At 47.6% G+C, this 72089-nt stretch overlaps 1 protein-coding gene across 1 annotated transcript; it reads left to right on the top strand.

Moving 5' to 3' along the window:
• Positions 1-18568: 18568 nt before the first annotated feature.
• On the top strand, positions 18569-53340 carry LOC138303663 (epidermal differentiation-specific protein-like). Its single transcript, XM_069242971.1, has 2 exons — positions 18569-18675; positions 49118-53340. Exon 2 carries the CDS (start codon positions 49162-49164, stop codon positions 50173-50175), a length of 1014 nt encoding a protein of 337 aa, XP_069099072.1. The 5' UTR covers positions 18569-18675; positions 49118-49161; the 3' UTR covers positions 50176-53340.
• The last annotated feature ends 18749 nt before the right edge of the window (positions 53341-72089 follow it).

The following is a 72089-nucleotide window of genomic DNA, read 5'->3' as shown; positions in this document are numbered from 1 at the left end:
GGGGGAAGACTCCAGCCACCAAAGCGGCTCCCAGTGGTACAGGTGGGAGTGTGGAGTCAGCTGTGACACCTTCCAAGGCACAAGAAAGTCAGCAAGTCTGGGAAGAGCAGCACGGTGGAGAAGACCGCCATCATCCCAGCTGCCCAGGAGGCCACCACCAGCACCAGCCCAGCTGCCCAGGAGGCCACCCCTAGCACCAGCCCAGCTGCCCAGGAGGCCACCGCCAGCACAAGCCCAGCTGCCCAGGTGGCCACCGCCAGCACCAGTCCAGCTGCCCAGGAGGCCACCACCAGCACAAGCCCAGCTGCCCAGGAGGCCACTGCCAGCACCAGCCCCGCTGGGCCATGAAGGACCGCCAGCAAAAGCCCCGCTGGGCCATGAAGGACCACCAGCAAAAGCCCGCTGGGCCATGAAGGACCACCAGCAAAAGCCCGCTGGGCCATGAAGGACCTCCAGCAAAAGCCCTGCTGGGCCATGAAGGACCGCCAGCAGCTGAGTCACTGCAATGGAGACCGCCGCTCCAAGCACCGCTGAACACGGCACCGCCGTCTCAAGAACCGCTGAACAGGGCACCGCCGCCTCAAGAACCGCTGAACAGGCCACCGCCGCCTCAAGCACTGCTGAACAGGGCACCGCCTCCTCAAGAACCGCTGAACAGGGCACCGCCGCCTCAAGAACCGCTGAACAGGGCACCACAGCCTCAAGAACCGCTGAACAGGGAACCCCAGCCTCAAGCACCGCTGAACAGGGCACCGCCGTCTCATGCACCGCTGAACAGGGCACCGCCGTGTCATGCACCGCTGAACAGAGCACCGCCGTCTCATGCACCGCTGAACAGGACACCGCCGCCTCAAGAACCGCTGAACAGGGCACCGCCACCTCAAGCATCGCTGGCCCATTAGTGCCAAGGGCACTGACGCTACTGAGTCTGTCACGGGCATAATGAAGCACTCTGGGCACCATGCCCCCTCCAGAACCATGGAGAGATCCATCCGCTACCTCTGTCCTTAGCAGGATGAAGCACTCTGGGCACCATGCCCCCTCCAGAACCAGTTGGAGATCCATCCACTACATCTGTCCTTAGCAGGATGAAGCACTCTGGGCACCATGCCCCCTCCAGAACCAGTGGAGAGATCCATCCGCTACCTCTGTCCTTAGCTGGATGAAGCACTCTGGGCACCATGCCCCCTCCAGAACCAGTGGGAGATCCATCCACTACATCTGTCCTTAGCAGGATGAAGCACTCTGGGCACAATGCCCCCTCCAGAACCAGTGGAGAGATCCATCCACTACCTCTGTCCTTAGCAGGATGAAGCACTCTGGGCACCATGCCCCCTCCAGGACCAGTGGAGACTGTTATCCACTTGAGAGACTGTGGCTTTGCACTCCCCAGGATGGAACAGTGGGCAACCCACCCACTGTAGAGACTTGAGAGACTGTGGCTTTGCACTCCCCAGGATTGAACAGTGGGCAAACCACCCACTGTGGAGACTTGAGAGATTGTGGCTTTGCACTCCCCAGGATTGAACAGTGGGCAACCCACCCACTGTAGAGACTTGAGAGACTGTGGCTTTGCACTCCACAGGATTGAACAGCGGGCAACCCACACACTGTAGAGACTTGAGAGACTGTGGATTTGCACTCCCCAGGATGGAACAGTGGGCAACCCACCCACTGTATAGACTTGAGAGACTGTGGCTTTGCACTCCCCAGGATTGAACAGTGGGCATGTGGCCCCCTCGTGAATTTGGCGTTGTGCACTCAACCGGCTGAGGTGCCCCCCTTTTCCCTCCCCCTGAGGTCCCTGTTTTGTTGCTCTCTGATGCCCCTGCAGTGTTACACTCATTTTCTATTGACTTTGCATTCTTCCGGGGCGGTTGGGGGGAGTAACTGTGATGTATCAATATGCATTAGTGTGTGTGTTGTAGTGGGTGAGGGTGGGGGTGGAGGTGTTGCGTGTGTGTGTCCCTGTTTTTTCCCTCCCCCCTCCCCTGTGTCGTAGGTGCAGTACTCACCGTGGTCTTCGCCGCCGGCGTTGGTGCTCCTGGTAGAGGAACAGGAAGACTATCTCAGGGAGAATTTGGAGTTCCGGGTCCATGGTGTCCTCGTTCCTCGTGGGGTGTGTAGAGGTGAGCGTTTTCCCTTCGGAATCCTGTTTCCGCCGTGTTTTTATCCGTGGTGAATCCGCCCCGGAAAAGGTGGCGAATTGGTGGGTTGTAATAGTGTGGGCTGTACATTGTCTCCCGCCTGTCTGTTTGCCTGTGTTGGCGCTAGGGAGCCCATAAAGTGCCAGTGCAAAAACAGCACATTCCTCCCCTTTCCCATTGAAACAGTGCAGCAAGGTGACTCGCTGTGCTTTACTTTTTCATAAATGTGACCCGCATTCTCACTTAGAAACATATTTACGAGAGGCTTGCATTGTGTTTGCACCATGCAATGTAGTATATGCATGACACACTATACCATGAGTTATGATGCCAGGCAATGCCACTTTGCTTGAGTAGCTTCATAAATCTGGAGTAGTGCCACGCAGCACAAAATGCTGCGTTGCTCTGCTCTGCCCTGTGTAGGTGTTGCGGTAGGTGTCCCCATGCAAATCCCATGGATTTTGATGCATTCCTAGATTTACAAGAGTTTGTAAACCTGTAATGCACGAAATCTTATGCCTTCCACAGCATTCTGCAGCACAGGATTGTTTTTGTGCAGGAAGGTGCCCCTTCCTGCACAAAAACAATCCTGCATGCAATGGAGGCTCTCTGCATGCAAAGGAGGCACCTTTTCAACATGGTTGAAGGGTACCTGCATTTATGCTAGGCAGCCCATTGGGCACCTCTGCAATGGGAATAATGAGGAATGTGCTGTATGCCTTAGATGCAGCTCACTCTTGCACTTTCCCAGTGACACATTGAGGTGCAGCAAGGTAACTTGCTGAGTTGCACTGCACCACTTCTTCTTTAATTTGGCCAATACTGTTCTCTTTAGCCACCAAGTCTATACTGGATTTTGAGGGGACTCATGTTATACTTTTCAAGAAGTGAGAACACCTCAGCTGGCAAATGCCTCAGTCCAGTGTCAAACCTTAAGCCAATGCTGCATTTTCAGTCAGCAACACTGCATTCATTGACTCACAGCAGATATATCTATAGATGGAGATGTTTGAAACATCCTGCAGACTTACTGAAGTTACGAGGGTAGGAATTAATTATCGTGCCCCATGTTAAGGGATATTTTGTGGGAGCAGAGGCTTGCAAACAACACAGCTCAATTTAATCAATAGGCTTATCAATTATTTGCTCAGTCAAGTGTTTCGTTCTGAAGGTAAGAAGCAAATACTATACTGTTTTTTTTAATGTGATGTGCTAATCAGTCTGCAGTTTGCTTAAGTTATTGCATTTGCATCAGACTCTGTGGGAACGTTTTCAGGAGCCCTAGAGTAGGCTGTGATCATGAGCCCACTTGATCATCATTGTAGCAAAATCAACCAGCTGAAGGCTTTTTCAGTGAAGTGGTGTGGGGCTGTAGGCTCAGAACGCATACAAAACATTCAGGCCCATATTTCTGAAAAATGGCGCACAACTGCGCTAACGCAGTTGTGCATCATTTTATTTTAATGGCAGCTAACGATATTCCTTAAAGCCCTCCGTGCGCCATGTTTATGAAATGACGCACAATGGCGCTAAGGAATGGCTAGCATCACAAAAAAAGACGCTAGCCGGTGGGGGACGGCACTAGGGGGGAATGGTGCTAGTGGGTCAGAAATCACGTTAGGCTGGTTAGCAGCAAAATATCTGCCGCTAATCAGCCTAGCGTCATTTTTTGATGCACAAGCAGCCAGAAAATGACTCCTGTCTAAGTATAGACAGGAGTCATTACCACCACCCCAATGCCCATCACAGGGGACCAGTGACCCCTGGACAAGCCCTACAAACCCAGTATCAGGCAGGGGGCCCCATGTAAGGGGTCGTGAGTGGCACACCACACACATACACAAACACCTGGGATGGGCTCCCTCCTCCAGTAGTGTCCCTGTGATGTGGGTGGTGGTGTTGCTGGGGGATGCGGTGGGCATTATTGTGCCCATTCCATGGTGTTTCTCCATGGAAATGGGCCGACCTGCACTTTAATGCCTGGTCTGACTAGCCGTTAAATAATGCAGCTAAGAGGTCTCTTACCCACTCATTCCAATTACGCAATATACTGTGAAACTAAGTCTCAAACAGAACTCCATCTGCGCTCTTGAAGTGGCAGAATGTCTGCAGGCTTTGAGCTGGCTTCAGTCAAAGCCTCCTAATGAGAGCTTCCTTCATTCACTCATAGGCCATATGGTCTGTCACAGGGATCCTTGCAATGATGGATGTACTTTCCAAGGGCATGCACCCCATTAAGGCTCTTTGTGGAGTGGCCGCATTGGACCTTGCTCCCCTAAACACTCTCCTCTTCCTCACAGGGCACCCTGTTTTGGATTGCAGGAAGGCGAAGGTGCTCCAAGTTCCATGGCAGGTGAACCTGGTGTCCTGGGTGATGTCCCCTCATCCATCAGGGAGGCTAGCAGGCCTTTGACCCCAGTCCTGATCACAGGCAGAAGACTTGCAGAACTTCCCCTTCTCACACAGCCCACCTGGCTGCTTGGCAGATGACAAATATTTTGGGACTCAACCGCCCCTACTTATAGTACTTTGACAGACACCTAATGTAATTTAGGGTCAGGGTCTTTGAAGTTTTATATTGAGGTTATGCTTCTTTTGAAGTGGGCAATTTTCCTTAAAGCTTCCTTCATGAAAGAGGTCTGTCAAGGAAGGCACGACTCCGAAGCTGATTGTCCACAACATAATTCATTGGAGTGACCAAAGTTTACACGTGGATGTCAGCCACAGTGATATGTGCATCAGTGGGTTAATCCCAGACCCCCCGTCTTACTCTTTATGATTCTCCTATCAGCCCCATCGCTCTTCCAGAGATTTATCAAAAAATCAAAGAGCAGTCTATTGAGATATAAAGGGAGTCCCTTCCTTCCCTCCAGTGTGTTCCTCCCCAGCTTGCAGTAATGCAGCGATACACAAATCTGTCTGGGAGATTCTCTCCTCGTCATGTCTTTACCGGGCAGGCTTGGCCTTCCCAAAATGGAACCCATGGTCCTCCATACAATGTACCATTGCAGGCACACTCACCCCATGTACATTCACGGCACACTTTGGGTCCAGCATTGATACCTCTAAAGATTGTACCCTTACATGCACACATGTGTTCATTACACACTCTCAGTCTGCGTGCACAGTTCAGCACTAAGGTGGTCATTACAACCCTGGCGGACGGTGTTAAAGCGGCGGTAAGACCGCCATCAGGCCTGCATGCATGCAGGATTGTTTTTGTGCACCTTCTTGCACAAAAACAATCCTGACAGTCTTTTCCCTCTTTCTATGTGTGCTGCAGAGGACAAAACGAGGATAAACAAAGATATTTCTCCTTGTTACACCTCTCCTGGGAAAGCGTACCTTTTTGATGCATTTCTAGATTTACAAGTTCTTGTAAATCTGTGAATGTGTCAAAATCCATAGATGTTGCGTGGGAACACCCACGCAACACCCATGGGAATGCCTCCCTGGCACAGAGTAAGGCAACACAGCGATTTGTACTGCGTTACAATACTCAAGATTTATGAAGCCACGCAGGGCCACACAAGGTGGCCTAGTATGACTTCATAAATCTAATTTTCCTTTGCGCTGCTCTTACACCATGCTGCGTGGTGCAAAAGCGGTGCAAAGGGGCTCATAAATATGCTGTGTGTAGAGATAGTCAGTTTTGCGCTGACGTCAGGTAAATTTGCACTACTTTTGAACTGACATTTAAAACTAGCAAAATGGTCTTGCTGCATAATTTGCTTTTACCAGTCTAATGTATGTGATTCAACATTAGCAGGTGCTATAGATAAAATGCAGTTGATGTACACACATTTGAGAAGTCTCAGCTGTGGGCTGAGTCTTTGCAACTAAGGATAGCAGAATTGCAGGAGTTGAAGTGGCTGGACTCCACAGTCAATCTCCTAAAATCTTGAGAGGCAATTCAATGTACAGTTGGACCGGTGGTGCTAGCTGTTCACTGCACATGCGAATTACTATCTGTTAGAAATGGGGTCTTTGGTTGGCAGTCAGGTTACCCCCTGTCCAAGCAAGGACCCTCACTCTAGTCAGGGTAAAGGAAAATCACCCTCAGTTAACCCCGGCTCCCCCCCTTGGTAGCTTTGCACTAGCAGGCAGGCTTAACTTCAGAAGCAATGTGTAAAGTATTTGTACCAACACACACAGTAATACAGTGAAACACTACAAAATGGACACCAAACCAGTTTAGAAAAATAGGTAATATTTATCTAAATCAAACAAGACCAGAACGACAAAAATCCAACATACACAAGTCAAGATGTTAATTTAAAAAAGACTAAGGCGGTCATTCTGACCCTGGCGGTCTTTGACCGCCAGGGTCGCGAATGATGGAAGCACCGCCAACAGGCTGGCGGTGCTTCCTTTGCCATTCCGACCGCGGCAGCAAAGCCACGGTCGGAAAACCGGGGCCGGCGGTTTCCCGCCGGTTTAGCCCCGGCTGGGAGAATCCGCCATGGCAGCGCTGCTGGATTCTGACCCCCTTACCGCCAGCCTGTTTCTGGCGGTTGTCACTGCCAGGAAGAGGCTGGCGGTAATGGGTGTCTTGGGGCCCCTGGGGGCCCCTGCACTGCCCATGCCACTGGCATGGGCAGTGCAGGGGCCCCCTAACAGGGCCCCATGAAGCTTTTCACTGTCTGCCTAGCAGACAGTGAAAAGCGCGACGGGTGCAACTGCACCCGTCGCACGCCTGCAACACCGCCGACTCCATTCGGAGCCGGCTTCAGTGTTGCAGGCCTCCTTCCCGCTGGGCCGGCGGGCGCTAACATGGTTAGCACCCGCCGGCCCAGCGGAAAGGTTGTGATGCCGGCAGCGGTCTTTTGACCGCGTAGCGGCCAAATGGCGGTTCCCTCCTGGCGGGCGGCAACCGCCGCCCGCCAGAGTAGGAATGACCACCTAAGAGTCTTATTCCTTAGAAAACAGTGAGAATGCTGTTGTTACACTAAGTACCTGGTTAACGTCAAAAATATAGGCAAGCGTGTGTTGAAAAAGGCCAGTGATGTCTCACTCGCAAGCGAGCCCGTGCATCGTTCCTTCTCCGGTCAGGTGCGTTGTTTCTTCTCTCCCATAAGAGAGTGATGCGTCGATTCCCAGAAGGGCACCTCGGGTCCAGGCGGCTTTGCATTGGTTTTTCACACCCAGCGATGTTGCTGCGTGGGGCTTGCGTCGTTATCAACAGCCACTAGCAGGTGCTGGCATTGTTTCTTCAGCCACGATGCATCAATCTCCCAGTCGCGATGCAGATGGAGCATTGATTTTAGCCGTGAGGCCAGCGGCGCACCGTTTATCAGCCACGTTGCAGATGGTGCGTCGAAAGTTTCGCAGCACGGCGCTCTGTGCTTGGATTTCTGTCCTATTCCACCAGCTTCACCCTTCAAGGGCTCAGAGACAGGTTAGGGCACCTCTTGGCAGGACAGGAGTCTCAGCAGAGAGTGCAGGTGCTGGCAGGGAGAAGTCTTTGATGTCCCTGAGACTTCAACAACAGGAGGCAAGCTCAGTTCAAGCCCTTGGAGATTCTTCACCAGTGGGAAGTCACACAAAAGTCAGTCTTTGTCCTCTTTCAGGCAGAAGCAGCTACTGCAGGCCAACCCAGCAGAGCACAGTCACACGCAAAGGGGCAGTACTCCTCCTCCAGCTCTCCTCCTTGGCAGAGATTCTTCTTGGTTACGAAACTAATCTAATATTCAGGGGCTTGGGGTTCACTACTTATACCCCTTTCTGCATTTGAAGTTGCCCAACTTCAAACAAAAGTCTCTGTTGTTTACAAGATCTTGCCTTGCCCAGGCCAGGCCCCAGACACACACCAGGGGGTTGGAGACTGCATTGTGAGAGGGCAGGCACAGCCCATTCAGGTGTAAGTGACCACTCCTCCCTCCACTCTAGCACAGATGGCTCATCAGGATATGCAGGCTACATCCCAGCTCTCTTTGTCTCACTGTCTAGAGAGGATTCACAAACAGCCCAAATGTCAAACTCACCCAGACAGGGAATTCACAAACGACAGAGTCACAGAATGGTTTAAGCAAGAAAATGCCTATTTTCTAAAAATCGCATTTTCAAACTGACAATCTGAAAACCAACTTCACTAACAGATGTATTTTTAAATTGTGAGTTTAGAGACCCCAAACTCCATATTTCTATCTGCTCTCAAAGGGAATCTGTACTTTAATAATATTTAAAAAGAGCACCCATGTTAACCTATGTGAGAGATAGGTCTTGCAACAGTGAAGACTGAATTTAGCAGTATTTCAATGATAGGACATGTAATCCACATCAGTACATGTCCCACCTTAAGCATACACTGCCCCCTTCTCGTGGGGCTACCTAGGGCTTACCTTAGGGGTGCCTTACATGTTTGAAAAGGGAAGGTTTAGGCCTGGCAAGTGAGTACACATGCCAAGTCGAATTAGCAGTTTAAAACTGCACACACAGACACTGCAGTGGCATGTCTGAGCCATGTTTACAGGGCTAATAATGTGGGTGGCCCAACCAGTGCTGCAGGCCCACTAGTAGCATTTGTTAAATTAAATTAAATATGCCAGTCATGGATAAGCCAATCACCAATACAATTTGCACAGAGAGCATATGCACTTTAGCACTGGTTAGCAGTGGTAAAGTGCCCAGAGTCCAAAAGCCAACAAAAACAGGTCAGAAAAAGGAAGGAGGCAAAAAGTTTAGGGATGATCCTGCAAACAGGGTCATTTCCAACACTATCTTTTTACTACCCTAGTAGTACTTGGAAGAACACATTCCTTGCTTTCATTAGATCCCAGTGCACCCTTGCTAAATCACTGTCAGCAAGTGGATGTTGACTGTCTTTGACAACATCGCAAGGCAACCGGCCAGTCCAGCTTTATGGGTGACAGCCAAAGTTGACATGCTGAGAAAAAACACTTGTGGCAAACACAGAGCATTTAGCTTTATTTAAAATTGGATTTTACCTTAACACTCACACATTTTTTAGAATTGAGCATGGATTGACCTTTCACCCATAGGGAGTAGTGAGCCCACCATTAGCAGGTCCTTCCTACCAGCTTCCATTACCTTGAAGAAAATCTAGCGGGTGGGTCAGTGGACTGTTCTTTTCTCCACATTGAAGAGGGAAAAGAGGAGCCTGGCATCAAAAAGGCCATTGGTAAGAATATGGAGCATTGTGCATGGGAAGAGTGCAGGAATCAGGAGAGTTAGATAAGTAAGATGAGCATTCCACCTTGAAAGGGGTTTCCCTGAATCTTTCCCCTTTTAGACTCATTACTATCTCCAGAATGATACACATTCCCCTCCAATGTGGCAAGGTTTAGAGTGAACAAGAAAGTTAGGGAGTAAGACCGTGAGTTACATTTTGAGTGTGACAACTGAAGGTGACACGAGGGAGTGAGTAAGTTAACAAGCTTGTTAGGGACTTAAGGAGTGAACAAAAGCGACTTAGGTGGAGAATGAGGAGGGAAACACCATGCGAGAGAGGGCTTAACTGGATAACAACAGTCCTTATCAAGGTGAACCACAAATGCCACTTAATTGACCTGTGCTAAACCCTGTGGTAGCTTGGTACAAAGCTTAATGTAACTTAGAGGCAATGTGTAAAGTATGCATGCAGCACACAAGCAGTAACAAAGTGAAAACACAACACAATAACAATCCCAAACAAATTTAGTAAAATAGTATACATTTTAATAAAATCGTCCAAAATGACAAAAATACAATCAGTAGCACTAGCCATATGTAATCGTAGAGGTTTAAATAGAAATAGAACCAAGAAAGAATGAACAAAGTGTTGAAACCTGGTTGCGCTAGACTGTGACAAAGTCACAAGTTCAGGCTAACCACAATGGCAGGCAGGATACAAGGATGAGGTTAGTCCAGCTGAAAAAGTTGCCTTCTCAAAGACCAGTGCAGAGTTAAAAACGTCAAGATTTCACATAAAGAGCTCAACTGAAGCTACCCAAGGGTTCAGGACCTGGGAAGACACCTCTTGGGGATAAGCAACTTACTCCAGCAGAAGCCAGCCGGTCCAGGCAGGTCCAGCTGCAGGTCCCGGCAGGGCCATTTTCAGCAGGTGAAGGGAAGCCTCTGGTGCTTGTTGTGCCCCTGGCTCAAAACAGGAGGCAAGCCAATTGACCCTTGGTGTCACTCATGTTAGCCTGGGATTAAGGGAGTAGGGGCCAGATGTAGCAACAAACCAAATTGCGAGTTGCAATTTGCGAGTCCATCCGACTCACAAATTGCAACTCGCAATTTGGTATGCAGTATGGTGTCTCAGACACCGACTGCGACTCGCTATGGGGTCGCAATGACCCACCTCATGAATATTCATGAGGTGGGTCGCAAATTGCGGCCCCATAGCGAGTATAGGCACTCGCAAACATGGAGGCCTGCTGTCGTCAGCAGACCTCCATGTTCGTGACTGCTTTTAAATAAAGCAGTTTTTTTTTTTTAAGTGTAGCCCGTTTTCCTTACAGGAAAACGAGCTGCACTTAAAAAAAAACCTAAACCTTTAGTTTCGGTATTTTTTCAGGTCCAGTCACAAACTGGAAGGGGTCCCATGGGGACCCCTTCCAATTTGCGAGTGGGTTACCATCCACTTGAAGTGGATGGTAACTGCGATGCCATTTGCGACCGCGTACGCGGTCGCAAATGGTATTGCATCCCACTGCGAGTCGCAAATAGGAAGGGAACACCCCTTCCTATTTGCGAGTCGGAAATGCATTTTGCGAGTCGGAAATGCATTTTGCGAGTCGGAGCCGACTTGCAAAATGCATTTCTGCATAGGAAACTGCGTTTTGCGACTCGCAAACGGCAAATTTTGCCGTTTGCGACTCGCAAACAGTTTCCTACATCTGGCCCCAGGTCCAGTATTCCTTTTCAGACAGGTGGGCAGGCTTCAAGCAGCAGGTCAGTCCTCTGAAGAGCAAAGCAGGCTTCAAACTATTCTTAGGCCAACAAAAACGAGTTCAACAAAGATAGGACTACTTTTTGTGGGTCATACAATGAGTGCTTCTGCCCACCAGTAGTATTTAATTTGCAGGCCCTGGGTACACATAGACACCATGTACATGTGAATTAAATGTACCAATCAGGTGGAAGACAAGTGTACCATGTTTTAGGGGGAGAGCAAAAGCACTTTAGTACTATCTAGAAGTGGTAAAGTGCACAGAGTCCTAAAAAAACTATGAAATCAGGATCAGAAAACAGGAGGGGTGAAACTAAAAAGTATGGTTGTGACCCTGCACAGAGGGTCAAGTTCAACAATACTCCAATCCAGCCAAAGCCCTGGGTAGCCAATCAATACTTTGATAGCTTTCTCTGTCTAGGTGATAAAACATGAACAGTGGGTCACTTTTGCAGTGGTACTTATTAGTTCTATGCCCCTCCGATCCAAGTTCGATCCCTCTGTCACTCTCTCCTGAGCCAGTTAGCAGACCTATTGGGAAATCTCCTCACCGGCGGCCCCCTTCTGTGAAGTTTCTAACCGTAACGTGTTCACAAATGCACCCCAGCAGGCAGAGTGTACCACCATGTGCAACAAAATAATGTGGCCCAATCCGCCTCTTGGATCACATATCTTTCCCCAACCCAAGGAAAACTGTGCCCATAAGGACAGCAACCAACAGAGGCCACTGGCAGCTGTCAGTGCTAACAGCCAGGCCCAGGGTCAACAACTGCCAGGTGGGAGCTCCAAGTGGGGCTTGGGGGTAGTACCCACTCAGAGCTTTCTCAGAGTGGGGGGAACCACTCCGGGTGTTTTGCACCCTTCTTCAACTTTTTCTACCCTCAGTTCAGTGGTGGCATCCTGGCCTCTCAGTCCATGGGCTGTGCCGTCAGGATGAACAGGTACCTGGTAGGCCAGGACTTCTGGAGAGAACCACCACCCCCCAAAAGGGTGACACACTCTGTGCCATGCAGCAGTCTGGATTGTACAGCGCTCCAGCTCTCTATCTCTGTGACTGCACAGGGAGCATCTCCAGGTCAGAAGTTACGTCACCATTGTCAGTTTTAGGGTGCTCTGTTGTCCGAGCAGGCAACCCCTGATCACCAGGTGCTCCCAATGTGGACTGTTTCCAGCTCCTGCCCATCTATTTGGGCATCAGTACTTTCCCTTTGGGTGTAATACCCCCCCCCAGACACAAGAGCTTTAAGGGCACCCTGGTTGGATGCCCCTCCTAGCACTTTTAATACCGGTGGTTACTCATTTCGTAGAATGCAATCAATGGCCATCTAGGAATTAACTATGACCCTGATCAGGGTCACTCTCCTACCCTATTCTAGGGGTACTAGAGCCACTGGGCAGACAAAGGCATGCCCAAAGGCATGACTTATCCTACACACCTGTCCGGTGTTCTGATCTGGGGAAACCAACCTTTCCACTACTATTGTCTGGCTCACACCACTCTGGTGTACCTCAGAGCAGTGACAGGGATCCTATTCACTGTGATCTGATGGAAGTGCCACATCTCACCCTGAGGAATCACAAGCCTACTCTCTGAGTCTATCTTCCAACTAAGGGAGATCAGGGCATGTTCTTTTGCTCCAGGGGGACTACTTACCCCTAAGGCCATATTGGTCATCCTTGTAGAGTTTCCACCAGTGGGTAGTTTCTTGGAACAGATAGTCCCCCTGCTTGTGTCCTAACTGGGAACCCTCAAAGCAACAAGGTTGGAAATGGGGCACCCTTGGTCTCCGTCCACCTGAACTTCCCACCTGCATTTCAGAAGGGGAAGGAGAATGGGAACCTTTTCCCCCTTCTTACTCTGGGACTTGTCTGTGTTACCCTGTACCCTCCCTCACTCTGCTTGGGGTAACCTGGACCTCTCTTCTTGGGAGCACCCAAGGTACCTTCACATGGACACTAGTGCTAAGCCAGTAGTCCACATCCTTGGCAAGCTCCCTGGGATCAGTGAGCTTGCTATCCACTAGGTGTTGGCACAGCTCTGTAAAACACCTGCTAAACATGCCTTCTCTGACAATTAAAGTGCAATCTACTTATAATCATTTGCAGCACTGCCCTTTACCCAAAAATCCGGTGCCTTGCTAAAGTAGTTGACAAAATCTACCCAGAACTATTGGGGCAAATTGTATCTGCCCCTAACCATTTACTTATACCTTTCAGGATGCAAGACCATACTTTTCAACAAGGCTGTCATTCATGAAGGGATACGTCGCCCTGTTTCTCTTCCCTATGACCAACAGTGTATTGCTCCAGTCTCTGGAAATGTGCCAATGTAAATCCAGAGATTGGCTCCCCAGTCCTCCCTGTGCATCTCTAGTTCAACCCCATAAGCCTCAAACCACTTCTCAACATCATCCCCCACAACAGAGTTAGGCACCAGGCCTTTGGTAATGTCAACTCTCCTGTCTCCATTGGGCACAGGGGTATCATCATCACCATTGTTGCTGGACACTGAAATCTGCTTGGCTTTAATATCAAGCTCGTGTTTACTCATTTCATGAGCCAGCAGAATATTCTTCTCCTCCAGGGCCAGATTGTTTTCCTACAGTGCCCTATCAGACCCAGTCTTCTCCATTGTCAAGGCCCTTTCTGCCTCAGCCTTCTCCTTTGCCAAGGCCCTATCTGTCTCAACCTTCTCCCTTGCCAAGGCTCTTTCTGCCTCAGCCTTTCTATACCCACAACCCATAACCATCTGGGCAGCTGCTGCCTCCATTATCATTTTGACCATCTTCAGCCTCAACTCCCTTTCTGCTTTCTTGATCTCTAACTCCTCTGGGGAGAGGTTGCAGGGGAGATACTGCTACCTGCTCTTGATTTGGAAGGGGACCACACTCTTCTGGGCCATCCTCTCTTCTCTGGGACCACAATCAGGGTATTCTCCTCCACCCCCATTTTAATTTTCGCCTCACCCTCAAAGTCTACCTCCTCGTCCTCATGTGCAGTTTACTGTAACTGGTGGGACTCCTCCCAGGCACTGAGGGCCTTCTGTAGATCCTGCTTCTTTAAGTTCTTGTTTGCTGGAAGAATTCTTTGACCTCTGCCACAGTATAGTTCTCCAGGTTGTAGAGCTCAACCACCATGCTTGCAGCAAGCAAAGTCACTGATGCTTAAAGTCTGGTAGAATTGAAGTGAATGTGGAAAAAGCAGAAGAGTCCAATCAAGGAGAATTTAAAAGGAGGTTGAATCTAGTATGAGGTTAATTTTATGGGATTTTAGTGCTACACACAATCACTGAGTGGCACTGCACAAATACAAGCACTGTATGCCGCCACTGAACTCCAATATATGAAATTGGGGTATTTGTTGAGGGGGCGAAACCCCACTCAAGCAACAACCACAGCCTTTTGTCAGGGTGAACGACAAGTCACTAGATTAACTTGTGCTCACCTCTCTGTTAGTTTAACAAAAAATGCAAGAAATTATCTAATAGCATTTTTTGTATTGTAATTTTATCAGCCTTGAAAAAGTCCTTGTTAGGACGAAACACGTGTCAGCTGAAGTTCATATTCAATGGGCTGAAGTTCATACATATTGGCTGAGTTTTCTCAAAGTTGGAACATCTGAGATCATAAAAATATACATTTTTTATGGAATGAAATCAAATATGTTTTCTCTATACGTGTTGTATACTGTCTGTGTCTTTTTACATTTGTATTGGATTGTATATTTATCATTATGTACATTTATAAATAAATTATGATTTGTATATCACTATTGTGATTTTCACCTGGTTAGGAGAACAAACATCCAGCATTCATGTTACTTATTGTGAAACAAAGTTCCTTACTTATCTATAGGACCTGGTGGTTTTCTCTTGTCCCATACAATTACATGTTTAACAATGAAAACATTGTGTGCTCCACTTTTGTTCTACTTTTGTGATTAACTGGTTTGGCTCTGTAGATTCCAGTATGTACATGTTGGCAACAGGTGTACTATAGTGTATGACCACCATCAACATGTATTACATGCATGGAAAACTTGAGGAATGTGCATTAGATATTAGTCAGTGTTGCCTCTTTTTTGTTCAGTCCTCTAAAGAACAAGGCAGGCCACAGGCAGCAGGACATTACCCTGGGGAACAAAGCAATCCTTCTTCTATAATGTCCACAGATCCAGGAGTGTACTGATAAGTGGCACAGGAGGTCCATTATTTATGCCACCCTTTCAAGATAGGGAAATATCTAGTCCACCTCTACATCTGGTTAGGGAAAGTTCCTTCCTTCCCCTTTTTTCCTCTGCCTAAGTTCAAAGCGGTTTAGGGTGACAAAAGGCTGGTGATTTGTTCCTTTGTGAGTGAGCTGGAGGTAGCAATTTGAAATGTAAGTGGGACAGGAAACAGCTCTGTTCTCCGATCTTGGCCCAATGGCCCTCTGCCAGCTACAACCAGGTCCTATGGCTCTATTGGGCCCAATTTGCATTCCTGGTAAACCCTAGGCAGCTGGAAACTCCCAGAAGGCCTCAGAAAGTTTAGAGCAGGAAAATACCAACTTTCAGAAAGTGGCATTTTCATATTAGAATCTAAAATCCAACTTTACCATGAAAGTGAATTTTAAATTGCAACCCTTTTGAGTCCAAACAAGGCATTTCTACCTGAATCCACTCAAAAGTTAGCACTGATTGAATGTAATCATGTAATAAGGTAACCCATTTTAACCTTTCGGAGAAATAGGCTGTACAGTAATGAAAATCAAACTTAGGAGGCTTTCACACCCAGGAAATGTAAAACTTAAAAAATGCCCTACTTTTCAAATACAATATGTAGGTCCCCTCCCCACTTTTTGCTCCACTGCTGATAGTTATGACTCTGAAAATGAACTGGAGTCTGCTGCCCAGGCCCCAGTGCCAGTGCTCTCTCCCTAAAACTGATATTTTTTAATTGGCAACCCCAATTGGCAAGGGCTTTAACCCCCTTATTGGACCCTAGCATATGGTACCAGTGGTACCCAGGGCATGGCTGTTAAAGAGGTCACCAAGACCTGCAGCACTGGTTGTGCCATCCTGAGTAACCCAAGTAAACAGATGACAGCAGCCCAGCCATTGCAGACTGTAGGAGCAATGCATACTGTTTGGATTCGACTTTGCCCTCACCATCTGTGACAAGCCAAAGCACTATCTTTAGTATATGCAGTCACACCTAAGGAAGGTTTCCTGCACCCAGAAGGCAGGGTGCATTATATTAAGGGTGTGGACATATAAGTGCAAGTTTTTTAGCACTATAGTGATCTTTTCCATTAAAGGCTACTGTAAGTGGTCAGTGATCAGTAGGATAACATGAGCTGCCACATGGGTAAACCCAAGGTCGCCAGCTCCTTTATGGTACCACCGAAATGTGTCATGTTTGGTATCAAACAACATGCCTCCTCACCCTTGACATGATTCTCATATCGAGGACGATGTGGCATGCACCAGGTGACTACCTTAAAGGTTGCCCACCTGGTTGCACCAGCCTTTCTAGAGTGCTGGAAGGCAGACCGCTGCTGAAGCCAACATGACAGGAATCTTACCACCTGTCAGAAGATGTGAACTCTTGCAGGAATCAGAAACAATTGCTTGGATGGGAAGGAGGTCACTCTTCCCTCCTTGACAGTATAACTAGTGAAGTATTCATCAAAGGCGGTGAGCTGCAAAGCTTTCACCGCCTGTGATATTTAACCATGCTGCCACCCAAAAGAGGAAACGGCCTTCACTCTGCCCCGAGGCACAAGCGTACCCGGGCAGGTGGGAAGATTATGTAGTCAATAGATGTACACCACAATAAGGCTAGCCACACTTCTAGGGTGGGCTACCTAGTCTGTACAGCTAAGGAAGGTTTCTGTCATTTTTAGAAGTAGTAAAACAGAGGGTTCTAGGTAGAAAAGGTGACGTACACCTCTGGATGGGGTCACCTCAAAGGCGGATTAGCTGCTGTGGATAGTAGCTCTTTGGCCACTTGCACCCACACACCTAAATCTAGGATTTAAAGGGCACCCTGGTCACCAGAACCTCAGTTCTAATCTGACTTGTAACAAAGGACACAGAAGGGACCCAAGTCTGCAACAACAGGAGCTGCACAAACTACAGGCATGATACTCTTCACCTGTGGCAGCCTTCCTGGAACTGCACAACTCCGACAAGTTCCGGACCAAAGACCGGTTCCCTGAGAAAGTGGGAACCATTTGAGAGTCAAAGGCAACTTTAGACTCCCCTGCAATAGTGGCACTAGTCCCCTGCACACTGCAGATAAAACAACATACCAGAACCAAAGAATCGCTGGCCATCAGGCCCTCCAAGGGATCACCCAAAAGTAGATGGTCCAGTACGTTGTTGGAAACGTAGTCCTAAACTCTAGCAAGTTTCAGATGCTACCATTTTCCTCCGGACCTCAGGATGTTGAAATACCTTCTTGCTGACCTTACTGCTGCCAAGGTTTGGTGGTGGTCAGCCTGGCAACCACCAACTTTACCTGATGCTGCAACACGAGAGAACACCACAACACCTTCACCCAACGCCGACAGTGGCCTCGTTATTGACTTTTTGCACCTATTTCCTCACCAGAACTATGTAAGTGGTCACATCAGCTCCCCCCGCAGCTCTCACTTCAGCACCATGGACAGCCAGGACAAATCTGCACCTGGGCTTCTCGAGCCAGGTCAAATCAAACTGACTGTCTGGCTTGGTCCTGGGACCCGCACCTCCTTCACCCTCCTTCTGTTCCACGCACCTCGACCTGCAAGTGACCGATTGCCTCTGGTGCTTTTTACCATTGACTGCGATACTAAAGTTTTGCAGTATTATTTGCAGTGATTTATTATCATTTCTAAAATCCATAAGCCATAACTGTGGTTGTACTTATCTGATTCACTTCATTTTGGTGTCTAAATGTATATAAAAATCTGCTTTGTTGTTGTAAATTGATGTCGGATGTATTACAAAGTATCTAATTTATGCTGTAGACAGTGTAATACACCAAAAGCTACATACGACAAAGCAATGAAAATGAAAATCAAAACAACGTTATTAGGGTTAGATTTGAGGCAGTGTTTCAGTTCAGGTTTAGTGTGTAGGGTAAGATTTAGGGTTAGGTTTAGGATGTGGGGTTAGGTTTCTTAATTTATTTGGAATATTTATCTGAACATTAACAGTAAGTAACGTTTAGCGTTAACTTAGCCAAAATTCAACAGAACTTTTTCTTTGATACCAGCACTTAATGTAAAGCGAGTTTTGAGAGTCCTCTGCTGTTTCTGAGGACACATTGACAAAGTTATGATGTGGGGTGATGACGGTGTAGACTTGTGTTCATTCCTCTGAGCAGTTTGTACACAGCACAGAAGGAGTGGGGCAGCGTGTTCTTACACACGAGATGGAGAAGCAAATAAAAAGGACGCCTGGTCACACATTTTTAGCATCCCCACCTGACCATTTAAATGACTGGAAACAACATGTGATTCTGAGTGGTTCATGGCGTCCTGTTTGCTTCTCACACGCCCTAGGGCTGGCATCAGCAGCGAGGCTCATATAAGAGTGGGCACCTGCAACAGTGAGTGTTGCATTGATACCAAGGGGTACTGGACGACAGCTACAAGGTCGCCATAGGTGAGTATAGACAGCTAGAATACGCCGGTAAGATGCTGTGATAGGTCTAGGACAGTACAAGAGAGAAAAAAGACCTTTCTTTCAAAATCATGACATAGTGCAATTAGAAATAGCTCCTGATCCCAGCTGGGTCTCGCTAAAGACAGCAGGGATTCAGGCAAATGGTGCTGTGGTGTGTAAAGGGCTGCTTGATGAGACATGACAGGGCTAGCAGTCTCTGGCATTACATTACACTCTAATTTACCACCTCGCTGCTGAACTGCAATCCACCCTTAATCCCGCCAAGCTATCATCACCCATTCTCCGCATGCTTACCTCTTTCCCGGGGTAGATAATGCCCAGGGCCGTCATCTAACTGGACTAAGGTCTCCTTTCCTTTCTTCTTCCCATATTTCTAGCACCCCTAACTCCTCTCCATTTCCCATCAGTCCTTAAGACATTCTTGCCCCTTAAAGCTGGCTCCTTCATTCACAGGTGAAAGCAACCCTCCAGTGACCCCTCCAAGGTGTCCCCAACATGCATGCCCAGACTTTACCAAGGCAGCCCCGCCACACAAGTAGAAGTTACAAAACACACCCTAGTTCCCACTCCTAACACCACAACATCCTCTGGCAAGACTACACAGAAATCCCCAGTCCTAATGGACCTCTTCCACTGCTCCAAAAATAGGGAAGGGAACGTGTTGAGAAAAACAACTGATGGCCATAAAGGTGTGCACGGAAGAAGGCATCAAGCATGCCTTCCTCTGTAGATCAACCCTAGCAGTTCCTCTTCCACTTTTAGATGTAGGAGAACCAGTGGAGCTGACACTACTCAATGGTGATCGTCCTTCTGCAACAGGGCTCCAGCATATTTCCCTGCTGTATTTTGGAAAAGAGGCATGGTGGTGCGAGGCGGGGGAAATAAACAATGTCCTGGTAGAAAGCAGCATACGCCATAGGGCCGTTGTTTTGTGTTCTGCATAAGGAACTATTCTTTTTTAGGTTTTGCCTGCACAGCGCTTGTGCTGGGCTTGTGAAATCTGTTGAATTTAATATAAATCTTAAAAAGGGCTTGCATCCCGCCCCTCTTGCTTTGCTTCCTTTCCATTGGTTCCTGTGATGGCCACTTACTTTTCCTCCATTTCGAGTGGTTGTAGCACGTTTCTGCATTTACTAGTACTGTTCCTCATGTTATTGCTCTTATCCGTGTCTCGAGACCCGAGTACTGTGTTCATCCGCTTTGCTTTCTTCTTCGCTGCTTGTCTTTGATGGATTGAACTTCTTTCATTTGCTTGTGTTTTATTAGCTTCCCCTGGCTGGATGCATTTAAAGCAGCTTACACATAGTAGTTTGTTTGCTTTGGTTCTTCTGTTTGAGCACACTCCTATTAATGAATGTTAATCTGCTTTCCTTTGAAGCCGAATAATTGTAAATAACGGTCGCAAGGCTGCACGCATTTAAATCGTGTTTTTTCTACACAAGAGCACTCAGTCGGCACTCCCGCCCAACTCCCACTCCCTTCCCTTGCAGAGGCGGTCCCTTGTTATAATATGATCAGTCTAAAACAACCTCTCAGACCAGGCATTAAAATAGCACTTTCAAAGCTTACTTGATAAGTTTCGGCCCAATATGCTCTATGGAACGGACGCCTGAATTATTTTGCAAATTATAACATTTTGCGTTTATCATCGAAACATCAGTGAGCAACAAAGGCAACCATATTATAAATGCTTCTAAAACCTTTGTTGTATCTGCCCAGTACCCTGGCAGTTGTATGGCATTTCATTTCACACCTTGTGAATCCTTTGGACAGACCGACGAGGACACCAAACATCGTGTTTTTCTTCCATAAAATTAGTAGCACATCCCACTAAGACATATTTGGAAAAATGTACCTGCCTCTAGGGCTTTATTTTTGTTTGGCTCATAACTGGTGTGGAGACGTATAATGGATTAAACTGTAAACTAGAGAATCAGAAAACATCTTATTTCATCTTTAACTCATACAAGATAGCTGGCCCTCCTTTGGAACTCACAATTAAAATGCATTAATCTCTGCTATCAGCATGCATTTCAAGCGTGCCTGTCACTTGCATGTTTTTTTTTCTTTGTCCTTTACCTAATCTCTCCACTTTATACTACCACTAGTTACTGCACAATACATTACTTTCTCAACAAAACAAGTCATAACACTTTTACGGAGTTTCAGTAACTTTTATTGCACAACCGCTCACCAAGCTACAACTTACAACAAAAAACAGCATATTATTAATCACGTAGGCGAACCCTAATGCATTTACTAATGCTTGTTACCCTTTGATTCTGCAAATAAAACAAATGGTTGGAGGGTGCAACAACAGAGAAGGGCTCTCGGCATTCAGAGTTGCTGACAATGAATCCACCGCACTGAGGGGCATATTTATACTCCGTTTGCGCCGAATTTGCGTGTTTTTTTTTTACGCAAAATCGGCGCAAAACTAACGCCATATTTATACTTTGGCGTTAGACGCATCTAGCGCCAAAGTATGAGGAATGAGCGTCATTTTTTTGCGTGAACCCCTTCCTTGCGTTAATAAGATGCAAGGTAGGCGTTCCCGTCTAAAAAAATGACTGCGACGCAAATGCGTCGTATTTATACTCCCGGGCAAAAATCACGCCCGGGAGTGGGCGGGGCAAAAAACCCCGCATTTGCGCCTCTTTTTAACGCCTGGGTCAGGGCAGGCGTTAAGGGACCTGTGGGTTCAAAATGAGCCCACAGCTGCCCTCCCATGCCCCCAGGAACCCCCCCTGCCACCCTTGCCCACCCCAGGAGGACCCCCAAGGATGGAGGGACCCATCCCAGGGACATTCAGGTAAGTTCAGGTAAGTATAATTTTTTTTTTTTAAATATTTTTTTGTGGCATAGGGGGGCCTGATTTGTGCCCCCCTACATGCCACAATGCCCAATGACCATGCCCAGGGGACATAAGTCCCCTGGGCATGGCCATTGGGCAAGGGGGCATGACTCCTGTCTTTATTAAGACAGGAGTCATGTAAATGGTGTCTGGGCGTCGTACAAAATGGCGCAAATCGGGTTGAGGCGATTTTTTTGCCTCAACCTGACTTGCCCCATTTTAAGACGCCCTAACGCCATTTTCCCCTACGCCGGCGCTGCCTGGTGTACGTGATTTTTTTTCGCGCACACCATGCAGCGACGTTCTGCTAGCGCCGGCTAACGCCATTCAATAAATACGGCGCCCGCATGGCGCTTCAGAATGGCGTTAGCCGGCGCTAAACTTTTTGACGCTAAACTGTGTTAGCGCAGTTTAGCGTCAAAAAGTATAAATATGGGCCTGAGTGCTTCTTGCCACCGCAGTGGAGATCTCGACTTGGGCCAGGCATTTTTCTGCAAGTGGGTGGCAATAGATGTGCACCGCTCGTCAACACACAGGATCTTGCGGGCCTCCCACCAGTCGCTAACTACAGTTCCAACTCTGTCCAAATGAAAGAGACTGTAGCCTCTTAATTTCCATCATTCTTTCAACATTTGTTTCAAAAATATCTTCTGCATCGCCTGGACCAAATATTTTCTCCTAAGCTAATCGTTATTTGTTTATTGGACATTGCAATGAAAACGTGAGCAGAATTTAAAACTCAGTTAACCAGCTACCCCTGAGCATACATAAGTAGTTAGATAAATCAATTCCAATATCTGTGTTAGGCATACAATGTAACAAAATACATGCAAAAACTACAGGTACAATAACCATCTTTAGATTTAATAAGTTTCATAATGCCAGCCAATTAGTCGCCCGGGCTAACCCCTACTCTCCACCCTAACAAGTAATCTTAGATTTTCAGATCTGGAAGCTGAATACAGAACATTATAGGTTTCCCCTCTAAACACTTGTGGTCTAAGGTACTGTTTCTTGCACTTTCTTTTCATTTGTTGTCAGAGTACTGTAGATCTCAACGGCAAGAGATCAATTCAAGACGCAGGGCTTGGATCCTTGCAGAATGTGGCAGGGGAGTCTTTTCATACCTCTGCTCTCTAGCGTCCTACATTCAGCACACCACCCACAGCCATCACTGCACAAAGCTATGCAGTGGCAGAATATGTTTTCCAAAAGTGGCTCTAAGAAGAGGGGAGATAGAAAAGCCACAATATATATTTATTGAAACTAAGGAAGCAACAAAGAGATGATTAACTCTATCTTGTGTATGTCTCAAATGTTCACCCTAGATAAGAGATCTTGAAAAGCTTGTCCTCAGGATTTTGTCAGGAATCCCATGAAAGCCTTGCACTTAGAGCAGGAAAAGCATAATCTACAGAAGGGTGGCGTAGATTCCTTTTATAGCAGATGAGCTAAGACCGGGCCAGTGTCAGCTGTGTACACTGGTAGGGTGGGATTAGGCACTCACCAAGGTCAGATGAGTCCTTTCATGGTCAATACAAGCATTTGCAATGCAATGGGTCTTGCATTTGCTAGAGTTAGAGCTGTTAGTGTTGTAATTTCCCAACAGGACTTTTCTTGCCACATAAATTGAAATGGAAAGTAAAACAGTTGACATAAGCGAGAAGATTCAAAGCGCCATGAGCATGAGCGCACAGGAGAGACACAAAAGAAAAAAGAAGTTTGTTCACAGTCAAACGTATCGGCAATCGTGCTATTTTCCATGTAACAGGGGCAGTCTGCAAGGCGGTAACAATACCGCCCCAAGGAGGGACAAACATAAAGCATTTGCTATTGATAACAAAGGATCTTTGAAGAGCAAGCCCACAAACGAGTGAAAGTGATGGGTGTGCGGTGGGTGTGGTTAAAAGCCCACTATACTTACAACAGGTCAAGGCGCTTGCACGCTCCACTTAATAACCAGAATCGGGGGATAAAACAATTGCACAGGCTGAGCTAGTTAAACATGAAGTACACAGATCTTGGAACACCATAGCTGGAGTCTGTTATTGGGTTCGTTTTGAGCTAGAAACAGAAGAGGCTTGCATTTTTTCCACAGTTAGGGGCATATTTATACTTTGTTTGCGGCAGATTTGCATCATTTTATTTTTACCCAAATCCGGCGAAAACTTAACTCCATATTTATATTTTGACGCTAGACCCATCTAGCGTCAAAATATTGGAGTTAACGTCATTTATTTACCGTGGAAACCTACCTTGCGTCAATGAGATGCAAGGTAGACGTTCCAGGGCAAAAAATGACTCTAAGGCCTTTGCGCCTTATTTATCCTCCTGTGCAAAAATGACGTACTGGAGGAGGAGAAGCATTATTTAATGTCTTGGTCTGGGCGGGCGTTAGGGCACCTGTGGGCTCATTTCCATGGTCAGAGACCATGGAAGTAGTCGACAAGTGCCCTTCCCTGCCCACAGGGACATCCCCACCCACACCTTGAGGACAGCCAAGGATGGGGGGACCCATCCATGGTAAGTCCAGTTAAGTATTTTTTTATTTTTCTAAAAGTGGCACGGGCCTAACTTGGGCCCCCCTACATGGCACAGTGGCCATTCCCAGGGGACACAGGTCCCTTGGGCATGGCCATTGGGCAGGGGAACATTACTTCTGTCTTTGCTAAGGCAGGAGTCATGTCCAAGGGGGGTAGAGCATCAAAAAATGACGCTAGCAGGTTAGAGTCAATATTTTTTACGCTAACCTGACTAGTGCCATTCTTTGACGCAGTCTTCCCTATTCCTCCCCGACCCGGTAAGCGTCATTTATTTTGACGCTAACCAGCCTTAAATATGACATCTGGCTGGCATCTAGGAATGGCGGTAACAGGTGGTAAACTTTTTGACGCAAACCTGCGCTAGGGCAGGTGTGCGTCAAAAAGTATAAATCAGGGCCTGAATGCCTTGTATTTTTTCAGGCCATCAACACTGGTTGCAAAAACTCCAACATTTTTTCAAAACAGACCCCACAAAAAGAGATTTAAAAATGTAGCAAATTGAGAGGATTCAGATTTTATTTATTAATGTGGGATAAACTTTTTTTAGTCCAAAGCCTCAGAACTGTTTAAATGAGGCATCTTGCCATCCTATAACGTGCCCTTTACATCAAGGAAGTGGGTCAAGAGAGCTGGGCAGAGCTGGCAAGTTTTCTGTTTGTTCACGAGTGACATTTCCCGTTTTTTAGTGCACCTATGTGGGACATTTCGGGCACTATTTATACTGTGTTTGCTCTGCATTTGTGTCATATTTGGACAAAAAAACAGCGCAAACTTACAAAATATTTGTACGTTTGTGCTGTTTTTGTGTCAAAAAATGACACAAATGTGGCACAAACAAAGTATAAATATGGGCCTTACTGTAATATGAGTGACACTTTTTACTAATCATTCAGTCAAAGAAACTTTATTCCGCCATATATAGGCCATGAAAAGCAGGAGGAAGTTAAGAAATGACCCATGTTATGTAATGGTCTTAAAACAGTGATAACCCACTCTTAAGTGTATTGCCTCACTTGACAGTTAAGTCTTTTACTTATGACCTCCAGATCCCTCCCTGCTACTCTAATGGGTGACAAACCCATATGGCTAAATTTTATCCAAAAACAAGTAAGGCTATTTTAACTTCTTTTGGGAACTGAAAGACAAACAATTACAACATAGTGTGCACTTGCAAACTCAAAATTATCTGGATTATTTCGGCCATTGGTCCTATTTAATCTTAAATCAATCAGTCATGTGCATTTGTTAAGCGCAAAGCTGCTTTGGCAGAAGTGTCCAGGATCTTAAAGGAGAGACTGAAAACATACCTTGTCCTCAAGGACTAATGTCGACCAAACAGCCAAGTTTTAGCTCTCTTAAAAGATGTCAACTGAATGAGTCATAGAAAGTTTGAGCAGTAAGGTGTTCCGGAGCTTCAGTGTCAATCCTTTTAATGAACTGCCTCCGATCCGACTTTAGATTTTCTGGGAATTTGCATAAGGCAGAGGTTATTGGACCTCAGCATTCTCTATTGCTTGTACAAGCCGAGTTTAAAGGCCAGGGTGATGGTCTTAAATTTAGGCCCATATTTATACTCTGTTTGCGCCGCATTTGCGTCATTGTTTGATGCAAAAACAATGCAAACTTACAAAATATAATTGTATTGGTGGCGCAGAGTATAAATATGGGCCTTAATGTTTCACCACTGGAAGCCAGTGTAGCTGCTTTAGGTGAGGTGAAATATTTTGGTGAAATGCCACACACCAAATCTTCCCCTCCCTAGCTCTTTAAAACAAGGATTGGCAAAGCATATAAGCGTTAGCGCAGGTCTACATCAAAAAGTATACCGCCGGCTTGCGCCATTCCTGGACACCGGGCAGGCGTCATATTTATAGCCAGCACAAAGGCCCGGTTAGCATAAAAATAAAATACGCTAACCAGATGGGGAAGGCGTAGGAAAAACTGGAGGTTGTGCGTGAAAGAATGGCGCTAGTCAGGTTAGAGTAAAAAAATGTACTCTAACATGATTAGCATAATTTTTTCAACGCACAACCCCCAAGGACATGACTCCTGTCTAAGTAAAGACAAGAGTCATGCCCCCCAGCCTAATGGCCATACCCTGGGGACTCATGGGGAAGAAGCTGCACAGACCATGCAGTGGTGCCAGTTGGAGGGAAAGAAACACCATGGGCAACAGGTGTATAGGAGGGGAAAAAACAACATAGACAAAGTGGGAGGGAAGGGAAAGGAGAAATATGTACCCCAATGGTCAGAGGGGACATGGAAACAATGAAAATAGTACCTTTATCACAGTGCCATCAGCAGAAAAACTGTAATCAAAGTGAATCAGTACATGCTCCAGCCAAAAGAAGAGGAACTGAAGATGCCACCCTCTAGCCAATTAGATGGCATCAAATAAGAGTGACAATGAAGTCAACAAATGGTAACTGAAGGGAAGGCTGCAAGCCCCTTTTTGTATATGATCTGTCTGGCAAGAGAGAGTGCATGCAGCACATGCGCTGTCGCAGGTGAGACCTAAACGTATATTCCCCACTTAAAGTGTTGTTTCATACAACATGTGCTGTCCTATCTTTCTGCAAAGAGATATTGTCAGGAAAGAAGACTGATGAGAAAAGCATAATTACTCCAGAATGTTCACTATTTAAATATGCTTATACACAAACAGCATTGGAATAGGGAAGTATGTTTATCTCCACACGACGTTCATGCATCTGAAAATGAAGTTTACAACACTATAAAAGTAAATTAATTATTAAAGTGTTTTGTTTGACCATTTTTAAAAAAAACACATTTACCACAGGAGCAGTAATGTGAATTACGCACTTCTTACCTGTATGGCATGTAATGATTATTTTGGTGGCTGCTTGCATATTGTTCTGTGTTGGCATTTCAGTCGTAGGGGTGGAAGGTGTGAGTCTTGAAGCTGTAAAGCACAAGAAATAAGTATTTCTCTGGCACTAGAGAGGAAGGCAGTTTCAATCACCAAGGGAAAGAACTTCAACATTTCTGGACTCAAAGCCAGGGGTTGCACACAGGGGTGTAGTTTCAGGTGGGAGTCTGGGGCGTTACTCCTCCCAAACAATTAATTTTCTGGTAGATAGCTGGGTACAGGTACTTTCAGTTGGGTATGGTGAGGTGTCTGTTGGATTTCACCAGGATTTGTTACATACACATACAAAAATGTGCACACACGCTCCCCCTTTCTCTGTTTTGAAAGTCTTCAAAAATGTTGGTAAGTTTTCAAAACACTGTGCTTTCCATCACTTAGTTCCTCCTACCAATCTGCATTTTTCTCCCTTTCCACTGTCACTTTAGCACCTCTCATGCACCCTGCCTTCGTTGGATGTATTTTAACCTTATATGTCAGCGTGATTGTTGGGAAATCTGAAGCTCCACCCCGCCAGTCTTACTAACCAAGCTAAGCCCCTGGTCTCACACAAATATCCTACTGTTGGGACAGGTATGCTGTGCTCTAATTGCAACCACATTGCTGCTGCTACGCACTGCTGACATGGTACGGTACTAGGCAGGCAGATGCTCTCTTGGGAGATCACTACACCACTGCTGCAAATCCGTGGACTGTCCTCTGGAGAGGAGAGCTGAGTTCGGCAGCCATGTCTTCCTTGGCCTGCTGAGGCCGCCCTGCCAACTACCACGCATAAGGCAGTAGACTAACTAATTTTAATGTAGTGGTTCCCATCGTTGCATTAAAATCATTAATCACACATTGTGACTACCTGCACGCTGAGGGTGAAGCATGTAAATGGCCGCAACTGTCAGAGCTGCATTTACAGCAGTGTGGCGTCCAAGTGGTCAATGAGGGCTGGGGTTACTGTGGCAGAGAGCACAGTGGGCTCCTGCGGCATGGCGGCTTTAATGACAGGAGCAGAGCCCAGGAGTCGGCCCCCTAGCAGCATCCTGCCACTTGCTCCCTCATCATGGTCTCTGCGGAGCCTGGCACTTCCAGCCTCCCAACGCACTGCCACCCCACCACCCCACACACACACAGCCACCTCCAGCTGCTAACCAGAGAGAGGTGGAGGTGGGTGATTGCGAGGATAATTAAAGCAGAGGAGCTGAGGGGGTCAAAGGTGTCCGTGGTAAGGGGCAGAGAGGTTGTTGCATGCCCACCTTGGATTTAGGTTCAGCCTGGTGTAACCCTATCACATAACGCGCAGGCATGAAACCCTTTGCATGCCTGCGCTTTATGTAATAATGACTATGTCCCTGCCCTTTTTGACTATGTGGGAGGTTGGGTTATGTGAAAATAATGCCCACCCCCTGAAAACATTTCCACGGACGCCGGGGGTGAGGACGGCTTTGCTCCGAAGAAGCAGGCGCTTTTCAGTCAGCCACTCCACTGCACTTATTAACTCTGTCACTCTCACTGCTGTTTGTGTGGATCGTGCTACAAGCTCACTCACGGTACTAACTACAACATCCCAAGGCCTAGGCAGATGTGAAGAGTGACGGCGCGCTGAATCACAAGCATTCCACGTCAGCTCCGTGCTGCACATATAAGTCAGACACTCGCTGTTAGGTGGCGGGAAAACACTGATGAGCGTCCGCTCTTTCTCTCTTTTATTAATTCCCGGCGGACCCCGGAAACATAACAGCCATTCCGGGAGGATTCCCATGGGCAGCGGGAAACCGGCGGGAGACCGCTGGTTTCCCGTTTCTGACCGCGGCGTTACCGCCGCGGTCAGAATGCCCATGAATGCACCGCCAGCCTGTTGGCGGTGCATTCGCTGCCCTCGGCCCTGGCGGATTCAATCCGCCAGGGTCAGAATGAGGGCCAAAGTCTCTTAGTCTCTGACTGGGAGGAGGATTGGGTCGAAAGCTGTACCTGTGCGACTGGGAGCGGCACCTGTCCTGGTGAGCCACAGGACTGGTGGTCACTGGAGACTGGGGATGGGAATGGTCACTTACCACTGGCAGGGCACCTGGGCACTTGGATCCCTCACCCTCGCTCACCAGCCACTCCAGGGAGTGTCATCAGCCAACATTCCTTCAGCAGGTTCCTCATACGTGGCCTTTCGAAACCAGGAAAGATTCCTTGTCACTCTCTCACCGCCCTGCTCTGCAGTCACCATGGTACCAGCCACCCTGGTGACAGTCCAGACACCTGGTTCATAGGGTGTGTGGAACTTCCAGCCAGGGCACCTGTCTCTGACGACCACTCAATCACCAATCTTGACCTCCCGCCAGGGTTCGACTGGCACCTCCCGCCTGGGTGCGACTGGCACGATCATTCACCACCTTCCTCTTGGCCTGTGCCCGCACCGGGTGGTAGGGCAACGGCTGCCTTTCAGGGGGAGTGGGGATAGAGTCTCGCCATAGGCCAGCCAACATCAGAGACCATGGAGGTTTGTTCGTGGTACAGTGAGGGGTCCCCCTGTACTCCCGTAGGAACCGATGAATGCTGACCTCTGGGTCTGTAGCTCCCACCGTGGAAGTAAGAAACACTTGTGCGCATAAAGCGCTCAACCTCACCGTTGGCCCGCGGCCATTGTGGCATGATTCTCCTGTGGCGGATGCCCAGGCCTTTCAGTAGCTCTTGAAATTCAGCTCCATGGAATGGGGGCCCGTTGTCAGTTTTGGGGTGGCCAAACATGGCAAATACCTTCTCGAGGGTGGGGCCCACTATGCGAAAGATGTAGAGTCAACTACCTCGACCACTGGATACTTCGAATAGCTGTCAACGATGACTAGGTTGGTCCTCCCATCCGGGAAGCTCCAAAAGTCAAGACTGACCTTAGACCAAGGGGTGAGCAAGGTTTTTCAGTGATAACCGGCGCCAGCACCGGCAATTCAGATGTGGTGGTCAGCTGGCAAGCTGGGCATTGTCTCACGCTCTCATCCACTTCAGCCTCGAGACCAGGGAACCATACCTTCTCCCTTATTCTTGTCTACATCTTTGCGGTCCCTTGGTGCCCTTCATAGGCCAACAGGATTACTCGCTGTTGCAATTGAGTAGGGATTATGAACCAATGTCCTCCCAGAAGGAGCCCTTCGGGAGTCAGACTGAGTTTGTGCCTTACCCTCCACAACTTAATCATACCGCTGTGTTCTGCCCTAGTCCAATTGTGGTTGGTTTTGAGGAACTTATGCCAGGATCCATTCTCAAGGGCTTGTTTTACTCTCAACAGCATGCAATCTTCACCCGTGGCCTCTGAGTTTTCCTCCAGGTTCATCTCCTTGGGACAAATGCTGTGGGCCAACGCCTAGACCTGCACTTTGGTTGTTTCTTCATCTACGTTGTTGACTGGTGCCGGCTCCCAGGGGTGCCACACCAAAAAGTCAGCGGCGTTCCTGGCACCTGGTTAGGAGATCAGGGGAGGAGGATGGGTTGCAGGCCCGTTAAAAAATGGAACAAGGGGCTGGTGATCGGTGACCACCCTGAGCGGTCTGCTTTGCAGATACAGATGAAAATGGCCACACGGCTACTTGACGGCCAGAGCCTTCTGCTTAATTTGAAAGTAGCGTTGCTCCGTCTGGGTCAAAGCCTTGCTGGCATAGGCAAGAGAAGCCCACTTGCTCGGCTCAGTTTCTTGCATCAACTCAGCACCAAGTCATACCGGACTTGCAGCCACCACTAATTCAGTCCGCTTGGTAGGGTTGAAGTACGCCATGGTGGTCTTTCACAGAAGGGCCTTCTTGAGCGCTTGAAATGCTTGCTCTTTTCGGCTTCCCCACACCTAGGGCGCTTCGGCCTTCGTGAGGGCTCGGAAAGGCTCAGAGATGGTGGCCAGCTGCAGAATGTAATGCCCACAATACGTCACCATTCCCAGAAAGCTCCGTACAGCTGTCACCATTCGTGGGCGGGGGTCTTGCTGATCACATTGGACTTCAGCGGATCTACTTGAATACCGTCCTGGTTGAACACATACTCAAAGAAGTCAATGGAATTTTGGAAGAAGGAGCATTTTTTCTGGTGGAGGGTGAGCGAATGTTCAGATAGCTGCTTGAGGGTGGCTTGCAGATGGCGGTGGTGCTCTTCAGCCGTGGCAGAGTAGATACGGATTTCATCACTTACATTCATGACACCCGGCGTCCCGATAGAGTTTGGCAGATGGCGTCCTGGAACACTTCAGCAGCCAATGATATGCCAAAATGTAATTGTTTATACCTCCTTAATCGGAGGTGCATTAAGAATGTTGTAATGTATTTACTTTCTTCAGCCAGGTTTAGCTGGTGATATCCCTGGGTTAAGTCCAATTTCAAGAACCACTTGGAGCCATTAAGGTTTGCTATGATGTAATCTATTGTGGGAGTGATCTGCCTCTCCCTTCGGATCCCCATGTTGTGGATTTGCATGTTGGTGCAGAGACCGAATCTTGCCTGGCTACTTCGGTTTCTCGGCTATCACCACCAGCAATATCCAGAGGGTTGGCCCCAACACTTTTTCGATGACCCTTTGTTCTTCAAGTTTAAGTAAGTCCTGTTCCACCAGCGGTCGTAAATGAAATGGGACTCGCCTGTGTCTCAGAGCGACCGGCTTCAAAATGTTGTCAATGTGTACCGGAATTGGGGGTGCCTTTAGAAAACCCAGGCCCATGAACAGCTCCGGGAACTGCTTCAGTACCATGTCTACCTTGCAAGTCCTTATGCTTCTAGAGAACGACACGAGTCCTTAATCCTCCGCCGACTGGCTGCCTAGGAGGATGTCAGCTTCCCTGTCCATGACATGGAACATGGTATGGATTGTTTTGTCCTCAGCCTGGACGTTCACGGTTATACACCCTTTCAGGGGCAGAGGCGTGTAGCTCCTGTTAGTAAATATCTTGGTTTTTGAAGGTGTCATTGGCGGGCGAGGGTAGAGACGATGATACTGTTGGATGCCCATGACATTCACTGACGCTCCCGTGTCTATCAATGCTTTGAGTCTCGACCCCTCGACCTCCACTATGCATGTTGGCTTAGACTGCAGGCGCTTCTTAAGGTTTTTAGTGAACGAGTCGAGGAAGGCTTCTCCTTCTTCTTTCATTGAGGAGTCTTCCAGTGTGTGTTGTGGCGGTGGATAGCGGATGCCACATGAGGACGGGTCATCCAGTGATAGTTGTTTGATTGCGCTAGTGGGTGCCCTTCTTCCTCTCATTCCCCACCCTCTTACGCTTCCTTTGCAGACAGCGGCAAAGTGGTTCATCCTTCCACAATTCAAACAGGTTTTTCCTTGCGCGGGGTAGTCCTTGGCATTGTGTTCTTATCTTCTAAAATAATGGCAGCCCTCCTTGTCTGGCCTGCGTGCACGGTGGCGGCTTCTTCTTCATTCACTGCATCTGCACTGCATCCACACATTTGGTTTTCACCATTGGCGCTCTTTCTGTTGTTTGCATCATTGCCATATCCATTTTGGCTGCCCTGGCTGCCGATAAGTTGTGAGACTGTGCCATGAGTATCTTATCGAGGCTAGTGTTGAGTTGTCTCAGTATCAGGCCCCTGAGCGTCTTTTTCTTACATCTTTGTATTATCTGCGCTCTTATTTCCTTTGGTTGGTCATGTTCAGTGCAAGTGCTTGCCAGCTCCCGCAGCCAGGCATAGCACTGATCAATCAACCCCTCTCTCTTTGACGTCCCTGACGAAGCTTGCACCATCTGGGTTCAGGTGCAAATCGAATGCACGTTCATGAACCTCACTGCTGCGTCGTAGTCATCAAAGTTGCTAGTGTTTAGGAGGTGTTGAAACAGTTTATAGACCTCATCCCCTGCAAAGTGAAGGGGCAGGGACCGTTTGACGGCACTGTCCTGTTCACGGGTGGCCACAAATAGTTTTCTAGCAGACCGATCCATAGTTTCCATCTGGGTGATGTTGTAGCTAGTGCCGCCAGCTGGCTGAACAGCGGGAGTGCACCCATTATGGAAGGCTGTGGTGGCGGGTGAATAGCTGGCGCCGGGTCGTCTGCTATGGCGCTGTACTTGGCTGACCTGTGGTCCTTGTCCCCTGGATGCCTCCCTGTGTTGGGCCCCTCTTCTGACTGTCTGCGCTGTCACCCTTTGCGGTGGTGCACCCCTTGACCGTGGCTGTAGCTGTGTGGAGTGATCAGAGATCTGTGCACTTACATCTTCTGTGGCAGCCCAGCAGTCTCTCCCAATGATCAGCAGCTGTTTCGTTATTTTTGTTTTTCAGATTCAGGCCTTTTCACCACTTGATTTTTTTTTTTCACGTTAGGTGGGAGTTGGTCCATCACTCTTCTCCCGACTGTATGTTGGTGCCATTTCTGACTGGGAGCAGTTCTTGCATTCAACTTGGGTCCCGCCTTCATTCCTTGCTGGCACACCTCCGTGTGCCTGTGGTCGCGCTGACTGGGTTTTTCCCTCCAGTCCCGACCGGCCACTCCGACACGCGGTGACCTGCTGGAGCGCGTCCGGCGCCCTGTTGCTTAAACGCTGAATTGGAGCCCAGTCTCACCAGTGTGATGAGTGACTCCGCGCTGAATCACATGCGTGCCCCGTCAGCTCCGCACTACACATGTAAGTCAGTCACTCGCTGTTAGGTGGCAGGAAAACAATGAAGAGCGTCCGCTCTTCTCCTCTTTTATTATTTTCAGGCAGACACAGGAAACATAACAGCCCTTCCCGGTGACCGCCACAACAGTCTCTTTAACTACTAGACCCGCACACTTTATTACAGCAGGCACTGGAAAAAAGATCCAAGGTATGTTCTTAATCTCAGTTTCCTGCCTGCCCAGCCGGTCCCCAGGAATTAGTTGCTGCTGCCGCCCCTGCGCTGAGTTGAATAGTTACAGGAGGACGCCGGAGTTTGACCTCTCACCTTTTGACCTTGACATCTCACGCTCCCTGCCCGTCCCTGTCGTGCGTGGGTGCTCAGAAGCTGTGTCCAGCCAGGGCCTGAGCCTCAGAGCACGTGCTGAGTGTCTTTAAAGGTCACAGGCACTGCTCTCAGGACAGCGATGCCACGCCACTCACCGTCACCTCTATGTGGGAGTTTATCCCGATTCCCAGCAGCTGTGCAGCCAAGGAGGCTGGCAGACTCCAAGAGACTAAAGGCCCACGGCTAGCAGGTTTTATTTCCCCAGCTGAGACTTGGTAAGTGTAAAAAAGTAATGTCGCTGACATTATAAGGGTTCCTACATAAGGTCAGAGTTCAAGTTTAATATCGTAGTTACACATTTGGTCACAAGGGCACTAGGTTAGTGCCATTTCTGGTGCTTTGCAGCCGTTGTACGATCTCCTCACAGTTTCTGGTTGCTCAAATGGGTGTAATTTCTGATATTTATGTTTCCCCTTGCCTTCATTGCTTAATTTTGCTCATGAGAAAAGTGTCAATCATAATTGTTGAATGTCACTCATAATTACACTGAAATTGTGAAAATGTCACATATAAGCAATCTGAAATCTTGGCAGCTATGCTGAGGTGGACGCAACCTGTGAGATTTGAGTGTATTGTGAACTAGAGCACGCTCTCTAAGCAGCACAGGGCAATATCTGCCAGCCCACTCGCTGCTTAAATGCAGCTCTTAGTATAGCACACCATGGGTGTTTCCAGGGCTCTACAGTGTGTGGCTAATACATTTTAGTACAGTGATGCAGACGCCAGCACTAAAATGTATTATTCTAACCCCTGATGTGTAGGACTGTGCTAGGCTGGTGGGAGTGATAGGATCAGCCTGCCTGGCATGGATCTGTGATCTCAAGCTTGGAGCAGAAGGCAGGCACTCAGCTACAAGCAGGCTGTTTCTGGCTTTACTCCAGCGATGATAGATACTGATGCCAGCATGATGAGGAAGGCCCCAGGCATGTCAGATGCTCGGGTGAGCCCAAGTCAAAAACTGAAGTTGGACATTTTCTTCCAGGGACATAGAAACCAGGAGCAGATCTAGCATCTGGCACCATCTAGTGGTATTAGCAGTGAATGCTCTCTCATCATTAATAAATAGATTCATAAACAGAGCACTTTTGCATTAGAGCATTAGTGTGGGGCCTGTGGCCCAGAAAACGATGGAGCTTGGGGAATAATGACTCCTATGCCCTTCCGCTTCTGATGACCCACTTGCACCCACAGGTGATTTCTGATCAGCACTTCCTTAGCCACCTCACACTTTACACAACATGCAGTCCAGCCAACACTACTTTGCGAAGTGCCGGTGTAATACGGGTTTGCACTCCACACAATCCTCCACACTTTGGTGGTCATTCTGACCCTGGCGGTCTTTGACCGCCAGGGCGGAGGACCGCGGGAGCACCGCCGACAGGCCGGCGGTGCTCCAATGGGGATTCCGACCGCGGCGGTAAAGCCGCGGTCGGACCGGCACCACTGGCGGGGTCCCGCCAGTGTACCGCGGCCCCATTGAATCCTCCGCGGCGGCGCAGCTTGCTGCACCGCCGCGGGGATTCCGACCCCCCCTACCGCCATCCAGATCCCGGCGGTCGGACCGCCGAGATCCGGATGGCGGTAGGGGGGGTCGCGGGGCCCCTGGGGGCCCCTGCAGTGCCCATGCCACTGGCATGGGCATTGCAGGGGCCCCCGTAAGAGGGCCCCTACATGTATTTCACTGTCTGCTGCGCAGACAGTGAAATACGCGACGGGTGCAACTGCACCCGTCGCACAGCTTCCACTCCGCCGGCTCGATTCCGAGCCGGCTTCATCGTGGAAGCCTCTTTCCCGCTGGGCTGGCTGGCGGTCTGAAGGCGACCGCCCGCCAGCCCAGCGGGAAAGTCAGAATTACCGCCGCGGTCTTTCGACCGCGGAACGGTAACCTGACGGCGGGACTTTGGCGGGCGGCCTCCGCCGCCCGCCAAGGTCAGAATGAGGGCCTTTATGTGTAGGAAGTTGGCTCTGTAAATACTATCTTAAAGTGCGAGATAGTGTGCACAGAGTCCAAGGGTTCCCCTGAGAGGTTGATAGTGGCAAATTAGATAATACTAATGCTCTATTTTGTGGTAGTGTGGTTGAGAAGTAGGCTTATTAGAGGGTAGTGTTAAGCATTTGTTGTACACACACAGGCAATAAATGAGAACACACTCTCAAAGACTTAACTCCAGACCAAGAGGTTTTTATATAGAAAAATATTATTTTCTTAATTTATTTTAGAACCACAAGACTCAGAATTCAAGTAAATACATAATTTATAAGGTACTTGGCATAGCTAACTAAGGAACTTTGAAGTGAAACAGTAAGGTACACAGTTGTAGCAAAAATGGCAATAAGCTATTTTAAAAGTGGACTATGCAAAAATCAACAGTTCCTGGGGGAGGTAAGTACAAGGTAGATTATCAGGTAAGTAGAACACTTACAAGTTCAGTCTCCGGGCCATAGGCAGCCCACCGTTGGGGGTTCAAGTCAACCCCAAACACCCAGCAATACAGGGCCGGTCAGGAGCAGAGGTCAAAGTAGGGCCCAAATAACATAGGCGCAAATGGAGACTAGGGGTGCTCCGGTTCCAGTCTGCTGGCAGGTAAGTACCTGCGCCCTCGAGGAGCAGACCAGGGAGGTGTGGTAGAGCACTGGGGGGGGGGTCACAAACAAGCACACAAAATACACCCTCAGCGGCACAGGGGTGGCCGGGTGCAGTGTGCAAAGTAGGTGTTGTGTTTTAAATAGGAATCAATGGAGAGAACCGGGTGTCACTCTGGCAATGCAATCAGGGTACAGGGGGGCTTCTTGGGCCAGCCACCAACTTGGCAACAATGAGGGGCACCTGCTGGTCACTCCTGCACCGGTAGTTGGTTTCTCTCGGGCCTAGGGGCTGCGGGTGCAGTGCTTCTTCCAGGCGTTGGGTTCTTTGTTTCCGGGCAGTCGCGGTCAGGGGGAGCCTCTGGATTCTCTCTGCAGGTGTCAGTGTGGGGGTGCAGGGAGGTCATCTCAGGGTGTCCACGTTGTTGGAGTCACCTGGGGGTCCTCTCTGCAGTGTTGGTTCTTCTGGACACGAGCCTGGGGTGTCGGGTGCAGAGTGTTGGGGACTCAGGCTTCCCGAGTGAGTCCCTTTAAAGATGGTTTCTTCTTTGTAGATTAGACAGAGCCGCTGTCCACGGGAGTTTTTTGGCCCTTTGGGATGCAGGGCAGTCCTCTGAGTCGACAGAGGTCGCTGATCCCGCTGGATGTGTCGCTGTTGCAGGTTCTTTGAGTCTGGAGACAGGCTGGTAGGGCTGGGGCCAAGTAAGTTGTTGTCTTTGTCGTCTCTGCGTGGCTTTCAGGTCAGCAGTCCTTCTTCTTGTTTCAGGTCGCCAGGAATCTGTTTTCCTGGGTTCAGGGTTGCCCCTAAATACTCAATTTAGGGGTGCGTTTAGGTCTGGAGGGCAGTAGCTAATGGCTACTGTCCTTGAGGGTGGCTACACCCTCCTCATGCCTCCTCCGTGTGGGGAGGGGGACACATCCATAATCCTATTGGGGGGAATCCTCCAAAGCAAGATGGAGTATTTCCTAAGGCAGGGGTCACCTCAGCTCAGGACACCTTAGGGGCTGTCCTGGCTGGAGGGTGACTCCTCCTTGTTTTTCTCATTATCTCCTCCGGACTTGCCGCCAAAAGTGGGGGCTGCGTCTGGGGGGCGGGCATCTCCACTAGCTGGAGTGCCCTGGGGTGCTGTAACACCAGGCTTGAGCCTTTGAGGCTCACCACAAGGTGTTACAGTTCCTGCAGGGGGAGATGTGAAGCACCTCCACCCAGTACAGGCTTTGTTCCTGGTCACAGAGTGCACCCCATGTGGCCAGAAACCCATCTGGATGTGGCAGGCTGGCAGAAACTGGTCAGCCTAGCACTAGTAGTTGGACTGGTATACAGGGGGCATCTCCAAGATGCTTTCTGTGTGCATTTCTCAATAAATCCCACACTGGCATCAGTGTAGATTTATTGTGCTGAGAAGTTTGATACCAAACTTCCCAGTATTCGGTGTAGCCATTATGGAACTTTGGAGTCCGTGTTTGACAAACTCCCAGACCATATACTCTTTATGGCTACCCTGCACTCACAATGTCTAAGAATTGGCTTAGACACTGTAGGGGCATAGTGCTCATGCAGGTATGCCCTCACATGTGGTACACTGCACCCTGCCTTAGGGCTGTAAGGCCTGCTAGAGGGGTGACTTACCTATGCCACAGGCAGTGTGAGAATGGCATGGTACTCTGAGGGGAGTGCCATGTCGACTTAGTCATTTTCTCCCCACCAGCACACACAAGCTGTGAGGCAGTGTGCATGTACTGAGTGAGGGGCCCTAGGGTGGCATAATGCATGCTGCAGCCCTTAGAGACCTTCCCTAGCCACAGGGCCCTTGGTAGCAGGGGTACCATTTACAAGGGACTTATCTATGTGCCAGGGGTGTGCCAATTGTGGAGACAAAGGTACAGTTTAGGGAAAGAACACTGGTGCTGGGGCCTGGTTAGCAGGGTCACTCCAACACTGTTCCCTGGGAAGTATCCTCCTGCTAATAAAAGCAACAGGCTGGTCAAGGCCATCATCATTGGTTTGGGATAGAACTGCTCCTATCCCATGTTCAGAGGCATCAGTCTGCACAATGAATGCTTAGAATAATCTGGAGCTTTCAGAAGTGGTGCTGAGCACATAGCTTCTTTCAGGGTGTCAAAGGCCTTTTGACTGTCCAAGGTCCAGTTAACCTTTATGGGCATTTTCTTGGAGGTAAGTTCTGTGAGGGAGTCACTATGGATCTATGGGCCAGATGTAGCAAGCATTTTTCATGGTGCAAACAGCCAATTTCGCTGTTTGCGCCATGCAAAACGCACATCGCGATGCTCCTTCCCATTTTGCGAGTCGGTAACCTGGTTAACGGTTTGCAAAATGGGAATGCGACTCGCAAATAGGAAGGGGTGCTCCCCTTCCTATTTGCTATTCGCATCACGATGTAGAATTGCTTTGTGACCGCGAATGCGGTCTCAAAGCAATTTGCAGTTAGCACCCATTTCAAATGGGTGCTAACCGATTCGCAAAAGGGAAGGGGTCCCAAGGGGACCCCTTCCCCTTTGTGAATGTCCCTCAATACAAACGTTTCATTTTTTTGTTTGTGTTGCAACTCGTTTTCCTTTAAGGAAAACGGGCTGCAATACAAAAAAAAAACTGCTTTATTAAAAAGCAGTCACAGACTTGGTGGTCTGTTGTCTCCAGCAGGTCACCATCCCTGTGAGTGCTGCGAATCGGAAGGGGGTCGGAAATTGCGACCCACCTCATTAATATTAATGAGGTGGGTCTTTGCGACCCCCTTCCGATTCGCAGATGGTGTCAGGGACACCATCCTGCATACGGGTTTGCGAATTGCAAATTGCGAGTCGCTCAGACTCACAATTTGCAAGTCACAAAATCAGATTTTTCTACATCCGGCCCTATATCCCTTCACAAACCTCCTATAGTAGCCGGTCAAGCGAAGGAATGCCTTGACTCGAGTCTGTTTTTTTTTTAGCTTTCCAGTCCAGAATAGTCTGGATCTTGGGTTGTAATAGCTGCACTTGGCCTCCACCTACAAGGTGTCCCAAGTAAACCACTGTGCCCTGCCCTATCTGACATTTGGATGCCTTGATAGAGAGGCCTGCTGCTTGCAGGGCCTGCAAACCCTATTTCCATTGGACCAGGTGATCTTGCCAGTTGGAGCTAAAGACAGCAATATAATCTAGATATGCTGCACTAAAGGACTCCAAGCCAGCAAGGACTTGATTCACCAACCTTTGGAAGGTGGTAGGGGCATTCTTTAAGCCAAAGGGCATAACAGTAAACTGATAATGCCCATCAGGTGTTGAGAATGCTGTCTTTTCTTTTGCTCCATGTGCCATTTTGATTTTCTAGTACCCTGCTGTCAAGTCAAAGGTACTTAAGAATTTGGCTGCACCTAATTTATCAATCAATTCATCTGCGCTTGGTATGGAGTGAGCATCTGTCTTGGTGACAGAGTTGAGCCCTCTGTAGTGCACACAAAACCTCATCTCTCTCTCTCTTTCCATCCTTGGTGTGAGTTTTGGGGACCAAGATCACTGGGCTAGCCCAGGGACTGTCAGAGTGCTCTATCACTCCCAATTCCAGCATCTTGTGGACTTCCACTTTGATGCTTTCCTTGACAGGTAAACTGTCTACGGTGTCCACATCATGGGTTCACAAGTGTGTCTGACCAGGGGTCAAAGAAAAGAGCTCAGCAAACACCTGGAGGACTTGACTGCAGTCAGCTTGCTGTTGGCCAGAGAGGGTGTCTGAGTAGACAACTCCATCTACTGAGCCATCTTTAGGGTCAGTTGAGAGGAGGTCAGGGAGAGCTTCAGTCTCTGCTTCCTGATCCTCATCAGTAACCATCAGCATGGTTAAGTCTGCCCTATCATTGTAGAGATTGAGGCGGTTAACATGGATCACCCTCATTGGTGTCCTGCTAATGCCCAGCTCCACTAAGTAAGTGACCTGACTCTTCTTTTCTAGCACTGGGTAAGGGCCACTCCATCTGTCCTGGAGTGCCCTGGGAGCCACAGGCTCCAGAACCCAGACTTTCTGCCCTGGCTGAAACTCAACCATTGCAGCCTTTTGGTCATACCACAACTTCTGGAGTTGTTGGCTGGCCTCAAGGTTTTTGCTTGCCTTTTTCATGTACTATGCCATCCTGGAGCAGATGCCTAGTACATAGTCCACTACATCTTGCTTAGGCTCAAGGAGAGGTCACTCCCAGCCTTCTTTCACAAGTGCCAGTGGTCCCCTTACAGGATGGCCAAACAGAAGTTCAAAGGGGGAAAACCCTACTCCCTACTGTGGCACCTCTCTGTAGGCGAAAAGCAGGCATGACAAGAGGACATCCCATCTCCTTTTGAGTTTTTCAGGGAGCCCCATGATTATGCCCTTCAATGTCTTTTAAACCTTTCTACAAGACCATTGGTTTGTGGATGGTATGGTATGGTGGACTTGTAAGTAAGCCCACACTCATTCCCCATATGTTTTAGGTAAGCTGACATGAAGTTGTTACCTTTGTTAGAAACCACCTCCTTAGGAAAACCCACTGTGGTAAAAATACCTATGAGTGCTTTGGCTTCTGCATGGGACAGTAGCGGGCCTGAGGGGAATTGCCTCAGGGTACCTTGTAGCATGATCCACTACTACCAGTATATATTGGTTCCCTGATGCTGTGGGAGGTTCAAGTAGACCCACTATGTCCACTCCACTCTCTCAAAGGGGACCCCCACCACTGGAAGTGGAATGAGTGGGGCCTTTGGATGGCCACCTGTCTTGCCACTTGCTTGACAAGTGTCACAGGAGCTGCAAAACTCCTTTACCTTCCGGGACATATTGGGCCAATAGAAATGGTTGACTAATCTCTCCCAAGTCTTGGTTTGTACCAAATGCCCAGCAAGGGGAATGTCATGGGCTAAGGTAAGGATGAACTCTCTAAACTCCTGAGGCACTACCACTCTCCTAGTGGCACCAGGTTTGGGATCTCTTTCCTCAGTGTAAAGGAGTCCATCCTCCCAATCGACCCTGTGGGATCCACTGACACTTGCATTTTCTTGCTCAGCTGCTTGCTGTTTTAGGCCTTCAAGAGTGGGACACGGCTTTTGTCCCTGACACAGCTGTTCCCTTGAGGGTCCCCCTGGGCCCGGAGCTGTACCTGATAAACCTCCAGCTCCATGGACTCAGTACCCTCAAGGGATAGGACATCTTCCAGAGAAGAGAGGTCCTGTTTCTTGTGCTGTGTAGAAGCTGTTCCCCCAGTCTTCTTTCATTTTCTCTTGGAAGGTTGGGCCATTATTCCAGACTCCAACACTTCTTTTTCACCCTGTGCTCTGCTTTATGCTTTTGTCTTAACACACACCAGTTCAGGGATACCCAGCATGGCTGCATGGGTCTTGAGCTCTACCTCAGCTCATGCTGAGGACTCCAGATCATTCCCTAGCAAACACTATACTGGGATTGCAAAGGAGACTACCACCTGTTTCAGGCCAGTGACCCCTCCCCATTCTAAAGTCACCACTGCCATGGGATGGACTTTAGTTTCATTGTCAGCATTGGTGACTGGATATATCTGTCCAGCCAGATACTGTCCTGGGGAAACCAGTTTGTCTGTCACCATGGTGACACTGGCACCTGTATCCCTCAGGCCTTCTACCTTATTCCAATTTATCAAGAGCTGCTGCCTGTATTTTTGCATGTTAGGCGGCCAGGCAGCAAGTGTGGCTAAATCCACCCCACCCTCTGAGACTAAAGTAGTTTCAGTGTGGGCCCTGATTTGCTCTGGGCACACTGTTGATCCCACCTGGAGACTTGCTATTCCAGTGCTAACTGGAGTAGTAGTTGTGAGACTTTTCTTGGGACAGGCCTTGTCTCCAGTTTGGTGTCCATGATGTCTGCAATTGTGACACCAAGTCTTCTTGGGATCAAAGTGTTTACCCTTATACCGGTTTGTGGACTGTGAAGAGGCTTGGGGCCCACTCTCCTGAGCAGGTTTTTGGGGCCCTGTAGAATACTCTTTGTTTTTGTCCTTGGATGTCTCCCCACCCTTCCCCTGGGGAGGCTTTGTGACCCCTTTCTTTAGGTCACCCCCTGTGGAAGTCTTGGTCACCTTTGTCTTGACCCAGTGACCTGCCTTCTTTCTCAATTCTTGGGGAGAAATAGAACCTAGGTCTACCAGATGTTGATGCAGTTTGTCATTGAAGCAATTACTCAACAGATGTTCTTTCATAAATAAAGTATACAACCCATCATAATCACTTACACCACTGCCAGTTATCCAACCATCTAGTGTTTTGACTGAGAAGTCAACAAAATCAACCCAGGTCTGGCTCGAGGTTTTGTGAGCCACCGTGAACCTAATCCTGTACTCCTCAGTTGAGAATCCAAACCCCTTAATCAGGGTAGCCTTCATGAGGTCATAGGATTCTGCATCCTTACCAGAGAGTGTGAGGAGTCTATCCCTACACTTTCCTGTGAACAGTTCCCATAGGAGAGCTCCCCAGTGAGATCTGCCTACTTTTATGGTTGCACAAGCCCTCTTAAAAGCTGTAAACCACTTGGTGATGTCATCACCTTCTTCATATTTAGTTACAATCTCATTGGGGATTTTTAGGATTTCAGTATTCTCTCTGACCCTATTTAAGTTGCTGCCACCATTTATGTGTGTTAACCCCATTTCTTTTCTTTCCCTTTCTATAGCTAGGAGCTACTTCTCCAAAGCTAATCTCTTGGCAATCCTTGCTAAAAGAACATCTTCTTCATTGAGGCTGCCCTCAATGCTTACAGAGGTGCTGGACTCCCCTTTGGAAGAACCAGGCTCTTTGACTAAGATTTGTGGAGACAGGGTTCTAGGAGCCCTGTTCTCCCTAATTAGTACAGGAGGGGTGAGTTCATCCTCCTGTTCACTAATTTCCCCATCTGAGGGAGGATTCTCCAAATCAGAGGGGTGGTCCCTTGTAAACTCTGCGAAGAGCTCCTGGAACTTTGCCTTGGTATGGTTGGACCCAGTTTTTATATTTTTTATCTTACAGAGAGACCCTAGCTCTGACATCCCTAGATGCAGGTAAGGGGTGAGGTTGAGTTCCATCACCATCTCATCTGTGTGACTCATTATGACTCTAAAAATGGGGATTACATTTTAAGAAACTAAAAAGTACACAAACTTTTAAATTTAAAAAGAAATGCTAACAGGGACTTACACAAGGCCCTAGCAGGACTTTTAAATTTTTTTAAAAATAGTAAAAAAAAACAAAAATCAGTTTCTAATGACACATTTTGGAATGTTGTTGTGTGATCAGGTATTGGCTGATTAGTCCAGCAAATGCAAAGTCTTAGATCCCACCACTGCCACCAATGTAGGAAGTTGGCTCTGTACATACTGTCTCAAAGTGAAGATAGTGTGCACAGAGTCCAAGGGTTCCCCTTAGAGGTTAGTAGTGGCAAAATTAGATAATACTAATGCTATATTTTGTGGTAGTGTGGTCGAGCAGTAGGCTTATCAGAGGGTAATGTTAAGCATTTGCTGTACACACAAGCAATAAATGAGAACACACACTCAAAGACTTAACTCCAGGCCAATAGGTTTTTAAATAGACAAATATTATTTTCTTGATTTATTTTAGAACCACAAGATTCAGAATTCAAGTAAATGCATAAATTGTAAGGTACGTGGCACAGGTAAGTATAGAACTTTGAAGTCAAACAGGAAGGTACACAGTTTTGGCAAAAATAGCAATAAGCTATTTTAAAAGTGGACACAGTGCAAAAATCAACAGTTCCTGGGGGAGGTAATTACAAGTTAGATTATCAGGTAATTAAAGCACTTACAAGTTCAGTCTCTGGGGCATAGGCAGCCCACCGTTGGGGGCTCAAGTCAACCCCAAACACCCAGCACCAACAACACAGGGCCGGTCAGGTACAGAGGTCAAAGTAGGGCCCAAACAACATTGGCGCCTATGGAGCCTAGGGGTGCTCTGCTTCCAGTCTGCTGGCAGGTAAGTACCTGCGTCCTCGGGGAGCAGACCATGGGGGGTTTGTAGAGCACTGGGGGAGTCACAAACAGGCACACAAAATACACCCTTAGCGGCTCAGGGGCGGTCAGATGCAGTGTGAAAAGTAGGTGTCGGGTTTTAGATAGGAATCAATGGAGAGACCTGGGGGTCACTCTGGCGATGCAAGCAGGGGGGCTTCTCGGGCCAGGTACTAACTGGGCAATGCTGAGGGCCACCTACTGGTCACTCCTGCACCAGTAGTTGGTTGCTCTCGGGTCTGGAGGCTGCGGGTGCAGTGCTTCTTCCAGGCTTCAGGTTCTTTGTTACTTGGCAGTTCCAGTCGGGGGGAGCCTCTAGATTCTCTCTACAGGCATCGCTGTGGGGGTGCAGGGAGGTCATCTCAGGGTGTCCACATCGTTGGAGTCACCTGGGGATCCTCTCTGCAGTGTTGGTTCTTCTGTACACAAGCCGGGGGCTTCGGGTGTAGAGTGTTGGGGACTCACACGTTTGTAGTGTGGCTGGCGTCCCTTTAAAGATGGTTTCTTCTTTGTAAATTAGACAGAGCCACTGTCCACAGGATTTTCTTGGTCCTTTGGGTTGCAGGGCACGGCAGAGGTCGCTGGTCCCGCTGGAATGTGTCGCTGTTGCAGGTTCTTTGAGTCTGGAGACAGGTCGGTAGGACTGGGGCCATGTCAGTTGTCTCCGTCGTCTCTGCTGGGCTTTCAGGTCAGCAGTCCTTCTTCTTGTTTCAGGTTATCAGGAATCTGTTTTCCTGGGTTCAGGGTCACCCTTAAATACTCAATTTAGGGGTGTGTTTAGGTCTGGAGGGCAGTAGCCAATGGCTACTGTTCTTGAGGGTGGCTACACCCTCCTTTGTGCCTCCTACCTGTGGGGAGGGGGGGGCACATCCCTGATCCTGTTCAGGGGAATCCTCCAATCTCAAGATGGAGGGTTTCCTAAGGCAGGGGTCACCTCAGCTCAGGACACCTTAGTGGCTGTCCTGGCTGGAGGGTGACTCCTCCTTGTTTTTCTCATTATCTTCTCCGGACTTGCCACCAAACGTGGGGGCTGTGTCTGGGGGGTGGGCATCTCCACTAGCTGGAGTGCCCTGGGGTGCTGTAACACTAGGCTTGAGCTTTTGAGGCTCACCGCCAGGTGTTACAGTTCCTGCAGGGGGAGGTGTGAAGCATCTCCACCCAGTACAGGCTTTGTTCCTGGTCACAGAGTGCACAAAGGCACTCACCCCAAGTGGCCAGAAACCCGTCTGGATGTGGCAGGCTGGCAAAAACTGGTCAGCCTAGCACTAGTAGTTGGACTGGTATACAGGGGGCATCACTAAGATGCCCTCTGTGTGTATTTCTCAATAAATCCCACATTGGCATCAGTGTGGATTTATTATGCTGAGAAGTTTGATACTAAACTTCACAGTATTCAGTGTAGCCATTATGGAACTGTGGAGTTTGTGTTTGACAAACTCCCAGACCATATACGCTTTATGGCTACCCTGCACTTACAATGTCTAAGAATTGGCTTAGACACTGTAGTATAGTGCACCCTGCCTCAGGGCTGTAAGACCTGCTAGAGGGGTGACTTACCTATGCCACAGGCAGTGGGTTGTGGGCATGGCATTCTGAGGGGAGTGCCATGTTGACTTAGGCCCTCATTCTGACCCTGGCGGTCTTTGACCGCCAGGGCGGAGGACCGCGGGAGCACCGCCGACAAGCCGGCGGTGCTTCAATGGGGATTCCGACCGCGGCGGTAAAGCCGCGGTCGGACCGGCACCACTGGCGGGGTCCCGCCAGTGTACCGCGGCCCCATTGAATCCTCCGCGGCGGCGCAGCTTGCTGCACCGCCGCGGGGATTCTGACCCCCCTACCGCCATCCAGATCCCGGCGGTCGGACCGCCGAGATCCGGATGGCGGTAGGGGGGGTCGCGGGGACCCTGGGGGCCCCTGCAGTGCCCATGCCACTGGCATGGGCATTGCAGGGGCCCCCGTAAGAGGGCCCCTACATGTATTTCACTGTCTGCTGCGCAGACAGTGAAATACGCGACGGGTGCAACTGCACCCGTCGCACAGCTTCCACTCCGCCGGCTCGATTCCGAGCCGGCTTCATCGTGGAAGCGTCTTTCCCGCTGGGCTGGCTGGCGGTCTGAACGAGACCGCCCGCCAGCCCAGCGGGAAAGTCAGAATTACCGCCGCGGTCTTTCGACCGCGGAACGGTAACCTGACGGCGGGACTTTGGCGGGCGGCCTCCGCCGCCCGCCAAGGTCAGAATGAGGGCCTTAGTCTTTTCTCCCCATCAGAACACACAAGCTGTGAGGAAGTGTGCATGTGCTGAGTGAGGGGTCCCCAGGGTGGCATAATACATGCTGCAGCCATTAGAGACCTTCCCTGGCATCAGGGCCCTTGGTACCAGGGGTACCATTTACAAGGGACTTATTTGTGTGCCAGGGCTGTGCCAGTTGTGGAGACAAAGTTACAGTTTAGGGAAAGAACACTGGTGCTGGGGCCTGGTTAGCAGGGTCCCAGCACACTTTCAATCATAACTAGCATCAACAAAAGGCAAAACATTAGGGGATAACATGCCAGCAGAGTCATTTTCCTACATTATGTGTTTGTTTTTCATGAGAATCACTCTCTGCAAGCAGCTGAAGAATCACTGCTTATGGACAGTCATATTATTTGCTCAGCTATAGACCTCCCAAGTGACACCCACTTTTGAGAGAATCTCCAATCCTTGCCAAGATGCAACGACATTCCAATTATAATACACCAATACAATCATCACTACTTATGTACTGTTAAAAACATTTGCATATCAATTAAATGAGCTAAATAAGATAGTGTTAAAGGCCCCAGACTTTTTAAAGATACAGCTACGATGTTAAGTCCCTCAGCTCATAGATGACATAGGTTAAACCCTCTGGAAGGACCAGTTTTCAGCAACAGCAATTAATAGGAATCTGTGGGGTCCACCTTGGTATGGCAAACCTACAAACCAAAGGAAGACAGTTTCCAAGCAACAGGTATCAGGGAATAAAATAATTTACAAGGTGAGGATCCAACCTACACACATTCGTGTCAGTGTACTTGTATGACAGCCAAGAGGTGGGTGGATAATGTCCTTACTCTGAACCAGGTTGAGCTCTTTCCACGGATACCCAGGCTGGAAATTCTAGGAGGAAGGCTTAAGTACAGAAATAAAGTAAGTGAGGTCACAGTTTATGCAGCCAAACATGCATGAAAATGAACACACAAATCAACAGGAAGATGAGGGATGTGATGTTTAAATTAATTGTTGTCACTGGCAGTCGCTCGGGCCACATCCCAGTCCACATTTCTCACCAGCCATGCTACCTCAGTTTAGACCTAGTCATACACTAATCAGTCTTAAACCTGCTCCAATATAAACAGTCCAGTCCAAACTGCCAGGCCAGGTCCTCCCTGAGCCAGAACACAAGTAACCCAAGAGTGGTTTGCCCTCATCACGGCTCATCAGTTGGGTAAAACTTGGTTCAAGTGACACAGTGAACATAGAACACACGTCTTGGCATACCTGTCACACTTACGGTGTCATCTGTAAAAACAATAGGGTGATAAATGGAATGCTTATACTCAGGGCTGGCTTTAGGGCAGGTGGCGCACGGTGTGACAATCTTTTTCCCACTCCGCCTCCCCATATGACATAGAACACAAATCTTTTCTTTGCAGCAGGCTTATTAACCCTCTGAGGTACTTTCTGGCAAGTCAAAACTGCCACTAGACAAAACTCTGATATCTCCCTCTAGCAGGAACATTAATCACAAGAGTTATCATGACATTTTTATTGCGTCCTGAAAGCTGGACACACAAGGGACTCTGCAGTCCCTGCTTTTAAATTGTAGTTTATTGCTAAACACTGCACCCTCTGCCTGAAGTCAGTGACCCCCTCCAGGTCAACGCCCAGTGCAGCCTCACCAGTCACACCGCCTTAAAGCCAGCCCTGCTTGATTTAATCTCAGCTACTGGCATATTTCTCAGGTGCTGCATCCCTGTCTACTGTTTTCCACCCAATATGCCACCTCAGTTTGGACTCAGTCATGTGTAAATCAGTCTTGTCCCTGCTCCAATCAGATCACCCTTTCCAATCTGCCATGCCAGGTCCTCCCTGAAGCAGAACACAAGCAACCCAAGACTGTTTTTTGTGTACATTTGTGCAGAGTGAAGAAGGACAAAATATACTGAATTTATATTTTTATTTGATATAGCTTGGTTTGAGGCAATTGATAAGAAGTCATTAATACCTGAGGAAATTGCCATTGACTCACGCTTTGTTTCTGTGACAGTAAGTGGCAACTTTCCTATTGTCACTGTGGCGCAGCACAAGGAGTTGGGCCCACCATGTTCAGCTTGACTCCCTCATACTATACTCTCATACATTCTCGCGACTACCACTTTTACTAAAACTTTGAAACGTGCAATGGCCAACTGCTTTATGTGTGGGGCTTTAAGGTATGGGGAAAATATGTTCTTATTCTGGAAAACAGTTTAAAAAACAAAGGCAGCACAATGTTTTATTTCTTGGTGATAAAACCTTTCTTTTGTTCAAATCCAGTGATATAGGTTGTCCTGCTTGATGTTTCTCCACTGAGTGGCTCTGCTTTTTCTTACAGCTTAAACCAAGGGAAACGGACACGAAACCCCACGGCCGGTGACCATGAACCAAATTACTGTCTACTCAGGTAAAGGATTTGTGGGGCTCTATAGGATATTTACTACAGATGTTCCAGATTTGAAAAAGGAAAACTTCAACAACTGCATCGCCTCTGTGAAGGTGGTCGGGCAGCCGTGGGTTATGTTTGACCTTGAAAACTACAAGGGACAATTCTCAGCACTAGAGGAAGGAGAATATTCATCGTTTGGACTGAGTGGCCGTATTTCCTCTCTTTTGCTGATCTCCGAAGACCTAAACGACCCTCAGATTACATTGTATGAGCACATCCGTGAAAAGGGTAAGAGGATGGTGCTGACTCGGGAGACCAATTTATTCTTTGGAAGCATGAATGATACTGTATCTTCCCACAGGGTTCAGAGGGGAGCATGGCTTCTGTACGAGAATATGCAGAAATCTGGAAGATGCGTATTAGCCAGGGCTGGTCAATATGTGCCAGATTACGGACACATCCGTTTCAATGACAAACTCTCTCATGTGTATCCTCTGCGCCCCGGCAGAGCCACTATAACCGCAACAATCCTGTGGGACAAGAAGAAGATCGAGAGTGAAAGGGTCGTGCAGTTAGATCAGATTGTGTATAACAACAACACAGGCAGTGAGCAGGCAGTCACCGCCACTTCAAGCAAAGAGTTTGAGAAATATATCTCCCACAGCTTCACATTCAGCAATGAAACATCAATCAAGGTGGGGGCCTCCTTCGTCTTGAAAGGTGTGGTGAATGTTTCGACAGAGCTGTCCAACAAATTCACTGTGACGAAAGGTGAGAATGAGTCAACAACCTCAAAGATAAAGGTGGGGCTGACCATGCCAGTGAAAATCCTGCCATATACAAAAGTGACTGTCAGTTTCTTGTGCAAGGAGGCCAGGGTCTCAGTGCCGGTGGAGCTGAAAATCGAGCGGAGCGGTAAAACTGACATCGAAACTGGAACATACCGATGTGATTCAGGCACAGATACCTTCATCGATGTGGAGGCCCAGGACATCAGGAAGGACTAGATGGAGCCGCACTCACTTCTCCCGAGAGTTCATGCCTTAATATTGATTCATTTTTCTATAGGTCAATGTGATTGTGTTTTCTGTGAAACTCGGAAATTTGAGAAGGATCCTTTAACAACTGCCATTTTCACAGACACTGCTTCAAAATTAATTTTCACAGGCAGTCATGCTTTGACACCACTCTTATTCCAAGCCATTTACGGGGATCCACCTGTAGCGTAGCAGCACAATTTAAACATGTTCCAGTGTTTCAACTAATGGCATACTTTCATCAGGTTATTGACTGTCACTGCTGACTAGTTGTTATTCAGTCCTTTTGTTGGATAGAGCCAAAGTTGTATGCTGACTAACCACTGAATGTCCCTGAGGCACCAATTTACAACTGTCTCCTTTATAACCTCAGCCAGTGCTGTACTGTGTGAATGTCTGCTGTTCATTGCCAGTCCCTAGGAAATGCCATATTGATTCAGGTCACTGGTGGCGATGCTTCAGTGGTGTTGTGTCTGTTTCTGCAGGCTACAATGCTCCAGTCACTGGTGCAACCTACACGGTCATTGAAGTTTACTGTTGCATCCGAGTATCCTTCTTGCAGAGAGACTGCCAATGTCATATCTCATCTGGCCGCCAGGTGTCACTGCAGCACCACGGCTTCCTCAGAGCACAGGCCAATAACACATTGTAAATACTCAATTAGGTGCCTGCTCTAAACACCTCTGTCTGAACACTCGTGGAAATCAAAGGGCCAGATTTAGGAAAAGTATATGTAGCGCCTCTTTTCTTGCGGCCCTTTGCGCCCCACTACGGCACCATGTGTGCACCATATCTAAAATACTGTGCACCATGGTGCAGTGTAGGGGTCAATGGCTTCAGAATTTCTGACGCTATTTATGTACTGTTCAGGGTTAGCACCAAAACTTTGGCACTATCCCCGAACAGTACATAGGGGCCAATTGAAAACAATTGAATGCCCCCTTTTAACGCCTGCTCTGAGCAGGCGTCAAAAGTGCTGAAAAAATGGCACAAAGAAATCTCTTAGATTTGCGTCATTCCCCCGTTTTCCCCCCCGGGATGGGGGAACGCCCCCTTTGCATACATTATGCCTGGCGCAGGGATAATGTAGCGCAAAGGGTTACAAAGTGGCGCAATGCATACATTGCACCACTTCGTAAATTTGGCGCTGCAATGTTGGCCTCGTTGGTTCACTTTAGTGTAAAAAAATAGAAAAATGAAGCTAATGTGGAGCAAGGAGGCGCTAGGGGCTCTTAAATCTGCCCCAAACGGTTTTATCCTCAGACTGGCTGCTGAGTGTCTCTGCTGTGCATGTGTTGGTGTAATATTTGCAATAAGATATTTTCTGTTAAAAAAGGTCAGATTCAGAATATGGAAAAGAGAACAAACTCTTGACACAGAATCCCCAATAATGAAGTTCTAAACAGGACTGTGCTTGTATAATAAATGCAATGCCCAGGCCTGACTGTGAAAAACTATTAAGGACCAGATGCACAAAACACTTTTGGGGTTCAAACCCTTCAAACCACTAATTCAGAGTTTTTATTACCTCAAAAGTGCTTTTGGCCATCTAATAAACCTCATTTGAGTCTCAGAAAAGCCTTAACGAATCATAAAAGGGGTTTGGCAACTATTTCTGAATCATAATTAGGAAAGGGAGCGAAAGGGATGTCCCCTCCTAATTAAGATGCACCAATATTTTGTGATCTCAATTGTGATCACAAGCCCTTGAATAATTATCCACTCCTCAAAAGTGGGTGTAACTCATTCGCAAATGGGATGCTGTTCTCATTGAACAGCTTCACCATAGGGAATTGTGTTGTGCACGCTCTGGTAGTAGGCAGTCGTCTGCGGCAGCATCATTTTGGCTCCATCCTTACACATCACAGAAACACAATATTTATGTGGGATAATAATAATATGCAGATTTATGTAGCGCAGCTTATCACCCGAGAGGGTATCCAGGCTCTGTCCACGGGCAAGGGAGGTTAAGTGATTTGTCTCTGGAATCACAGGTATTGTGCCCGCGTCAAGAGCTGAACCTGGATCTCCAGCTTCCGAGTCGGCAGCTCTGCCCGCTGCACCACATCCGCCCTGTGGACAGCATATACTCCATATACTTTATTTTATAAATTAGAATTCCAATATTAGGGAGTTATTGAATTACCCTTTTATTATTAAGATGTATTTGTTATAGACTTTAATGATTTAGAATGTAGGTGGTGAGCTAAAATGCATTTAAGGCAGTAGATTCCCTAGGGACTAGAGATTCTGAACCATGTGTGTACTTGATTAAAATGTGACCACTTGAGGTTCTCGGTTATTTTTCTACATGTATGCATTCCAAGTCATACTACCGATATTGAAAGTATAGCTTGCCTTACAACCTGATTCCTTTTAATAATGGTTGCCTTTATTTTGAATTATATGCACACATATAATTATGTATTCAACGTGCATAATGGAGTGATTAAGATGCATAATGGAGTGATTTGCTAAGTTACCCTAACTGTCGGCCATATGCTTACACTTTAGACATTTAGCCTTCAGCTTGTACCAGTGGCTTGTTTTTTCAATGTTCTCTCCTATGCAGGTTCCTCTTCGTGATCTGATAGCCAGGGAAAGGAGCATCTTTGTCCTAGCGATAATAAGATATAAGCATGAACGGTTGGCAAAATATATGGTGCTAACGAGCTGAACGGCAGGGAGTCCATTCTTGTGATATCTGGGAAGAAGAGACATTCAAGGTCGCCCAGATGGCCTAAGTTGTGGGATGCGAGGATCAAGAGAATAAGAAAATGTCAACCTTGGGAGAATGAAAAGCTACTGGTATTCGTCATGTGAAAGATGTGATTGTCCTTGAATCTTTCAGGTTTAATTGGGGGGTCCTATGTTGGGGGAGATCAAACCTTTGCTGTCTTGGAGAGGTACAGACCTCTTGGTTCTATATCTCTGAGACTATAACGCTGTATGCCACTCACTTTACTCTGCTTAAGGGATTTCTACTGAAATCCTAACCTGTGCTGACACCTTCCTGCTTATTTTAATTTCGACATCCTTTCTCTAGATGACCTTAGTTTACAGTAGGATTCGATTAGTTACTCAAAATCTATTCATGACTAATTCAGAGTACAATAAATATTATACGAAACATCATATATTATTTCTCTCTTTTGTATTGCTGCCAAGGAATTTCTTGCATGCTTCTTGCTATTGAGCCTGAACTCTGTAAAAATATTTGGTCTGCCCTTGTTGATTTTGTACCTTTAGAATTTGTTTTTGAGATTCATCTATATTAGTTTAACTATTAACTTGTAATGTGTCTCCTTAACATTACCAGCCGATTCAAAGACCCTCAATACTAATCTGGCGGTCAACAGACCACCAGACTCGCAGTGGCGATCATGACTGGCGCCGGTTTGGTGGTCAGAATGCCAAATTAAGGCGCATATTTATGGTCTGTTTGCGATGCGTTAGCATAATTTTTGTACTCTACTATGGCGCAAACTTAACTCCATATGAATACTTTGACGCTAGATCCGTCTAGCTTCAAAATATTGAAGTTAGCACCATGTTGTGGAAGCGGCAAACTACCTTGTTCTAATTAGATGCAAGGTAGGCATTCCTGCCCACAATAAGAGGCTAACCCCCTACCACCATATCCATACTCCGGTGCAGTAGTGACACGGACGGACTGGGCAGACCCAAATAATGGCGCCAAGCATGCTTAGCACCATTATTTAAAGCCTGGGTCAAACCAGGCCTTAGGGTACCTGTGGATCCATTTCCATGGCAAAACACCATGGAATGGGCCCACAGATGCCCACCTCAAGCCCCAGCATCACCCCCACCCACAGCAGAGGGACACCACAGGATGGGGGACCCCTTCCTGGGTAAGTATAGGTAAGTTATTTTTTTGGTGTGCAATTAGGGGCCCCTGACATGGGTCCCCCTACCTGGCACTGGGACTAATGGCCTTGCACAGGGGACACTGGTCCGGTGTACTGGCCATTGGGGTGGAGGGCATGACTCCTGTCAACACAAAATGACACCAGGCTGGTTAGCGTCATATATTTTGCCACTAACCAGCCTAACGTCGTTTCTGACCCACTAGCACCATATTCCCTAACGCCATTCCCGACCGCCTAGCGTCTTTTTTTAGGCGCTAGCCATTCCATAGTGCCATCTTGCATCATTTAATAAATATGGCGTTAAGATGGCTCCAAGGAATGGCGTTAGCAGGCGTTAGCACAGTTTTGCGTCATTTTTCATAAATATGGGCCTAAGAGTTTGGCAGTCGGACCACCAAACCACCGCCATCTCTGCTTGGAACAATGTTCCCGATGGGCTAGTGGCGGTGCAGGTCAAAATCAGTAAGGTCGACGCGGACCTCAGAAGTGCCCTGCTGATTATGACCTGGTTCTCTGCAAGCCTTTTCATGGCAGTTTCACCGCCATGAAAAGGCTGGCGGAGAAATGGTGCAGGGGACTACTGGGGGGCATGGACAGTGTGGGGGTCACCTGCGCATTACGAGGTTGCTGGAGCCCCCTGCGGGCGGCAGCATTGCCGTTCACTCAATTACAAGCCGGCAACAATGCCACCGCCATTTTCCCGCTGGACTGACGGCTGGAAACCTTGGTTTTCTCCTATCAGCGCAGCTAGAAAGTTGTAATTGGGCCAGAAGGGAGGTAGCCAGTAAGGCGGGAACCTCCCCATCGGAAGTTCAGCAGACGGGTCTTCCCATCCGCTGAACTCATAATCAGCCCCACAGTCTTCTTTGTGTAGCCAAATGGGGTACACAAATGTTAAACTGTTGGGTTAATGTTAATTCCCTATTGCCTCGCTGTCAACTACAAAGGTCCCTCACAGGATAAATGGTAAAAGTGCCCTGAGCCAGGAACAAGAGACTGTTTAAGTCTTCCTAAATGGGAGGCATGGTTTTTAAAGAAGAACCTGTTTGCTGAAGGGAACGTAAATGCTTCAATAATGGTTTCTTGATGATGGTTTACTGTCCCTTGCAGGCCACCATCCCATTGTTTATAGCCAATCACAGGGTGTTGAAAACAGTGACTTGCCTTAAACCATTTAATTATGCAGGTCATTCAGTGAACCCCTGCAAATTTGACTTTTTGCAACACAACCAACTAGGCAGGTAACATGATGGTGGTACACAATTTGCACCCACTATTTGAAGCCTTTCTGTTAGTATAGTAGGGTCCAGCTGCTTTGGAAAATGTTTCTATATCAGCCATGCTTTGTACAAATAAATTAGCTTCCCATGCGTGTACAGCCCTCTGTACAGTTTTCTCTATTCAGAAAGTTATAAACAATACATTTATGAGGGGGCTAAATGCATGAACTAAATACATTCAGTTGGATAATTCTAGTAAGCACATCTTTGCAACCAGGTTTAATGAGTGAGACACAGCTGCAAGCTTCATTTACTCCATTAATATGCTTCAATATCCATAAATTAGGATACCTTCTTTGTAATTTTAATTTCCCTTTTAGTTGTTCTTTTTTAATATTTCCCCTCATAATACTGCAGATTAAGCTGGTAAATGTAGAATATATAAACTGTTCTTTTAAATCCAATCAAATAGCACACATTAGTGATCTCTAATCAATCTAACCTTATGATAAAATTAACAAAATCAAGTAATGCAGTACTTAATGATTAATAATGGGTGGGTGCTTTCCTCCTCTAAGTGTAACAAGTGAATGATCAGTTTTGGTTTACTGTATGAATGTTTTTGTTATGTCTTGTGACTATGTGAATCTCATTTATAAGCAGGTATAGCATGCACCGGTCTCTTTATTTGATATGGAAGCCTTCAATGTCAACAACATACAACATACTACTAATGGTTGAATGACGGAACAACACATGCATTAACCTCACATGCCTTTACAACGTGGTTCAGTACACAGTATGCGTCATTACCATGCATGCACTTACAACAACATTTCTTTACAATGCATATAGCTTTGTCATGCATGCCTTTACCATGAAACTTTTGTTGTAAAGGGATGGTTTGTAAAGGCGAACGCGTTGTAGTAATTCTAACTTATATATATATATATATATATATATATATATATATATATATATGATGTAAATATACATCTTTCCACCCAAAAACCCTACCAACCCCAAACTCTAAAAATTACATTATCACCCAAAAACCCATACCCATCCTAAACCCTAAACACCTCTTACAACCCCAAAACCCATATCCAGCGTAAACCCTAAAAATGCCCTTACTACCCAAAATCCCACACCCACCCTAAACCCTAAATGCACCATACCACCACAAAACCCATATCCACCCTAAAACACCAAAAAAATTTCTTACCACCCCAAAACCCATACTCACCCTAAAACCTAAAAATGCCCTTACCACCCCAAAACCCATGCCTAACCTAAAACGTAAAAGTGCTTTAACCACCCCAAAACCCATACCCACTCTAAAACCTAAAAATACCCTTACCACTCCAAAACCTATACCCACCCCAAACCCTAAACACCCCTCACCACCCCAAATCCCATACCCACCGAAATCCAAAAAATGCCCTTAACACCCTAACACCCATACCCACCCTAAACCCTCAACACCCCTTACCACCCCAAAACCCATACCCACCCTAAAACGTTAAAATGCCTTTACACCTTAAAACCCATACCCACCCTAAAACCTAAAAATGACATTACCACCCAAAAACCATTACCCACCCTAGGCCCTCATAACGTTTTGTCCACATAAGCTACCCATGCCAAATTTGCATCCTTTTTTCCAACATCCTAGGGAAAATTTTGTTTTTGTTTAAAAAATGGGAAAAGGGCTGCAAAAGAAGGCTTGTGTTTTTTTCCCTGAAAATGGCATCAACAAAGTGCTTGTGGTGCTAAAATTACCATCTTCCCAGCTTTCAGTAGCAGGCAGTCTTGAATCAGAAAACCACATTTTCAACACAATTTTAGCACTTTACTGGGACATACCCCATTTTTACTATTTTTTATGATTTCAGCCTCCTTCCATTTAGTGGCAGAAATGGATGTGAAACCAAGGCTGGATCCCGGACAGCTAAACATTTCTGAAAAGTAGACAAAATTCTGAATTTAGCAAGGGGTTATTTGTGTTGATCCTACAAGGTTTTCCTACAGAAAATATTGATATTGGGGTAAAAAAAATACAGCCATTTCTCTCCATGTTTTACTCTGTAACTTTTTCCTGCAAAGTCAGATTTTCAAAAGCAGTATACCGTTACCTCTGCTGGGCTCTCCTAGTTACAAGGATATATCGGGTTTGTAGGTTCTTTAAGACCCCTGCGTACCAAGAGCCAATAAAGGAGCTGCACCTTGCAAAGGGTTTTCATTGTATACTGGGTATACAGCAATTCATTTGGTGAAATATAAAGAGTGAGAAATAGGTATTAAGGAAACTTTGTATTTCCAAAATGGACACAAGATAAGTGTTGAGAAGCCGTGGTTATTTGCACATCTCTGAATTCCGGAGTCCCCATACTAGCATGTGAATTACAGGGCATTTCTCAAATAGTCATCTTTTTTACACACTGTCTTACATTTGGAAGGAAAAAATGTAGAGGCAGACAAGGGGCAATAACTGCTATTTTGTGTTCCCCCAAGTCTCCCGATAAAAATGGTACCTCACTTGCGTGGGTAGGCCTAATGCCTGCGACAGGAAATGCAACATGGACACATCACATTTTTACTTTGAAATCTGACGTGTTTTTTGGAAAGTGCCTAGCTGTGTATTTTGGCCTTTAGCTCAGATGGCACCTAGGGAAACCTAGCAAACCTATACATTTTTTAAAACTAGACATCTAGAGAAATTCAGAATGGGGTGATTTGTGGGGCTCTCATCAGGCTCTGTTACCCAGAATCTTTTGCAAACCTCAAAATTTGGCAAAAAAACACTTTTTCCTCATATTTTGGTGATAGAAAGTTCTGGAATCTGAGAGGAGCCACACATTTTCTTCCACCCTGAATTCCCCCAAATCTCCAATAAAAATTGTACCTCACTTGTGTGGGTAGGCCTAGTGCCCGCAACTGGAAATGCCCCAAAACACAACATGGACACATCACATTTTCCCAAAGAAGACTGACCTGTTTTTTGCAAAGTGCCTAGCTGTGGATTTTGGCCTCTGGCTCATCCAGCACCTAGGCAAACCTAGCAAACCTGGTCATTTATGAAAACTAGACCCCTCTGGAAATCTAGGATGGGGTAACTTGTGGTGCTCTCACCAGGTTCTGTTACCCAGAATCCTTAGCAATTTGCGGAATTTGACAAAAAAACACTTTTCCTCACATTTTGGCGCTGCAAAGTTCTGGAATCTGAGGGGAGCCACAAACTTCCATCTACCCAGCATTCCCCCAGGTCTCCCAATTTTTTTTTTACCTCACTTGTGTCGGTGGGCCTAGTGCCCGAGACAGGAAATGCCCAAAAAATACTATGTGGGCACATCAAAATTATCAATTACAAAACTTTCTGTGTTTTTGGTCCTGGGCTCAACAGCCATCTAGGGAAACCTACCATACCCAAACATTTCTGAAAACTAGACACCCGAGGGAGTCCATGGGTGCGTGACTTGCATGGATCCCCCACAGTTTTTTTTGTTACCCACAATCCTCAGCAAACCTCAAATTTAGCTAAAAATAAATGTTTTCCCACATTTCCGTGTGGGATCACTGCACCGGCACAAATTGCCTACCACCCAACATTCCCCTCAGTCTCCCGGTAAAAATGATACCCCACTTGTGTAGGTGGGCCAAGTGCCTGTGACAGGACAGAGCCAAAAACATTTTGAAAATGATCGGGAACCAAAGCAGGTCCAAAAGGGCAGTTTGAAAAAAATCTTTTTAGGCTGACAAGTGAGGCAGAATTGTTATTGGTATTGATGCAACAGTGCTGGGTGGAAGGAATTTTGTGGATTCCTGCAGATTCCTGAAGGTTCCATCACAAAAATGTGGGAAAAATGTGTGATTTCAAGCAAAGTTGGAGGTTTGAAGGGCATTGTGGGTAAGAAAATGGTGCGGGGTGCATATGAAGCACATCAACCTGGACTCACCAAGATGTTTACTTTTCAGATGTGTTTAGGTCTCGTAGATTTTTCTACATGGCAGCGTCCCAAAGTCCAAAGAGTGCGGCCCTCACCATTCCAAGTGGGATGATTTTGAGAGTTAGACAAGTTCTTTTGGCCAAAATGTAAAACCAGAACCCCAAATAATCAAATGTTCTCTTGCTTTTCGTGGGCTAAGATGTTTTAGTGTGCAGGTGGAGAGCTGAAAAACTGTTACCCCCTTCAGTTGGGGTGGGGGCATAACCATGCCCATACTGGTTGGTAGCCAACACCTCACTATTTTGTATTTAATTCCCTGGCATCTAGTATGTTTTCTGCCCCCCGCCCCCTAGGGAGTGGATCCGGGGTAATTGCCCCAACTGCCCACCAGTGGACAGCACAACTTTGTCCCTATTTATTTGGGGTCAGGGTATGGCCATACCCCCGCCCTTACAAAAATTGGCTGATCCGCCCCCAAAGGGAGCAGAAATGGGCAACAGTAATGTGTCCCTATTAGGAGCGACACTTGCCCAAGGGGCTTCCCCCCAAAACAAAACACACAAACACCAATCCCTGGCACCTAAGTGGTTTCTGCCCCCAAGGGGGGCAGAAATTACCTGAAATAAATTTGCCCCCCTATGGGAACGACCCATGCCTAAGGGGTCCCTCTCCTTGCGTGAAATTGGCGTGAAAATAAAACCCCCTGGTTTCTAGTGGTTTCTGCCTCCTTTAGGAGCAGATCGGCCTGATCAACATAGGCCGATCTGCCCCCAAATGGGGCAGAAATGGCCTGAAATATATTTGCCCCCCTAGAGGAGCTACCCTTGCCTAAGCGGTCACTCCCCTTGTGTGAAATTGACCTTAAAAAATTCCTTGGTGTCTAGTGGTTTCTGCCCCCCTTAGGGGCAGATTGGCCTAATAAAAATAGGCCGATATGCCACCAAAGGAGGCAGAAATGGCCGAAAGACAATTTGCCCCCCAAGGGGTTGCTCCCCACGAGTAAAAAATAAAATTAACAAAAAAATGATCCCTGGTGTCTAGAGGTTTCTGCCCCCCCTGGGGGCAGATCGGCCTAATTATAATAGGCCGATCTGCCCCCGGGGGGCAGAAAAATCCTTAATCAAAATGCCCCTAAGTGGAGCAACACTTGCCAAAGGAGTCGCTTCATTTATATAAAAAAAACTCCCTGGTATCTAGTGGCCAATTCTGCAGCCTGATCGCTTCACGATCAGGCTGCAGAAATGCTCAGAGAGACATCAAAGGATAGGAAAGGCATTTCCTTTCCTTTGATGCCTCTCCCCCCCCCAGCCCATGATAGGATTTGCATTTCTCTTTCAGATCTGCACTCGAACCTGAGCTTCCAGCGTGATGGGGGCGGCCTCTAATGAGGACAGTACACTGACAACATCAGACGTCACCGGGGTGGAAGGGGAAGCGATTCCCCTACCATCCCTGCCCTGTGGGGGGGAGGGGATGGGAGGCTCATGGGAGAAGCGCTAGCGCTCCCCGATGAGCTGGGTGCAGCACGTAATGGTTACATCCTGGGACCCAAGCGGTGCTGCCCAGGTCGTAAGTGTTACGTCCCATGCACCCAATGGATTAAAACCTATTCCATGCATATACCTTTCCCATTCATGCCTTTACAACAAAATGTTTTGTAAAGGCATGTGTGTTAAAGGTATATTCTCGGTGAAGGCATGCATCGTAAAGACATGCATGGTAAAAAGCATCATGGTAAATGCATTGCATTGTATTTGCTGCTTTGTAAATTATGTTTCCCACTATTAATCCATATTAGTGAGGATGGGTTGAGGGGCACACAGTCTGCAAGAGACTGTGAGCATCTTAAAGCAGTTAACAGCTGTCTGTATCTAGGATACCTATCCCAGATAGTCTATTGCAAGTCTCTGCATCATACTGACCTTTCTATCCACAGTAAGGCACCACTGCAGTCTGGATAAAAAGCTTGGAGCCAGAAGTCCAACAAACTGTTCACAATTTAGGCTGAGTATTTTTGCAACCAGCCTACCATTTTAGAAACTAAAATATATATTAAGAGGTTGGTTTGTAAAATTCTGATTTGGAGACTGCTGCAATGAGATCGACCTCATGAATATTAATGTGGTAGATCACAAATTACGTCTTATTCTGATTGGTGGCCATCACAGGGACGCTGGCCTTCTAGGGTCATCAGATAACCATGTGTGTATTGCCTCTTACTAAAACTTTCTTTTAATGCAGGCTGCAGTACAGTTGCAGGTGCAGTGTTTAAAAAAGTTTACTTGGGAGTTGGCAGTGGTCCCAAGGACAATACCTGTTCTGCAATAAACTTTTCCATAATTCACAACTATAAAGGGGTCCCAATGGGACCCATTCTGTGACCAATGGCAACAAACTTTGGGGCATATTTATTAAGGCTTTGCATCGTTCCTGTGCCACGCAAAGGGGGCAAGGGTGATGCAAAACCGACGTGAAATTTATCAAGCCATGCAAGGCCACCTAGCGTGGCCATGCATGGCTTCATAAATTAAGACTAATGCAAGGCAGCACAAATCACTGCCTTGCATTACTTTGCCCGAAGAAGGCATTCCATGAGTGGAGTGTGGGTGTTCCCAGGCATCCACCAATGGATTTTGGCATATTCCCAGATTTTAATCACAGAGAGGGACTACGAGGACTTTACTGTTAAGCATACAATCGCCATAGGGCACACAATACTATGGCCCTGATTAGGAATATGTCCGTCTGGCCTCTGCCAGAGGTTGGAGCGCCATATTCTTGGCGGTCCGACTGTCAGATCACAACTCTGATGGTCAGACCGTCAGTGGACTGCTACCAGCGTAAAAGCCATTGGTCTTGATGGGGCAGGTGGCGATCTTTCTCCTAACCAGCCGCGGTAATGTTGAATTCAGCACTGCTGTGCTGATAAGGAATTTCTTTATTGCCAGCTTTTCCATGGCTGGTTTCACGCCATGGAAAGTCTGGCAGGAAAGCAGAAAGGGGGCCACTGGGAGGCCCTGCTCTGTCCACTATGATGTCATGGACAGTGCAGGGGTCCCCAGTGCAGGACCCATGAAATGCACACTGTCTGCCTGAGCGGACAGTGTGCATTTCATGGGTGCTGCATGGCCCCCTTGCGTGCCTGCATTGGCCTCAGCTCCATGAGGAGCTGAGTCCCATACAGCCACAGATGTTCCCACTGGCAACCCAGCAGGAATATCATAATAGGGCAGGCCAACAGCCTGGTGGCAGCCTCCCTTCCACCGCTTTGGCGGGCCAGTAAGCAGCCTGCCAAAGTCGTAATGAGGCACTTTGCAATACAGTAGGTATGCAGTTTCTAAGAAGGGAGGAAGGGAAAGGAAGGGAAAGAGAATCTAGGCCAGGGGAACTGAGGCAACAGATCGGGATATCTGATTGCTCAGAAGCAGGAGCCCTCACCCTCCCAAATGGCTGTCATGTTTCATCATCGGGCAGCTCCTCGTTGGACCGGTGCTGCAATGCACAAAGGGCCCCTGGAGTAGGCTGTTTGTCGTTGGTCTTTTTGAGCACGAGGTGCTGATGTGAGGTGTAGGTGCTCTAGAAGTAGATTGGTGTTATGTGAATTGTGAATTAAAAATATCTGAGATACCCAATTGAATTTAATAGATGGGTTCTCTTGTTATAATTAAAAAGCATTGGGGGCTGAATGTGGAAGTAATGGTCCCAACCAGCTCATAAAATAGTGTGTGTTAAAGTCAACATGTTTCTTGCCTCAAGTGTCGCTATCGATCTGCGCAATTCTTAAAGACTGAAAAATTAAGCCTTATCAACTTGTGATGGGGGAGAATAGGTGTAGCCTTTGCAAGGAGTATCCCAGTCACACAAATCCGAACAGTAAAGTATACCTGGGGATGTCTAAGCCCGGCCTAGGAAAAAGAGACAAAGATATTTACACCACTTCAGTAGGTATATGATGAAGGTACATTAGGAGTGTTAATTTGTCGCATCCATAATGAATACAATAATAAAATAAATTCATGCCACCGTAAAAAAAACGCCTATCCATGTAAGTACAGAGCGGCATGACAAGCACCCATTCAGCCAAGCAGTTGATGCAAAAGTAAAATGATGCAGTGACCGCAACATGAATCAAATACCATTTAACTACTGCTTGCAAATTACGTTTACGCTTACTCAAGTTCGGTAAGCTACTGACCGCTTAGGTGATGTAAGAGACCACGCTAGCTGTGGAACTAAACAGAAAAAAAGGGGTCAAGTTAGACCTTAAGGACTTCTTAAATGCAGGAGTATCACTAGGCAGTGGCCCATAGTACTCACGGTCTCCAGCACACTAATTCAGCGGCGACCTACCCCTTCTCTGCCAACCTTGAGGTAAACTGGTAATGGGGGGCAGTGTTTGTACTGGATTGAATTAAAAAATTTGCTTCCGGTGCTACATGAAAACAGTCCAGGGGTGGGTGGGATGTCAACTCACATTCGAGAAGTGGAACAAGGCAGCCGCCATGTTGGGGCAGAATCTTGATTATAATTATCAGAGGTGGTGGTCACTGGATGAGCATCAAAGGTGCAGGCTGTGCTGTGGGCTGATAAATGGCAGCATTCCAAAGGAGGAGAAAGCGGGTAAACTGTGCAGACAGTACAGGAGAAGGACACACAGGTACTGTGAAGCCCTGCTGCCAATGGCAGTATGCCCATGTGTCTAGGAAGGGATGTCTAGAGCAGCCGGCATCTTGGATTGGTGCAAGAATTGCTTATTCCTAACGTGGACAAATGCAAGCTTGAGGGCATAACCGCAAAAGAGACATTAACTAAAGGAGGCAAATGGTCTAAATTGGCAAAAATTCATGAGCTGCTGGTCTTGCACATTGTGTTATGGATATAGTCATGCCAAAAGAGTTGCAAATTTCTAAAGTGGCAAAAAAGCTCAGCTCCATGAACTCAAAAGAAATATTTACTTAAGGAGGCAATTTGACTGGATTAGCCAATATTCACAGCAGTTGCTGGTTCTGCATGTTGAAATTCTAAAGGCATCACAAATAAAGATTATGGGGCCGATTATAAGTTTGATGGGAGATCCCTCGCCTGCAGCAGCGGCGATCAGGAACACTCCTCCAAGCTGGCGACATCCCTATAGCCGCATTATGACATCACCACAGGGCTGGTGGTGTGTCGTCGGCACAGCCACCATGCTGGTGTGATTTGGCTATAGAAGAGAGCTTGAAGCCAATGCTGGCTGCACTGCTGTATATCCAGCAAGTCGGGCACACTGTTTCCATGCACCATGTCATGCATGGCAAACAGTTCGTGCACTGACAGTGCAGGCATAGTGGGGCACAATATGAGCCCTGGCCAAAATACACATGGGCTTATTCACCCAGGGGCTGTTTTTGTGGCCCTTTATCTGCCTTTCCACCAACCTTTTCATGACAGTGTCCATGTCGTGAAAAGGCAGACGGAAAGGCAGGTCATGAGTCACACAGCGGTGCCCATACCGGCACCACCACCATTGACCACGGCAGTCCCCACTTCCGCCGCCGCGGGAGCTCAGATCTTGGTGGTGGCAGCGGTCTGGACGCGGTCTCCCCATCCGCATCATAATCCGGCAGTCAGACTGCCAGGTATGCGGACAATTGGACCGCCAAAAAGCAACAGAGGTTCCCTAACCACAAGGATCTTAATCAGGCCCTAAATAAAGATTTCAAATAAAATTAAAAAGGGGGGTGGACTACTGGTCTGGAGTGGACCTGAGTCACAAAGAGTACATGTGTATGCAGTTCATGGACTACCAGGGTTAAGAAAGACAGAGTGCTGTCAGTTGCCCATTTCACCCCAGGGGATGTCATCATTGAGGCCAGTTAAATTGGTGGCCAGATGGAGATCCAGTTTTGTTCCCTCCTGAATAAGGAGTGCTTGTTCATGTGACGGAGTGCTTCTAGAATGGTACACCTCACATCATCAGTGATATGGTTCAGGCTCAGGTAGTGGGCACTCATAGTAGTTTTTTGCCACACATCCCACTATATCCAGGCCTAAACCTTCCTTTTTTAATACTTCCAAGTCACCTGTAAGGAAGGCCCTAAATGCTTCTAGGGCAGGGTACATTTTATTTGAAATGTAGGACCCGGGCTTAAGCTTTATATGCCCTGGCAGTCAAAAACTCCTAAAGTAATATTTCATTGTTGCCAAGCCTATCTCTCCCATTGACTAACACTGGGTTACCTTATTACATTTAATAAGTGACAACAATAGAATGGAAGCAGAGAGAGATACGGTGTTTGAACTCCAATGAATTGTATTTAAAAATCCTCTTTAATGACAAAGTCAGGTTACATTTTTGAAAATGCCTCTTTTAGAACGTCGACATTTTCATGCCCCAAAATTTTGAAGGCCTTCTGTGAGTTACCAGCTGCTTTGGGCTATTCATGCCTCCACCATTAACCATGTGTTTTGTGCCCAGGTAGTGAACAATAGGACCTCGGTGTGGACAGGATGAACCATCTTGTCAGGATGACTCGGGGCGATGTTGTGCCCTGCCCGCTTGCACTTCAAAGTGCTTTCCTCCAGCACACACAAAGGACCCTGACACCAGTCTTTTATCACCCCATACTGCTTGAAACCTTGACAGGGGAGGGGAAAAACATTAAAGAAGAGCAGATGTGGGGGCGGTATTGGGAATCCACCCACTTAAAAGGTTGACACCAGGTATTAATGCTGGACCTCCTGAGCTACTCATCAGCACACTCATAGATCTGTAGGTACTACTTAGAAGGGCTGCCTTTTTCCCAAAGGACTGCCCTTCTGCTACCAGAGGGCTGCTCTGGTCCAGTGGGGCCTGACTGGATCCCCAGAAGACTCCTCTAATGCTTGAGGTCTGCCAATACTGGTCTGGTAAATAGACTGACAGTTCTATTCACTGACATACTCCAGCCTGGGCTTTCATGGAGCTGCTGATGCTTTTTTATCTTGCAAATGAACAATGCAAGACCTTAATTTTAAGGACTCATTGTCAGGACTTAATATATTTTTGCCATCAGATCTGCCTAAAGTAGATATTATCAGCAATCACTTGTACAAAATCAACATGCCCAGACCCTATTTTTAGAGATATGTTCCCTATTATATGACGAAGGCCCTGATTTATACTTTTTGACACAAGCCTGCGCTAGCACCGTTTTGCATCAAAAAGTTTCAGCCGGCTACTGCCATTCCTAGACTCCAGCCGGGCGTCATATTTAAGGAATGACGCTAGCCGGCGCTAAGGCCCGGTTAGCGTCAAAATATATGACGCTAACCGAGCAGGGGAGGCGTAGGGAAGAATGGGGGTTGTGCGTCAAAGATTGGTGCAAGTCAAGTTAGCATCAAAAATATTGACCTTAACCTGACTAGCATCATTTTTTGACGCACAACCCCCATGGACATGACTCCTGTCTTAGCAAAGACAGGAGTCATGCCCCCCTGCCCAATGGCCATGCCCAGCGGACTTCTGTCCCCTGGGCATGGCCATTGGGATAGTGCCCTGTAGTGGGGCCCAAGTTAGGCCCCCCATGGCACTTAAAAAAAAAAAAAACGTACCTGGACATACCTGGGATGGGTCACCCCATCCATGGGTGTCCTCCAGGGGTGGGTGAGGGTGGCAGGGGGTTTCCCAGGGGGAGGAATGGGCACCTACGGACTGCTTCCATGGTCTCCGACCATGGAAATGAGCCCACAGGTCTCCTAACGCCTGCCCTGACCCAGGTGTTAAATAATGGTGCTAAACAGGCTTAGCACCATTATTTAAGGCCCTCCTCCTCCTGTGCGTCATTTTTGCACGGGAGGATAAATAAGGTGCAAATGCCTTAAAGACATTTTTGCCCGGGAACGCCTACCTTGCATCTCATTGCCGCAAGGTAGGTTTCTGCAAGCAAAAAATGACACAAACTCCATAACTTTGACGCTAGACGTGTCTAGCACCAAAGTATGAATATGAAGTTTAGTTTGCGCCGGATTTGCGTAAAAACAAATGACGCAAAGCTGGTGCAAACAGAGTATAAATATGCCCCTTAGTTGACTTGGCTTTATGAAGTAATTCTTTGGATGATTCTCAGCTATAACATGGAACACTACTTTCTAGGTAGGTGTATTTAACAGATAAAATATTGGAGAGTGTCCCATCATGTTTTAACAATGCGCTTGAGTCACTTTTATTTTTCCTAACAATGCTAAACACTCTTTCAAGCTCTGCATTTGAAAGAGGTATTAAAAGTATAAACTTTGCAAACTTGAAAAGCTGTTTTTTCTTTCATTGCTATTGCCAATTACAATCATAACTTGCAATTGGTACCATAAAATATCCATCCTAATTGGCACCTACCATCTACATCAGTCATAATGGCCTCTATGAATGCAGATTGCCCTATTTCCTCATCAGAAATGCTTTAATATTCTGAGAACTCTTCAAAAAGCCGCAGGACCTCTGCTTTTGAAAATCTGAGACTGCTGAACAATCTTATTACAAAGAACCCAACATCTGACCAAGCCTCATTAACACAGTTTGTAATATTAACCTATTTTGAATTGACAACAAGAGGATTATTACTTGGAAATTGCTTTCTAATATACTCAAAACTACACCTAAAGTACTGTTGTGCTGCCATGAAAACTTGCTTATACTTTGCCTCTGAGATGTCTCTATCATTGAGAAGCTGTAGCAGAGTAGTTTTTGTAGACAACCCTAGGAAACATCTTCTGGGGAGTTGTGGATGGTTTCATCATTTAATCAATTTCCCACAGAGGAGTTGTCTTCATGATCTTTGCAATATGATACGCTGTGTCAGCTTCTTGCCAAGATTCAGCTTGGGTTTCTGTATAATATGGGTTCATGGTTCTTGCCGCTGCAAATGAGTGTTGAACTATATGGGTAGTGCTGACATCATCTGCTACAGGATCTTCATAAAAGTTTTTAAGACGCTGAAATCTTACCTCATGGAAATTCTGCCATGGACGTTAAGACTTTAAACCCTAATATTTTGTTGGTGCCCTTTCAACACAGCATGCCAGTGACAGCCATATAGTTGTTACATGTTTTAATACTTTTTCGTACTCCACATTGCAAAATTACATAAAGTCTACTATTACATCTTTTATTTTAAAGCTTTTTCAAACCAGTAAAAAAGGTCTAGCATAATGTCCTTTACACTGAGATGCATAGCCATTATTGCTTTCAGAAGCAAGGGTAGGTCGCTCCCCCTGCCGCTGCAGCCCCTCCAGGTTCCTGAGTTCCTGAGTTCCTGAGACCCACCTCACAGTAAGTACCCCCCACCTCCCAGCCCCTCGCTCTGCCCCGCGCTACTCACCCTCTCTCCTGCTCCTGCTTCTTTTCTTCTTTTCTTCTTCTCTGTTCTTCTGTTCTTCCTCCTCGCTCCTCGTCTGTAATCTTCTTCTGTACTCTTCTTTTCCCCGTCTTCACTCTTCTTCTCTTCTTCCTCATCTTCTTCTGTGGTCTTCTGCCCTCTGTTCTTCGTTTTCTGTATCTTCTTCTGTGTTCTTCTGTGTTCTTCTGTTCTTCCGGTCTTCCTTTCTTCTCTCCTTCCAGTCTTCCGGTCTTCTGGTCTTCTGTTCTTCTGTTCTTCTGTTCTTCCGGTCTTCTGGTCTTCTGTCTTCTATCTTCTGCCTTCGGCTCTTCTGCCTCCTCCGTCCTCTTCTCCCCGCGCCTGCCCTCCTGCTCCTGCCTCATCCCCCTCCCTCACTCGCATCCCCCTCTCTATCTCCCCTATCTAACCCGTTCACTATCTACCTCCCTCACTCCTCCTATCTACCTATCTCTCTATCTCTCTATCCCACTATCTAACTCCCTCACTCTCCACCTCCTCCTATCTTCCTATCTCTCTATCTATTTCCCTATCTATCGATCTCCCTATCTATCTATTTTCTCTATCTATTTCTCTATCTCTCCCCCCTCCCACCACCCCCTCTATTACCTATCTTCCTATTCTCTCGCTCTACCTCTCACCCTCACCCACCTCTTCAACCCCCCCTCCCCTATCTTCACAACCCTACTCCTATCTTTCTCCCTAATCTCCTAAACCTCCTAACACTCACCCCCCTCCACCCTTAAACCCTCCTCCCCCAGCTCTTCTCACTCTACCTGTCCCCCCTCCCTCGCGCTTTCCCGCCGCGACCTCCTGCACGCCCCCGCCCCCAGCTCCCATTCGACCCCAGCTGACCCCTCCCCCCCTCCTACCTCATATGGCGGCCGCTGCGCGACAGTGGTAGCGACCCTTGACCCAAGGGTAGGTCGCTCCCCCTGCCGCTGCAGCCCCTCCAGGTTCCTGAGTTCCTGAGACCCACCTCACAGTAAGTACCCCCCACCTCCCAGCCCCTCGCTCTGCCCCGCGCTACTCACCCTCTCTCCTGCTCCTGCTTCTTTTCTTCTTTTCTTCTTCTCTGTTCTTCTGTTCTTCCTCCTCGCTCCTCGTCTGTAATCTTCTTCTGTACTCTTCTTTTCCCCGTCTTCACTCTTCTTCTCTTCTTCCTCATCTTCTTCTGTGGTCTTTTGGCCTCTGTTCTTCGTTTTCTGTATCTTCTTCTGTGTTCTTCTGTGTTCTTCTGTGTTCTTCTGTTCTTCCGGTCTTCCTTTCTTCTCTCCTTCCGGTCTTCCGGTCTTCTGGTCTTCTGTTCTTCTGTTCTTCTGTTCTTCTGTTCTTCCGGTCTTCTGGTCTTCTGTCTTCTATCTTCTGCCTTCGGCTCTTCTGCCTCCTCCGTCCTCTTCTCCCCGCGCCTGCCCTCCTGCTCCTGCCTCATCCCCCTCCCTCACTCGCATCCCCCTCTCTATCTCCCCTATCTAACCCATTCACTATCTACCTCCCTCACTCCTCCTATCTACCTATCTCTCTATCTCTCTATCCCACTATCTAACTCCCTCACTCTCCACCTCCTCCTATCTTCCTATATCTCTATCTATTTCCCTATCTATCGATCTCCCTATCTATCTATTTTCTCTTTCTATTTCTCTATCTCTCCCCCCTCCCACCACCCCCTCTATTCCCTATCTTCCTATCCTCTCACTCTACCTCTCACCCTCACCCACCTCTACAACCCCCCCTCCCCTATCTTCACAACCCTACTCCTATCTTTCTCCCTAATCTCCTAAACCTCCTAACACTCACCCCCCTCCACCCTTAAACCTCCCTCCCCCAGCTCTTCTCACTCTACCTGTCCCCCCTCCCTCGCGCTTTCCCGCCGCGACCTCCTGCACGCCCCTGCCCCCCAGCTCCCATTCGACCCCAGCTGACCCCTCCCCCCCTCCTACCTCATATGGCGGCCGCTGCGCGACAGTGGTAGCGACCCTTGACCCAAGGGTAGGTCACCTCCCCTGCCGCTGCAGCCCCTCCAGGTTCCTGAGTTCCTGAGTTCCTGAGACCCACCTCACAGTAAGTACCCCCCACCTCCCAGCCCCTCGCTCTGCCCCGCACTACTCACCCTCTCTCCTGCTCCTGCTTCTTTTCTTCTTTTCTTCTTCTCTGTTCTTCTGTTCTTCCTCCTCGCTCCTCATCTGTAATCTTCTTCTGTACTCTTCTTTTCCCCGTCTTCACTCTTCTTCTCTTCTTCCTCATCTTCTTCTGTGGTCTTCTGCCCTCTGTTCTTCGTTTTCTGTATCTTCTTCTGTGTTCTTCTGTGTTCTTCTGTGTTCTTCTGTGTTCTTCTGTTCTTCCGGTCTTCTTTTCTTCTCTCCTTCCGGTCTTCCGGTCTTCCGGTCTTCTGTTCTTCTGTTCTTCTGTTCTTCTGTTCTTCTGTTCTTCCGGTCTTCTGGTCTTCTGTCTTCTATCTTCTGCCTTCGGCTCTTCTGCCTCCTCCGTCCTCTTCTCCCCGCGCCTGCCCTCCTGCTCCTGCCTCATCCCCCTCCCTCACTCGCATCCCCCTCTCTATCTCCCCTATCTAACCCGTTCACTATCTACCTCCCTCACTCCTCCTATCTACCTATCTCTCTATCTCTCTATCCCACTATCTAACTCCCTCACTCTCCACCTCCTCTTATCTTCCTATCTCTCTATCTATTTCCCTATCTATCGATCTCCCTATCTATCTATTTTCTCTATCTATTTCTCTATCTCTCCCCCCTCCCACCACCCCCTCTATTACCTATCTTCCTATCCTCTCACTCTACCTCTCACGCTCACCCACCTCTACAACCCCCCCTCCCCTATCTTCACAACCCTACTCCTATCTTTCTCCCTAATCTCCTAAACCTCCTAACACTCACCCCCCTCCCCCAGCTCTTCTCACTCTACCTGTCCCCCCCTCCCTCGCGCTTTCCCGCCGCGACCTCCTGCACGCCCCCGCCCCCCAGCTCCCATTCGACCCCAGCTGACCCCTCCCCCCCCCTCCTACCTCATATGGCAGCCGCTGCACAACAGTGGAAGCGACCCTTGACCCAAGGGTAGGTCGCTCCCCCTGCCGCTGCAACCCCTCCAGGTTCTTGAGTTCCTGAGTTCCTGAGACCCACCTCACAGTAAGTACCCCCCACCTCCCAGCCCCTCGCTCTGCCCCGCGCTACTCACCCTCTCTCCTGCTCCTGCTTCTTTTCTTCTTTTCTTCTTCTCTGTTCTTCTGTTCTTCCTCCTCGCTCCTCGTCTGTAATCTTCTTTTGTACTCTTCTTTTCCCCGTCTTCACTCTTCTTCTCTTCTTCCTCATCTTCTTCTGTGGTCTTCTGCCCTCTGTTCTTCGTTTTCTGTATCTTCTTCTGTGTTCTTCTGTGTTCTTCTGTTCTTCCGGTCTTCCTTTCTTCTCTCCTTCCGGTCTTCCGGTCTTCTGGTCTTCTGTTCTTCTGTTCTTCTGTTCTTCCGGT

This window comes from Pleurodeles waltl, chromosome 7, assembly GCF_031143425.1.
Source record: "Pleurodeles waltl isolate 20211129_DDA chromosome 7, aPleWal1.hap1.20221129, whole genome shotgun sequence".
NCBI classification, from domain to species: Eukaryota; Metazoa; Chordata; class Amphibia; order Caudata; family Salamandridae; genus Pleurodeles; species Pleurodeles waltl.
Note: the sequence above shows the minus strand (reverse complement) of the source record. Positions and strands in the feature narration are given on the sequence as shown.

Excerpts from the sequence above, each read along its gene's own strand:
- LOC138303663 (XM_069242971.1), top strand. The coding sequence starts at position 49,162 with ATGAACCAAATTACTGTCTACTCAGGTAAAGGATTTGTGGGGCTCTAT.